Genomic DNA, 62,695 nt, shown 5'->3' on the forward strand with positions numbered 1-62,695 from the left:
CTCTGGTGAAATGGTATTATAGGAGGAGTGGGTACTTTCTCCATCTTTTTGGTGATGACAATGATGTATTAATTATCTGGTAAACATTTTTAATGTTAAAGTTATACTTAAAATTTGGTTTCAGGTGAAGGATTCTGATTCTTGTATCTTTACTTACACTTGGGTGGCAGGAGGTTCTACTGATAATGTAGTTAGTTCATAGTTGTATTGACTGCTGAGACTAGCGTGTAACTGTCTTGTCATATTTTTTGTTGCTTCTTCAAAGCATAAAACATAATTTATGGTTTAGGAATGAAATGTTATGACCTTACCTTACCTTAGTTTTGGGATAATGATCTTTCTGGGTTTTTAGAACAGGCAGGTTGAGGTTGTATTATTATCAAACTACAACAATTTACTTTTAAAATATGTCATGGAATGGGATTTTTCTTTAAAGAGTCAAATTTCCAGCAACTTAATCAAGAGTACTCTGGTCTTTAACTGCCGGAACATCTACATGTTTTGTGCATTTATCATTGTCACCATCCTCTGCATGCATGCATGTTTTCTTTAGGAGTTGTGCAACTCAAGAGTAATCAATCAGTTTTTCTCGACTAATGCCTGGCTTTTCGTCTTGCTCTCCAAAATGAATGTTTTGTATGCAAAGACAAAACCACTTTCCGAAATGAATGTTTTGCATCCTAATTCAACTGCTTTTAGCAATAAAGTGTGAATCCTCTTATCCAGTAAACTCCTCTTTTGCCTCCTCAAGAGTCGGATTTGGCCATATCCCGCTTAATCCCTCCTTCATGATCCCAACTCTATGTGTATTTTGCTTGTACGAACCTGCAATTTATAAAATTTATTACTTTTTAATCACCTTAGAAAAAAACATTTGTTTTTCATGCACACAATCTTATTTTAAAAACAAATTTAAAAGAATACAAGGACCAAGATCAAATAAGAAGGGAAAGGCTGGAGTTGCCCATGATGAGATAGATGCTCAATTAGTCATAATAAGATGAGGGAGAGGCTCGGCTTGGCTCCTCGTTTTCTATGTTCTGTCCTTTGAGCAGGCTGGCAGGAAGCAAACAGTATATCCAGATGTTTGTATACGCATCTGTATGTATGAGACAACAGCTAAACATCTGAAACTTCCATTGAAGATCAATTACATGGCTACTCGATATAAGTCAACTCATCTGGATTGAACTTTGGAAGTTGGCCATCTTTGAGGCCAGGGTCTTGATTAGTCTCACTCAGAAATCAACTCACTCAGAAGTTGGGCTGCACCTATAGGCTGTAGCAAGAACACTTGCCTCCCTTTTCTATATGGCATTAGGACACTAGCATGGCATGAGGTACGCTGGTGAGGAGCGGCCTATATGTTTGAGAATCCTTGATGGTAATTTTACAAATAGTTCCTCTTGGTTAACCTAGTCAATGTTGGGCCAGCAAAAGAACATGATTGTTTTGGTGTAGTACCATTCATTTAATCGGCATCACACCTACGTTTGGAATTATCTATTTATATCAACATGTTGATATAAAGATATACTTAGTGGGTCTAGCCTTTAAAAACGTCATCAATGGAACATATTTTTAGTCCGTGCACCACGGTCCGCAAACATTGCACCATAGCTGCTTGAGCACCGCTGACCTTGTGCTCGAATACCATAGACCTTATATGTGAACACAGCCTTCATGCAACCACAAATGTCAAATGGAAGACCATAATACACAACTCAACATTGTATTCATTTGTGGAGCATCTTTTAACAGTTTTCACTACTATCGCTAACGAAAATTACCGACATACTTACTCCATCGGTAATAACCCACAAATATGCCACTAGTTTCCTAGAAGTATAAGAACCCTAATTTATATAACCATTTTTATGGATTAATTGCATAGCTCATTATGTAGGCAAAACTATGGCCAATACCCATTGTTTGCCAACAGATTTCAAAATTCATGGATAAAACTAAAATGCTACCTTATTATGGTAACCTGTGTGTAAGGTATTAGCAACGTATGCCTACATCCATGCATAATACTAAAATAATATCTAATTTAAAAAATATTGTGTATGAATAAATAAATTTGTTATTAGTAGTAGGAAGTTTATGATTTATTATTAGGGTTAGCGTTATAAAAGTTCATACTCCATAAGTTTGCATCTAAAATGCTACCTTATGCAAGATTTTTTTTTGTTACTAATTTGTCATTAACTTTGTAAAAATCTTTTAAAGTTTTAACATTAAAGGGTTACCATCTGCCTATGTTGCAGTAACCGACGATTTGGCATGCATATGTGATGTGTTTAGCTGATGTGGCGTGTTGACTTAGTTTGCAACAACATTCTATTAAAAAAGGCTAAAACAAAAAAAAAGAGGTGGAGGGGGGATGTATTTTATAATTTGTATATTATTTTATTTGTTGGTATTTATCGTTATCGGTAGAACACATGTCATGCATCGCTAGGTTACATGTTAGGTATCTAGAATATGACATACAGTTTGTAAGATGTAATATAAAGTGTGTAACCCTCAATAGACTATATTGTAAATATGTTTGTCGTTTTGCAATCATACAATTGCAATTCAATTATCTAACCGACTCTCTTGAGCCTACAAACAGGGTCTTTGCCCGTATGGAATAAACACGAGTTTTTTGAGTGTCTAAGACTTGAGTTGATTTCAAAGTTTTCTTCCTTTGTTGAAATAGTTTGTCTATTTTTGAATAGCATAGCCCTTTATTGAAATAGTTTGTCTATCTCTGAATAGCAAAGCCCTATTCAACCTATACGAATAATTAATCTAAACAATCCATCATCAAGATCATCCTGATGCATCATTCAGGTATAATCCATCACAATTGGTATGAATATTCATCACTAAGATATCATTCATCGTTTCATGAATGTATGTTAATCATGCATCATCATAAATATTATTATGAATATGAATATTCATCGTTACGAATTATCATGCATATTACTTGTCATAATTATCATAAAATTTAATAGTCATAATAAACTCTACTATCACTATCATTTTTAAAACTATAAATCTTTATCGTAACTTTAATTCAAAACACAACTAAATTATTGTTATTATAGAATTATAATCATGAGTTTTTTAAGATTAAATATTAGTAAACACGATTATTTTTTTTTTTTCGTAAAACACAAACAATCTAAAAAATTTCTCTTGGATTTAAAAATAGACTCTAACATATTGATAATTAATTGCATATCTAATATTGAAGCAATACATATAATAGATAATAGTATAAATGGGAAACAAGAACAAATAAAAAATCATGAAGATAACATAACAAGATTAATTTGTTAAATATGTCTCGAGAAATAAAAAAATCACCAATAATTATTAATAACGAAGAAAATGAATCTAGATACACTTTTGATGCTCTAATTAATAAAAATAATATTAATAAAGATGCTATAAGAAAATCAAAATTTACACTATCAGAAAAACGTAATTTTAGAAATAACTCATTAAGAATTTTTTTTTCTATAAAAAATATTATATACTATGAAAAAATTATAGGAGAAAAACCAATACCCATAGAATCAACTAAAGGAAATATCATTATACCTATAATAAATAAACAACAAATTAAAAACACATTATCTAATATTAAAGAAGTAGATAGAGTAAAAATTGCTTATATTCATATATCAACTATTCAAGTAATTTTAAAAAGTACTTTTAGTGACTTACATACACCATTAGAATTAGAAATCAGAGATGATCGTATAATTAATAATCAAGAAAGTATTATTGCAAAAGGAAAATATAATTTAATTGAAGGAAAAATAAAATTTAATATTAATATTCAACTAGGATTAAGTTTTAAAGATAAAAATTTAAGTAAGAGTATTACCGTACGATATAATTATTAAGACTTATTTATGTTAAAAATTAATCATTCATTTACTATTACATATCAAATAAATTATGCATTAACAAACTCACATTATAGTAGTACGCTTAAACTCAAGATAGAATTTATATAGATAAATTATTTACTCCTTTATTATCCCTTGATTGATCAATTATGACTAATAATAGAATATTTAACGAAGCTAATTTTCAACCAATAATAACTACTCCGTTAATAAAAAGAAATCCAATTATAGAACCTCCAATTTCAACCATAATATGTAGATCCTCCATCTCGAAATGTCAACCTACATCTACTGAAAATCAAAATGAAAAATTAGAAGATATTAAAGAAATGATTAGATCATTTAGTTTAAGAATATGAGAGAATCATCTAGTAATTCCTTAAAATATTTTAAAACATTTGAAGGTCCGTATCAAAATACAAAACCATACATACCAGATAAAGAAATGATTATAGAAATAACGCAAAATTTACCACATTGAACAACATATAATATTGGTTTTAGTTCTGAAGAAGATAAACCAATAGGAGATAAATTAAATATAATTATTCAAAAATTAAATAATATTATAGAAATTGAAAGTTTACTTGTATTAAAACAAATTCCTAAATGATTACAAAATCTAACTTAATAGAAAATATTACTTGAAAAATATTTAAAAATAAAAACTATTAAAGAAAATCACTTACTATTAAACGACATTTCACATGGTAAAAATAAATAAAGTTATGAACAATAAAACTCAAGTATATTGTAATTTCGATAATATATATAAATTTAATTTACTTAAACAATTATGGAAAAATTTAGAGAATTCCACAAAACATTTAAAAGAAAAAGAATCTGAAGTACACGAATTAATTTCTAGAAACAAGAATTATACTGCATATACTTTATCATATGAAGAAAATTATTTATTAAGATTGCAATAAAAAATGAAGAGTATAGTAATCAATTAAAAAAAGATATCTCGATTACAAGAAACAATTAAGAAATACAAAAAATCAAAAATCGTAATTTAAAAACAATACACAATGTTTCAACCATCCTAACAAAAACAACTTGTTAATTTGAAAACTTTACTTGAAAAAGGACTCATTCGACCTAACACGAGTCCTCGTTCTATACCTACATTCTATGTAGAAAATAATGAGATAAAATGTGGGAAACGAAGAATGGTAATTAATTATAAAAAGATGAACGTTGCTACTATAGGAGACTCATATAAATTACCACGAAAAGAATATATTTTGGAAAAATTAAAAGGAAATACACATTTTAGTACATTTGATGCAAAATCCGGATATTGGTAATTACGCTTACATGTCCTCCTCAGAAGTATTATGAATGAAATGTCTTTCCATTCGGTTTAGAGCAGACACCAACAATATACCAACGATTTATGGATGAAACCTTAAATGGTTTAGATCATATATGTCTTGCATACATTGACGATATAATTGTTTTTACAAAAAGAAATGAACAAACACATATCGATGCAATTATCAAAGTTTTACATAGAATAAAAGAAAAAGATTTAGTTTTATCAAAAAAGAAATCAATTTTTTTTAATCCACAGTTGAATATCTTGGTTTAAAAATTAGAGAAAATAGTCAAGTATCTTTAACAGACAACATACAAGAAAAATTAAATATGTTTCTTGATAAACTTGAAAATAGAAAACAAATACAACAATTTCTTGGATATTTAAATTATATTGTAGAGCAAGGATTTTTGAAAAATTTAGCAAAAGAAAGAAAAGTTTTACAAAAGAAAATATCAGAAAAAATACTTTGGTCTTGGACCAATATAGATACTATTTTGCTACAAAATATAAAACAAAAAATTCAAGTTCTCCCTACATTATATAATGCAAAAATCGCCAATTTTTTAATTGTAGAAACAGATGCATCATAAGACATTTGGTTAGGTTGCCTAAAAGCAATAATACATGGAAAAATATTATTAGGATTAGATAATGAGGGAAACCTTATATCTGACCCATCAAAAGTATACAATGAAAAAGCATACAGTGATATGAAAATACCATCCGAAGTATACATTGAAAAAACATACATTGCTATGAAAATATCACCAAAAGCATACCATAATAAAGTATGCGGTGATATGAATATATCACCAAAGCATAAATTGATATGAAAATTCTCATATCATCATTTAAAATATTAAAAACAAACAAATATGAGCACACATTAAGGTACCCAATAGGCGTAAATATTCAGACAACAGATATATTGACATGGAAGCAATCATGAAGCAAATACAACACCAGCTCAAACAGAAACAGGAGCAAAAAGCATCATTAGTTAGACAACTTGAAGTAGTCAAATGTGAAGAAGAACAACTACAACAAACATTACAAATTTTATCATCTTATTCAGCACTTAAAGAAGAAGCAACTAGCAGCTCAACAACGAAGCAACCAAAAGAAGAAATTCAAGAAATATCATCCGATGATAATCCACCGCACACATAAAAACAACCTATTACACCCAGTACAGAAGAATATCCACCACTTCAATCCGAACATAAAAACATAAGAAATGCTATGTGATTTTCAACGAAGAAAACAAAGGAATCTATGACGATTTGGGAATTGCCAATTCATATATTATTGGAAAAAATGTCATTCACAAAAGTTACAAAACAAAAAATGAAGCAGAAGCCGCATACAACGAAGCGTACAAAGCAGTCATAAAAGATAATGTCCAATGTTCAAAAACAGTTCTCCTTACACCACAAAAACCCATATCCGACTTTACTCCACAAAAACCTGTATCCATCCCTAAATATCTTAACCAAATAAATGTAAAGATTGCCCTTGAATCCATTACATCAAGTAAAGAAAAAGAAGCTATGAAAAAGCCATCTGCTAAAAAATTTGCTAGATTATGGGACAACCTCATTTCATACACCGAAGGCGATTGTTTGATTGACTTTTACCTAGTAGCCAGGCGACCAGGCCCTAAAGTAATATTCTTAGCAGGCCTCACTGACCCCATGACCTTATGGGACTATTTCAACAATGGATTCATAGACACTATCTATCTTGATGGAACAAATTTACATTTCATTAGCAAATTCCCATCAGCTGTTCAAACAATAATCAGAAGCTACAAAACACGATTTGAAAAACAAGAAAGAGGATTATTTATCAAGATGCATTCAAGTTACCCAATTTTTGATGAAGATTCTCAATTACTAGTTCCAAGCACCACTTTTGCAAATATGGGAATAAGCAACGACTCAAAACCAACAAGAGATGACCCACCTCATGAAGTACCTACACAAGACCATCTAATTTTTGCATTAGCCGGGGTTTACCTCGCATAATCAAGAACAAGCAATTGAAAGGACCAAAAATCTAGAATTAGAATCAATTATGTCAGTAAAACATTCATTGATTATTCCCTTCAAGATAATGAAATTACAACCGATGCACTCAGAGCCATTGAAAGATTCGACTGTTCGAAAATTTCTCTCATCACCTAGTCGAATTGACAGTAGAACTTAAAAAAAATCTATAAACACGTGATGCATGTCCCACGACACAATTGTATTGTGAAGAGAATACAAAAGAAATGATGGGTTTTGAGCAAAAGAACATTCCTATGTGCACATGCAAAACCCTAAAGCTTTGGATCTAGGTTTCCTTATTATACATGAAAATTTATCCAAAGCTTGTAAACACTAATCTATCATACTATAAAAATCAAAATCTACATCTAATACAAGTTTAGATGATACCTTTTGATAGTAGCAAGAATCTTCAACTTCAAGAGCTTAGTATCACAAGTGTAATACCTCTAATGGATTAAAAACACCAAGACAAGAAGATGATTGAGAAGAGAAAGAATGGGGGCATAGTTTCGGATATAGGAACTCTAGGGTTTCTTGGGGTATCCGAAATCTGAAGCCTTAGGGGTCCTTAAATAGCTGAGCTGCTAGGGTTTTAGTCAAAACCCTTATTGGATAGCTTAGGCCCTAAGCAGCTCCAATAACCTTCTGGAATAGGGCCCTTGGATGATTTCAGGGTGGGCTTCCACCTCAAATTCATCCACCCCCGTAGTCCACAAGATTCATAGCCCAAAGTCAATTATCTTATAATTGACAATTCCAGTCTCCTTTATTTAATTAATCTCTTTTAGCCACAAAATTAATTCTTAATTAGTTCTTGGCCAATATCAATTAAACAATATGATTTCTCTTTTAATATGTTATTCATATAATATATTAATAAACCATAATAACCTCTCTCTCTCTCTCCATAAATCATCCTGTCCAGTTGCTTTGGTGAAGGCAACCCAAAAGAACTATGCAACAACCGGGTCAAGTACATACCAAATATAGTTATGGACTTAGACACTAATCCAAAAGTCTCCCACTTAGATAAGTCTAATAACTATAAATGCAAGTACGACATGAGGATCCGATTAGCAATCATAGCTCTCAAAAGCTGTTGTCGAACTCTGATCTTATCAGTAACCTGTCTTTTAGATAAGGGATCGTATAGTCATCCGTTCTCAAGATATCATACGGACACTTACATGGAGCATAGTCAAAACTTATTGTCCAGCTGTTCGTTTCTCAATCTCAGATTTGTCTAACGTAGAACTTAATTGAACACATCAACTCAGTTCTGACTAGGACCGACACATAAGTCAAACCAAATCATCGAGGGGCCCATATATCGCTTTTACCCTCTTAGGATAAAAGGAATAGATAAACTTTGACTTATATGCATTTACCATTCACTCATCAAATCATGCACAACAATTCATTTTATAACATCAAGTTACTGATGCGTTTACACACTATCAATGCACAACCAACTTGCAAACAATAAACCATATATCTAGGTTGCAAAACCATAAGATTTTATTAGCTTGCGATCACTCGTGATAAATTCCATAAAGTGATGCCATCAAGCATGGGTTTAATCCAATGCTCAAATATTATTTCATAAGCACTCATGAATGTTGCAACAAACTTTTTCTATGTCTAATACACTTTTAGACAATCTACAAACCAATTCATGACAGTCTACATTCATACCTACTTCCAAAGTATAAGCGACTGTTGACTGTTCGAATAATCTTATTATTCAGGAAGTCAAAACATGCAAAGTGAAACAATAGGTAAATAATTAACACAAGACAGTAACTTTACTCATAAATAATACTCCTTTATTTAATCAATAAATGTTAATCACAATTTATCTATTACACGTTTCGAAACTATCTAATCTAAAATAATATTGTCCTTCAGCCCAAAGATCCTAGAGTGCTGCAAGTGCTTAACCCTACACAGTCCCTTCGTAAGGGGATCTGCTTGGTTATCCTTTGACGATACCCTCTTTACTACGAGGAGTCCCTCTTCTACCCGATGTCTAATAAAGTGATATTTCTTGTTGATATGTCAAGATCTGCCATGATCCCTCGGTTCCTTGGCCAAGGCAACCGCTCCTTCATTATCACAGAAAATCTCCATAGGCTCCTTTATGGATGGCACAACTCCAAGGTCTCCGATGAAGTTCTTCAATCATATCGCCTCCTTTGGCGCTTTGCTTGCTACTATGTACTATGATTCACACGTTGAATAAGCTATGGTCTCCTGCTTGGAACTTTTCCAAGTCACTGCTCCTCCATTCATGGTAAAGACCTAGCCTGACTGAGAACGGTAGTTGTCTCGGTAAGTCTGAAAACTGGCATCACTATACCCTCACACCCTTAAGTCCTCACTCCCACCGAGGATTAGAAACCATTACTTGGTCCTACGAAGGTACTTAAGAATGATCTTGACTCTGGTCCAATGTGCTCCGCCAGGGTTCCCTTCATATTTGGTGTCCATGCTTAAAGCGAAGGCCACATTAGGGCGAGTACAAGTCATATCATACATGATCGAGCCAAATGCGGAAACGTAATGTACTCGACTCATCTCTGCTATCTCGACTTCTGTGCTCGGGCTTTGAGTCTTACTCAACTTGACAATGCTTTGGATTGGTAACTCCCCTTTCTTGGAATTCTCCATACTAAAACGTTTTATTACCTTGTCCAAGTAAGTATTATGACTAAGTCCTATAAGTCTTTTACTCTTGTTTCTCACTATCCTTATTCCCAGAATATAGGCAGCCTCTCTTAGGTCCTTCATAGCGAAACACTTCCCAAGCGAAGACATAACTTCTTACATGGTCGGGATGTCGTTTCCTAATAGTAGTATGTCCTCGACATACAATACGAGGAAGATAACTATACTTCCACTGGCTTTTACATATACACATAACTCATCCTCGCTTCGCAGGAAGCCAAACTCTTTGACTTTCTCACCGAAACAAAGATTCCACCTACGAGATGCTTGTTTCAATCCATAAATGGATTGTTCAAGCTTACACACCCTATTAGGATGCTTCGCATCGAGAAAACCCTCCGGTTGACTCATGTAAACATCCTCAACCAACTTCTCATTAAGGAAAATGGTTTTGACGTTCATATGCCGTATTTCATAATCATGAAGCGCAGATATGGCTAGTGATATGTGCATATTTAGTGTGTATTAAGTGTAGTATTTATTCATATATTAGCTAAATTGTTGCATATTATGGACAAAAGGTACTTAAAAGTGTTAAATTGTGTTTTTCAGTCCAAAGATGAAGCTCGGAAGCGAAAGGAAGCAAGAGAAGCGGTTAAGAGTTCAAGAGTGGAAAGAAGAAAGAAAACAACCAAAATAAGGCTTCTACTCATCGAGTTATCTCTTGACTCGACGAGTCCGGTCGCGGATTCAGAAAGATAAGCATTCGGAAGTCAAGACAGTTATCAGGTTACGGCTAATGTGAGAGGGACTCGACGAGTCGCCATATGACTCGACGAGTCGGTATGCATATATAAAGATAACTCTTTAATGCGAAAAGGGGAGAATTCTGGGAAGTTTCAGAGGTGTTAAGCTACGAATAAGAAGCCAGAAGAACCCTAGAAGTCGACCAAAGAAGCTAGAATCCAATTCCGGGAGTAATTAAGGCGTAATTTCATCATTCTACTTAATTCTTTTGTTTTATCAATATGATTAAGCAACTTGAACTTATTTGTTTGCTGTTATTCACCTTAGTTATGAACTAATTTCTTTATACTTCTGTTTGGGGATACAAAGTTGACAATATGGTTTGATTGATTGGTAGGATTAATTCTAAGTTGGTGATTAATTGTTATTTTAGCTTGCTAAAGAACCTTGTGTATGAATGATAATTTATTTTCTGTTAATAGGAAGATAGTTAATTAGCATGAACATCTATTAATTATCAACCTCATATGATAAGTGACCACTAAATCATATGTCTAGGATTAATGAATATGAAACTAGGATTAATAAGTAAATTGAGTAAATTCATGTGCAAGCTTGTAAGATGACTATTGAACAAGAGGTTAATTAAAAATAACAATTTAATTAGCTATTGCAAGTCTAACTTAACCCGAATAATTAATCTAGTAAATATAATTAAGTTAAGCAATTGGCCACTGTTTGAATTAGTTTATTTGCTAAGGATTAGGGTAGTGAACACAACTTAATCACTTGAATCGGTAACCAACAAAAGAATTAATCCATTGCACTATTACCTTAAAAGCAACCATAAAGTTAACCGAGTTGAACTAAACAGAAGTTTCTTTCCCATTATTGAATCTAGTTAATTTGTTCTTTTCTAGCCTTGCATTAGTTTTGTTTAATAAGTTTCTAGTCTTGTAAAACTAGAGAAAAACCCTTATTTGCTAAAGTAATTTAGATAGAATTAGTTTTTAATTTAATTTGCCGTTCCCTGTGTTCGATACCCTGCTTATTTAGCTATACCACAATTGATAGGTTCACTGCCTTTTGTGTGTTATTTGATAATTAAAGTAGGATTAAAACTAAGTGAGTTTTACACACATCAGCTAGCATCACCCTAATAGACTTTATCTTTGCAACTAGTGAGAATGTCTCATCATATTCAACTCCAGGAGTTTGAGTAAAGCCCTTCGCAACCAATCGCGCCTTATAAGTGTGCACTTTCCCATCCGTGTTGGTCTTCTTCTTGAAGATCCACTTGCACCCGACCATTTTTGTAACGCCCGCAGATCCAGGCTAGTCAATTTACAGACAATAAGGGACGAAAATGACTTTTCGACAAAAGATTATTTAGAAACCAAGTTTTATAATATGTCACAAGGTTTCCGTACATATAAAGAACGCCGAAATCCGAGTTATAACGAAGAAGTTATGGCCCGTCGAAGTTTCGCGACGGAACCGGCACGGCATCGGGAAGCGTAAATAGTGAATTTACGATGGAGGACTTTTTAACCTTAAATATCTAAATGAAATTTGTAGAATATGTTAAACTAAGAGCGTCGATAAAAAGAACGCCCAAATCTGACTTCGTATGAGGAAGTTATGATTTTTCTAAGATTCGGCTTAGTAGTGTACAGCCCGAAACTCGAATTTTAGTTCGAGCGGTTTTTGGCTTACGCGGCCTAAATGAGAGTTGAAGATCTCATTAATAGGAACTCAACGGTAAAAAGACAGACGAAAACGGAGTCCGTATGAAGGAATTATGAATTCTTCGCGGTCATTTAACAGTCTAAACGCCTCCTACTGTTAAATTTGTGATCGGTCGAGAATTAACCAACAAAGTCTATACGAAAGTTGTAGATCTTGATTTTACCTACGCGTGGATATAAAGAACATCGAAAACGGAGCTCGTATGCGAAAGTTATGATTTTTCTAAGTTTGAAGGCTGATACTCGATAGGGGGTGACGTGGCACCACCAGAATTGGACACGTGGCACCACCAGAAGGTTGCCACATGCACCAACTCGGCGAGTCCATCAGATTTTCCACTATAAATAGAGGTGTCGGGTCTAGCCTCTTCTTCACACCTTCAAACCCTTCTCTCTCTCTCTAAACTCTCTCTCTAAGCCTCCCTAACCCCCTAAAGCCTAGGGTAACTCCCTAGCACGAGGCAGAAGCCCCGGAGCGCCCGACGGCTCCGAGAAAAGAGCCTTTTGGCTCGGGAAACGCTGCTCCAGCGAAGCCCGATTTTGCGAAAAAACCGCTGTAAGTGAGCTACGCCTACGCTAGTTTTAATATAGCTTCTAATTAATTATAGTAACATTATTAGGACCTTAAAATAATTATTTGGGCTATTATTATGAGTTATATTGAGTGTTATTTAACGCTTATATAATAATAATAATAGTCAAACTATTAATTTGTCGCGGATATCGGTAGACTAAACCCTAGTGGTGTTGATACTAGGTTTTATCGAAGAAAAGTTGTTTTGAGAGTATCGAAGTGCTGTCCGAGTGTTGAGTCACCACCTATCAGGTGAGTGCATGGTCCCTTTCATCTTACACATAGATATGAAGTATTTATTATATAATTTACGTGTTGTGAGTGCATGGTCCCTTTCATCTTACACATAGATATGAAGTATTTTATTATAAATTACGTGCTATGTGTGCATATTGTCTGAATACTTGTTGTCTATGCTGATGAAAGATTTTTATACATGTTTTAGATGTAAACTGTATAAAGTATTTTATATCTACAAAATATGTTGGGTAAAACATGGGTAGATGAATAATGAGCGATAAAAGTTGATATAGAGGAACATTAGTAGCATGGACCTAGTGCTCTATGGGTATACATTGGCAGCAGTGGACCTAGTACCCTATAGATGAGCACTGGCAGCTGCGCCACAACCCGTAGATGTTTTAGATCTACGGTAAACGTCCTAGCAGTTGCGCTCTAAGGATAGTATCGGCAGCTGCGCCTAATAGGGAGCCTTATGACCATGACAATAGCGTTTAAAGGTCAATACCGGCAGAAGCGCCTCATAGAAAATGTCCCAATTTTGGCAGCTGCGCCTAAGTGACAAGATTAGCAGCTGCGCTTGACCAATGTGTCATTGGCAACAATGGACTTCATGTTGTTTCCTTAGGATGATCCTTAGGAATAAATGAATGAGAAATAGCTGATTCTTAGGGTAGACCCTTAAGAATAAAGAAGATAATGAGGATGGGTTATTGGGTTGATTGTTTGATTACTTAAACATAATAATTATATTATTGTGGGTTGAAAACCCTATGTACTCACCAGGTTTCCCAACCTGACCCACTCAGTTTATTTATATTACAGGTGTCGATATGAAGTCACATTACACTGAGAGATTTAAGGAAATGTAGATCACTAGTGTAAATAAATGTAAGTTCTGTTTATGCTTATGTTTCTGTATTAACGATGACATCCCAAACTTTTTGAAACACATAAATATGTTTCTTCGGAAATGTTTTAATAACGTATTTATCATGTTTTTCTGGGAACAAATTCCGCAACATTTTTATTAAAAGAAGAACTCTGATTTTTATAAAGCATAAACAAAATCGGTCTTTTCTGGCCGTGAAAATGGGGATGTCACAGTTGGTATCAGAGCATTAGTTTAAGCGAACTAGGAATATGGATTTATTTCTAGACTTAAACTTAGAATGCTAAGCGATGATTGTGAGGTGTGAGCACTAGATTATTTTAGGAATTGTGCCTAAAATGCTTTTATGTGCTAAATACTTGTGCCTGATATGATATGGTCTGTTGCCGACCGGATCTGGAAACCTTATGTGTTTAGGATTCTAAGCGTTTAACTACGATATTAGAACTAGCATATAAACGTTTCGGAGTGATAAGGATGATTTAACCGTCAATCCTAAGTAAAGGTCTAGATTCACCTTATTCGGTGTATAGATCAAGATGGCAAGAGCTCGTAGCGGAAACGTGAATGCAAATGGGAACCGAAACCAACCCCCAATGATTGAGTAAATACCAGTTGTGGTAGCTGCTGCTGAGCCAATAACGATGGACGGAGTGCAAGAAATGATCCAGGTGATGTTGGATCGTCAAATGGAGGAAACCAGACATTTGCTCCAGCAAAATCGAGAGGAAGCGACTATTCAGATCGAACGGCCCAAGTTGAATAAAGGGCAGACTGAGGAGGAGAACTACAGTGGGACTGTTGGTCAAGTCAACCCACTAATTGTTCGACAAAACAACCACGATGAAGAAGTCGAGAGGAATGGATGCAAGTACAAGGAATTTCTGACTTGCAAGCCATCGACTTTCACTGGAAAGGAGGATCCGATCGGAGTCATGGATTGGATCTCGGAGATGGAATTAGCTTTCATGACGTGCGGTTGCAAGGGAAAACAACAAACCACATTTGCAGTGTGTCAGTTTCGAGGAGGCGCTGTACGTTGGTGGAATACCTTGGGGAAGACTCTGAGCCCCAATGAGCCCCTGCAACTAACATGGGCAGAATTTCTGGTGCAATTCAAACGTAGGTACTGCTCAGCCCAAAATCTGCTTGATCTAGAAAACCAATTCCTTACCTTGAAGAAAGGAAGCATGTCTGTTGATGAATACACCAACAACTTCACAGAGAAGATGGAGTTCGCCTTACGTCTTGTTCCGGATGAGCTGACGAAAGTTGACAAGTATGCAAAAGGACTTCCATGGGAGTACGCGGTGCCAGTGCGTCAGGCACCTACCTTGGAGGCAGCTATCTGGGCTGCCAAGTCGGTTGAGGAGATGATCAAGGGAAGAGCCGCCAACAAGACCGAGGTTGGCGAAAAGAGAAAGTTTGAGGGCTCTGCGAAGCTCGATGAGAGAAGCAAGTCCAGTATAAGGAAGTTTAGAGGAGGAGGGAGTGAAGAAAGATGGTGCGAGAAGTGCAAAAAGAAACACTCTGGAAAATGCGGTAAGGAGGTGACTTGTTTCAAGTGTGGGAAGCATGGGCATTATGCCAACGAGTGTAAATTCAACAAAAGGGTGTGTTACGAATGTAACGAGGAAGGGCACTTCAGGCAAGATTGCCCAAAGAGAGAAGGAGCTACAAAGCCAAATGTGCCGCCAAAACCAAAGGCAAGAGCATTTCAAATGATCCTTGACGAAGTAGCTGACGATGCAAGGAATCAGGAGTAAGGATGGATATATAGAGATCGAGTTATGAAGAAGCCATATAGATAGTGTCACATGATGTAGCCTATTAGAGGCATAAGCTAGGGTGAACTTGAACACCCATGTAATCGTTTCAAGTAATAAAATAAAACCTTCGTTTTGTTATGTAATGTGTTGAATGATTGTGTGATTTGCTGCATGGTGACTTGGGAAACTGCAGGACAATACTTGGGATGAGTATGAGTAGGTGTGAATGGTAGTAGAGGCCTATACTACCGGAAGCACAGGACTCACACTTGGATCAACGAAAGTTACAAGGTTACCAAGAAGCAAGTAATTGATTTCGTTTTATTCAAGTATGTTGTTACCATTGTTTCGGTAATGAATAAGAAGATTGTTGTTATCCCGACCCTAATGGTCATATCACATTGAGTCCAACTACGATGAGTAGGTTACGTGGTTCAGAGAACCAAGTTTGATATAGCGTCCGACTTAAACCAAACGATTAAAATCAAAGCGATCAATAGAAGTATCGCGCTCGTTGTTGAAGAAGTTGGTGGCTAGAAATGCTACATGTGATTAAATCACATTATACCATGAAGGAAGGCATATTCCATTCCGGAATTTGACTCTAAGAGACCTGAGTCTAAGCGTTGCAACATACGATGATAGGTCATTAGAATATGACACATCAGTCAATTGTAGTAATCAAATTAACTTATCCTAAGTTTGTTAAGAAGAAGAAGTAGTCTCTGATAAAGAATGAGGTTGTTACACGAAGGTCATAATTGAAAATCTAACGAGCAGGTGCAAGACCGAGCACCGCCTGCAGACAAGGAGTGTAAGAGTTAGATACTCGTTCGAAGCAGCATAGAAGTTACAATTATTAACTAGGATGAAGAGATAACATATGGAGTCATTATACTACCCTGTTTCGTTGATGATTCCGGGACGTAATCATCCTAAGGGGGAGATAATTGTAGCGCCCGCAGATCCGGGCTAGTCAATTTAGAGACAATAAGGGTCGAAAATGACTTTTCGACAAAAGATTATTTAGAATAAATAATGTTAAACAAGTTGTAGAATATGTCACAAGGTTTCCGTACATATAAAGAACGCCGAAATCCGAGTTATAACGAAGAAGTTATGGCCCGTCGAAGTTTCGCGACGGAACCGGCACGGCATCGGGAAGCGTAAATAGTGAATTTACGATGGAGGACTTTTTAACCTTAAATATCTAAATGAAATTTGTAGAATATGTTAAACTAAGAGCGTCGATAAAAAGAACGCCCAAATCTGACTTCGTATGAGGAAGTTATGATTTTTCTACGATTCGGCTTAGTAGTGTACAGCCCGAAACTCGAATTTTAGTTCGAGCGGTTTTTGGCTTACGCGGCCTAAATGAGAGTTGAAGATCTCATTAATAGGAACTCAATGGTAAAAAGACAGACGAAAACGGAGTCCGTATGAAGGAATTATGAATTCTTCGCGGTCATTTAACAGTCTAAACGCCTCCTACTGTTAAATTTGTGATCGGTCGAGAATTAGCCAACGAAGTCTATACGAAAGTTGTAGATCTTGATTTTACCTACGCGTGGATATAAAGAACATCGAAAACGGAGCTCGTATGCGAAAGTTATGATTTTTCTAAGTTTGAAGGCTGATACGCGATAGGGGGTGACGTGGCACCACCAGAATTGGACACGTGGCACCACCAGAAGGTTGCCACATGCACCAACTCGGCGAGTCATGACTCAGACTCGGCGAGTCCATCAGATTTTCCACTATAAATAGAGGTGCCGGGTCTAGCCTCTTCCTCACACCTTCAAACCCTTCTTTCTCTCTCTAAACTCTCTCTCTCTAAGCCTCCCTAACCCCCTAAAGCCTAGGGTAACTCCCTAGCACGAGGCGGAAGCCCCGGAGTGGCCGACGGCTCCGAGAAAAGAGCCTTTCGGCTCGGGAAACGCTGCTCCAGCGAAGCCCGGTTTTGCGAAAAAACCGCTGTAAGTGAGCTACACCTACGCTAGTTTTAATATAGCTTCTAATTAATTATAGTAACATTATTAGGACCTTAAAATAATTATTTTGGCTATTATTATGAGTTATATTGAGTGTTATTTAACGCTTATATAATAATAATAATAATAGTCAGACTATTAATTTGTCGCAGATATCGGTAGACTAAACCCTAGTGGTGTTGATACTAGGTTTTATCGAAGAAAAGTTGTTTTGAGAGTATCGAAGCGCTGTCCGAGTGTTGAGTCACCACCTATCAGGTGAGTGCATGGTCCCTTTCATCTTACACATAGATATGAAGTATTAATTATATAATTTACGTGTTGTGAGTGCATGGTCCCTTTCATCTTACACATAGATATGAAGTATTTTATTATAAATTACGTGCTATGTGTGCATATTGTCTGAATACTTGTTGTCTATGCTGATGAAAGATTTTTATACATGTTTTAAATGATGTAAACTATATAAAGTATTTTATATCTACAAAATATGTTGGGTAAAACTGTTGGGTTTTGAGCATTCTAACACTCCTAAGTGTACATGCAACCCTAAATACCTTGGATCTATGTTTTCTCTATTATACATGCAAATAAGAACATCCAAGGTATTATCCTATTCTAGCATACAAAACAATGAGTGTAACAAGATAGAATACATACCTTTTTGATGTAGAAAGTCTTCATGAAGCTTGAGTGCCTAGCCCCAATAGTGTGGAAGCCTCAAATGGAATCACAATCATCAAAACACTTAGAATAAGTTGAGAGAGTTCTACACTTCATGAAATCGGCTAGCCCTTTGTTACTCTCTCTAGTGGCCGATTTTTGTCAAGAATAAGATCTTTATATAGTGTTACAATTAGGGTAAATCCTTAATTGTCATGGCTTTCCATTTCCTTGGATCCATGGGTTCAAATACACCATGGAGCATCCATGGACCATCCTATGGGTCTTAGCCCAACTTGATTATCCATGGAGCATTAGCCCACTATATAAGTATAGATGATTTACACAATCAACCCATATATTTAATTAGTCTTCTTTTGATCACTTAATTAATCCTAGATTAATTCTTGATCAATACTAATTAAATAATCTTATTATTCTTATTATTAATATACTAGAACTTATAATATATTAATAACCATAAGTGTCTTATTTCTCTCATTATAGTCTATCCAAGTGCATGATGGTATGCAACCCAAACGGACCATGCCGGGTCGGGTCAAGTCTTACCAATTATAGTTATGGACTTAGACATTAATCCAACAAAAACATGGGTAGATGAATAATGAGCGATAAAAGTTGATATAGAGGAACATTAGTAGCATGGACCTAGTGCCCTATGGGTATACATTGGCAGCAGTGGACCTAGTACCCTATAGATGAGCACTGGCAGCTGTGCCACAACTCGTAGATGTTTTAGTTCTACGGTAAACATCCTAGCAGTTGCGCTCTAAGGACAGTATCGGTAGCTGCGCCTAATAGGGAGCCTTATGACCATGACAATAGCGTTTAAAGGTCAATACCGGCAGAAGCGCCTCATAGAAAATGTCCCAATTTTGGCAGCTGCGCCTAAGTGACAAGATTAGCAGCTGCGCTTGACCAATGTGTCATTGGCAACAATGGACTTCATGTTGTTTCCTTAGGATGATCCTTAGGAATAAATGAATGAGAAATAGCTGATTCTTAGGGTAGACCCTTAAGAATAAAGAAGATAATGGGGATGGGTTATTGGGTTGATTGTTTGATTATTTAAACATAATAATTATATTATTGTGGGTTGAAAACCCTATGTACTCACCAGGTTTCCCAACCTGACCCACTTAGTTTATTTATATCACAGGTGTTGATATGAAGTCACATTACACTGAGAGATTTAAAGAAATGTAGATCACTGGTGTAAATAAATGTAAGCTTTGTTTATGCTTATGTTTCTATATTAATGATGACATCCCAAACGTTTTGAAACAAATAAATATGTTTCTTCGGAAATGTTTTAATAACGTATTTATCATGTTTTTCTGGGAACAAATTCCGCAACATTTTTATTAAAAGAAGAACTCTGATTTTTATAAAGCATAAACAAAATCGGTCTTTTCTGGCTGTGAAAATGGGGATGTCACAATTTTACGACCTGACACATTTTCAACCAAATTCCAAACTTGGTTGTCATACATGGACTGAATCTCGCTGTCCATAGCCTCTTTTCATTTCGTAGACTCCTGGCCTACCATGGCTTCCTTGTAGATTTTTGGTTCGTCCAAATTTATCAGTGTACTGTCACTAATAAACGTATCACCATCACTTCTTATATGAAAACCATACAACATAGGTGGAACACTAACTCTACTGGAACGTCTAAGAGGTAAGGACTCATCAATTGGTTCAACAAGAGTTTCCTCCTCAGGTTGAGTGCCAATGTTAGAGGTTCCTTCATCATTTGATTCTTGAAGCTCTTCAAGATCGATTTGCCTCCCACTGTCTCCTTGGCTTATGAGCTCTCGCTCTTGGAAAACCATCTCCTCGCAGCGAAGACAACATTGTCACTCGGTCTATAGAAGAGATATTAAAGGACTTTTGTGGGTAGCCGATGAAAATACACTGCTCACTACGAGGTTCGAGCTTGTCGTGAGTCTCTCATCTTACTAAAGCCTCACAACCCTAAACCTTAATATGTGCCAATAAGGGAGCTTTCCCTGTCCACATCTCGTGAGGTGTTTTGGCAACCTTCTTTGTAGGGACTAAGTTAAGGATATGGGTGGCAGTCTCTAAGGCATACCCCCAGAATGAGATAGGTAGAGAAGCATGACTCATCATGGAACGAACCATGTCTAGCAAGGTTCGATTACACCTCTTAGCCACACCATTCAACTGCGGTGTCCTAGTGTAACATCCGAAAAATCGTGGCCAAAAATTTTCTTTTAAAGACATTACTAACCCATAAATATTAAAACATTTCAATCATACTACAAGGGTTTTATGACAAATCATAGTATCTTTTCAAAACACATGTTCATTTTATCAGAGTAAACATCCCAAGCTAAACTTCTTGGTGTGTGCAATGCGATCATCCCGAGCCCTTCCCTCCGCTACCGGATGTACCTGAAACCAAAACTGCAAACTGTAAGCACGAAGCTTAGTGAGTTCCTCAACCTACCGCATACCATACATATCTATTGATCCAAACATGCCATCTACAATCGTGAGCACATAATCACATACTAGGCTGTGACATCCCCAAAATCACGGCCAGACAAGACCGGTTTTGTTTATACTTTATTTCAAAATTAGAGTAATCTTTTTAATAAAAGAGTTGCGGAATTTGTCCCAAAACAATAATATGATAAAGATTTATCAAAAGCATTTCCTTAGAAATGTATTTCATTAAAAGACTCGGGATGTCATGTTCGATACAGTACATAAGTATAAACAATACAGTATAAGCCTTACTACATTATTTCATATCTACATGCCTATATGCGTAATCCCTCATCTAAAACATCACATCTATGCTCATGCGCCACTACCTGTAATACAAGAAACTGAGTGGGTCAGGCTTGGGAGCCTGGTGAGCACATAGGGTTTTCAACCCACAATAAATAAGTTTATTAATTTCATCAATCAACAATAACCCGATTACCCGTTCCCGTTATCCTCACTTTACGTCCCTAAACACATATCATAATGGACCTAGCCTAAGGATCATCATCGGGATGGACACCACTGCTAAGGGGGTTCCTTAGAAATAAATGTACTAAAGGCAATCATGTGGGGGATGGAGTACACCGGTGAACACATCGTTCACAAACACCTACAGGTTGCGAGCCTGCCAGCGTTCCACTAGACTGTCTAGAAGAGTCCGTGGTCTTCATCTATACTCCGCTAGATGACTGGATCAACAACATCAACATCGAGGCCTCTCATCATTTTATCACACATCACCTATTACATCTACCCATGTTTTACCCCAACATTTTCGTGGATATAAAATACATATACAGTTTAAATCATTGAAAACATGTATAAAAACGTTCATCCAGCATAGATAGCATGTATTAAGATAATATGCACACATAGCACGTAATTTATATAAAATACTTCATATTTATGTGTAAACTGAAAGTAACTATGCACTCACTTGAAAGGTGGTGACTCAGCACTCGGACAACGCTTCGATACTCTCAAAACAATTTTCCTCCGATAAAACAACGGATTTTAAAGAAAACCGGGCTTTATTTGGAGCAGCGTTTCAAAACCGAAAGACACTTTTTCTCGGGACTCCGGGAGCCACGGGGCTTCCTTAGGGTGCTAGGGGATCACCTAGGCTTAGGGGAGGGTTTGGAACCTTAGAGAGAGAAATATTGTAGAGAGAGAAGTGAAGAATGTGTGAAAAATCCGGAGACCCTCGCCCCCTTTTATAGCCGACGAGCCTCGGACGTACGCTGGGCGTAGTCCTCGGCTACGTTGGGCGTAGTCTCGGATAGGGTTGCCAGATGGACTCCAGCTATCTCGCACTCGGAAAGGATAAGACTGGAGGGTACGTTAGGCGTTCCAAGCTTGGAAGCGGGGCGTAGGGCGAAGCAACATGTCCTTCATCCGAAGCGAGCCGTGATCAGCAAGCGTCGGTTAGGATTAAGCCACGTCACCACCTCGCAACAGATTTTGCAAATTCATACTCCGACTTCTAAAAATCATAACTTTCACATACGAGCTCCGTTTTCGACATTCTTTATATCCACGTGAAGGTGGGAACGTACTATACAACTTTTGTTTAGACTCCGTCGGCTAATTTTGACTCTATTTTAAAAGTTATATTATTAACAGGCCGGGACAGGATTGGTCCGTTAAAAATTCATAACTTCTTCATCCGACGTCCATTTTTGCCCATCTTTTTCTCGTTATGCTACTCTTAACGAGATCTTCGATTCTTGTTTAGGTCGTGTCGGCTAAAAACCGCTCGATCTAATATTCGAATTTCAGGCTGTACGCTGCTAATCCGAAACTTCGAAAAATCATAACTTCCTCATACGAAGTCAGATTTAGGCGTTCTTTTTATCGACGCTCTTAGTTTAACATATTCTATGACTTTATTTTAGATTGATAAGGCTAAATACCGCTCTATCATAAATTCACTATTTACGCTTCTGGTATCGTGCCGGTTCCATCGCGAAACTTCAACGAGTCATAAATTCTTCGTTATAACTCGGATTTTGGTGTTATTTATATCCCCGGAATCCTTGTTTCGACTACTACAACTTTATATAAAGATATAGGGCTTATCTCACTCTTTAATTTTTATGATTATTTTTATTATTTATTAATTATACATTTATAATTAAATAATAAGCACATAAATACACATAATGCACATAATACTCAAATATTTCATCTTTATTACTTCAAAAAGAGTTACAATAGTTGACCTAGACTATTACATTGTCAAAAATGCTTAGCCCTGAAACCCGGGCGTTACATGGGCCCTCGCCCGCCATCGGACCCCGTCCGTCATTAGGCCCCCACCTGGCATCAGGTCTCACCTGGAATCGAGCCCTGCTCGGTATACATATCTGTTTCCCTTAGGCCCCGCCTATATTTGGGCCTCACCCGCCATACACATAAATACGATCAAATAACATACTGAAACTTACATAAACATTCCCTATCCATACCCTGATCTAAGGCCTCGCCTACTTGGGCCCTGCCCCTGGTCTGCTACTGAAGTAGTGGAACCCCGTCCACACCCCTACTAGTAGTGAGATACGGGCCCCCGCTCGCACTCACATCCTTCCTACCATGAGCCTCTCCCCTGATGTTCTAATATCGAGATATGGAACTCCATCCATACTCAACTAGTGATAAGATATGGGACCTCGCCCACACTCACCTCCCTACCAAACACATACAAGTATCATGAAGACAACAAGTATAATCTAACATACTACTTAAGAATCTTCCTCGGGTTACCCCGATATCCGACCCCCGACCCGGAGACATACTATTTAACGTACTTCGGGCTTACCTTGATATCGGACCCTAGGTCCGTAACCTATCATACCGATACATGAAAGAATCATAAAGACCTTTAGTATCCTAACATTCCTTGGGCCTCGCCCGACATCAGGTTGTAACCCGAAACATATATCAATAAGTGCCTAGGGCTAACCCCCGGGTCTTCCTTGTATACATAAGCATAAACATAAACATGAACATAATGGGCCAACATTGTGACCGTAGACCCATGCACATAGTGAGGAGACTCACGTCGCACTGCTGAAGATTCGCTGAACACTTCTGACTGCTAACCGGCACTTCCGAACTGCTGACCCTTCGGCTTCCTGAACTATCAATACCCAAACAACATTTAGACCATAATACTCCACAAGTCAACCCTGGTCAAACTTGGTCAAAGTCAACCTCTAGTTCCATTGACTCGCCGAGTTGTTCTACCAAATCGTCGAGTACATACCCCTATAACCCAATACATCCCTCGACTCAACTTGAATTGTGTATATGTGTTTAACTTTGTGTGTGTAGATTTCAATATGCCAATATACACAATTCCTTGGCATATACACACATACACAAGCACATAGAGGTAAACACATACAACAGAGAGAAGGTAAGAGAGATAGAGATAGACCCAGATGGTGTTGAGGGTGACATTTGGGGTTTCATGGTGCGATTTTAGCGGTTTAGGTCCGAGAGAGAAAGGATTTTATATAGGGGGTACTCTGAAGGAGAAACTGTTGATTTTTTTTCTTTACATTGATTCTATTTCTTATTTCTTTATCCTACATGAAAAAAATTGTTAAAATATTGATTCCACTATTGTAAATCAGAACAATCGGAAATCAAAATCATGAGAAAGAAGAGGAACTATATGTTACCAAATCAAACACAATCCTACAAGAAAACCAGACCTTTAAACACAGATTCAGATCAACCCACCTGCAGTGTTTTTTGGGTTTAATCAGGAATTAGTTCTATAAAAAACCCAAAAATCATAACCTACTAAAGAAAACGTACCTTGTTGCGATGGATCTCCTTCGAATCTTTGAGGAATCAACATTGGATATAAGGATGAAGTGGTGACGCATAGATCCTTAGGTTTTAAGAGAGTGATGGAGATATTAATGAACTGATGGTAGTGATGAAGCTGGGATGACAACAGTGCTGAGATCCTTATGTTTCTCCTGTTTTGGATCTATTTCGATGGTGTAAGCCCCTGTTCACCAAAGTAAAATTAAACCAACAAAAACATGAATTAATCAAATTTTGTTGAAACCCAAATTGTTTTTTTCTTATCGTGTGAAAGAGCAACCTTTGAAATAAGGTAAAATTGTAAATTTCAGCGCCGGCGAAGCCTGGTCATCGACTCTTGAATTAAAACCTTAGATGGAGATACATGGTGGCAACTAGCGGTGAGGGTGGCAGCTGTTAATGAGAGTTTTTAGAGCTCGTAGAGGTGTTTAGCGAGAGAAATGTAGTCTGTAGTTTTTATGTTGTTGAAAGAATGTACATATCTTGGCTGGCATCGTTATGCGGTGGAAGGTGATATGGTGGTGGTTTTAACTTTTAACTGATGATGAAGAAGGAGAGCGGTGCGTTCAATTTTTGAAAGAAAAGATGAGAGAGAGAGTGCAGGGCGAGATATTAGTGAATTTTGGAATTCAAACTAAATGCAACTACATTCCCTTGATTTGTGTTTTGAATTGGTCATCACTAAGCTGATTAATGAGAGAAAGAGTGAAGAAAATAGATAATTATGTAAACAGATAAGTGAGAGAAGTATCGATATGCATTGGTTTATTGTACTTCAAGCTTAAAGTTTTGGACGTCTTAAATCTATTTTTAGAAATAGTAAAGTTTCTATAATAATATATATATATATATATATATATATATATATATATATATATATATATATATATATATATATATATATATATATATATGTTTTTTTATTCCTATAAGAACGTATTTATATATAACGATACTTATAATTATAAAAAAGTTTTAATGCATATAACATGTTCGAACCTAACCAATCCATTTTCCTTATTTTACTTTTTAAGATGCTCACGTGGCTTAACACATCGATATTAATTCTTTGCCTTACTTGACGTGTCAAAAGATGACATACTAGTGGGATTAACCTATTGGTAACTTGAAAAAAAAGTCAAATTTGAAAACAAATTCTGAAAAATAATGGCTTATATATAAAAAAACATGTTGTGGTAAATTAGAAATTGAAGTGTAAATTTATAGAGTTTTGTAGCATTAACCCTTATTATTATTATTATTATTATTATTATTATTATTATTATTATTATTATTATATTGTATGTACAAAATGTAGATATATGTCTATATAGATGTTATGTATGTATGTATATGTATTAAATATTAATCTATATGTTTGTGTATGTGTATGCATATTGAATTTGTTGAAACAAAGAAATAAATTGATTGACTAAGTTATGTGAAAGATGAACGAACAAAATATTGTTTGTGGCTCAAAAAATGAAAAACGGTTCCTAGGATCCCATATAGCGAGAACATTATAATATTGAAATTTCTCTCATGAAAAAAATCGTTTTAATGATACGTTTATGTTCCACAACTTAGGTATTTTATAAAATAATTTCTATTTTTTTTACTAATTCATATATATATATATATATATATATATATATATATATATATATATATATATATATATATATATATATTGTAAGGTCGAACCTTATAATATGATGATGTTTGAAACTGATCACTCAGCGTCAGCACATAACCCAGCGTCAGCATCAGCATCAGCATACCAGTTGTTCAGTGTATAGTTTTATATTCAACATTTTGTAACAGATTTAGTACTTATCTTGTTTCCATAGTTATCGTCTATTAGTTAGCTGGTATATCCCTGATTTGTAGGGATTGCATAGATTAGTTATATATAGTCTTTTGTACATGTTTGTGAGAATTATCTTTCACAAACCCTAATAGCCGCTTTGTGCATTCGATAATCTCTTTGTGAGATTATTATTCTTAGTGAAAGTTCTTTGTGAAACTTCGTTGTTCTTGTTGATAGTCATTGTTTGATAAATTGTTTGATCTAAGGTCCTTTTAATTCGTATCAGAGCAGTGTTCTCTTATCAAACAAATGGCTTCATCATCTTCCTCTTTAAACTCATCAAATCATCCTTCTGCTAAAATTCTTCCATTTGATGAAACCAATTTTGCTATGTGGAAAATAAAAGCTCTCTATGCATTATAATTTGTAGATGAAGACATGTTGGACATCATCGACAAAGGTCCATATGTCCCGATGTATCAGCCCTTGAAAAACAATGTTCCTGATGGTTTCATGAAGAAAACACCTAGAGAAAACTGGACAGCAGATGACAAAAGAAAGAATGGTCTCGATGTTCATGCTCGGGCTGCAATCAGCTATGCTTTGCCATACAATATCTTTGGGCTGGTTCAGAACTGCATCTCAGCAAAAGAAATGATGGACACGCTGACTGTATCTTTTGAAGGCACTGAGGAAGTCAAGGCTATTCAAATAAATGATCTAAACAGAAGGTATGAACATTTCTTTGCAAAGAAAGGTGAAACCCTGACTCAAACCTTTAACAGGTTTAATACTCTTGTTAATGATATGCGAAGACTAGATCAGTTGAAGCATCAAACTGTTCTAGTGCAGAAGTTTTTGGATTCTCTGGGTGCCCGGTTGGGAGAATCATGTTGATGTGCTGAAAAATAGTGAGAAGATCAACACAATGGATTTACAAAGTCTCTATGGAAACCTTTGATACTATGAGGAATCCAAGCTTCAGAGAAAGGAGCTGATGAAGGATGCTCAGCGTGAGTCATCAGTGGCATTATTTTCAAACAAAAATCAAGTGTCAGAGTCAGACACTGAAAACCATTTAGACACTTATTCTTCTAAAAGTGAGACTGATGATCTGGAAAAGGTTGTTGCTAGTGCGACTTTAATTGTGAAGACTTTTGAGAAATCAGGCCGAAATTTCTCAAAGTTTCAAAAGAAGATGAGTGGGAAATCTTCAAAAAGATCAGATGCTGACAAGAAACATGCTACCAAAAGGAAAGGCAAAGCTCAGTGCTTTAACTATTGTAGCACTGATCATTTTGCAAAAGAATGCAAGCAAAGAAGAACCCAAAGCTCGGAGGACTACTGTAAGCAGAAGTACAACAAGTTGGTTGAGAAGCTGAAAGCAGAGAACTTGGAACATAAAGTTCTTGTCGCTGAAGAAGAAAAATGGAAGACTGGTGAGGAGTCATCAGATGATGAAGTTAAATGTATGATGGCTAAGATAGAAGATACTGATGAATGTGAAGTCAGCAATAGTTCGTTTGATGCTGATATGTCTGATGCAGTTGAAAACTCCAGGAAGCACAACACTGATTCCCCTTCAATGTATTAGGTTCAAAATTTTGTTTCCTATTCAATGAATGAAAAAATCAAAATGTTTGAGTATCTGGGTGTTCTTAATTCTAAGAAGAATCAAATCACAAGAGATATGCAGAATCAATTTGATCTTCTTAAAACTGAACTATCCTTGAAAAATAACATTATTGACACTACTCAGGAAAATCTAAGAGTTACTAGTTTATCAAATTCCTCGCTATCTGGTGAAATTGATAAAGTTAAAGACCTCTTGAACAAAGAACAAACTGTTTTAAAACTTTGAGCTAAATCTCACAAAAATGCTAATTATATTATTTTTGCTCAAATACCTCATTCATGTGAGAAAATCCTTAGGGGAAATTTTGCTAAAGCTGAAAAAGTTTTTAAATCTCAAGAAAAGGAATCTGAATTTTATTCCATGAATGAATTAAAAGATAGTTTCAAAAACAAATCTATCAGCAACACTTTTATTAATCAGAGTCTCATTGATGAATACTGTGTTACTGATTCTAATGGTGTACTGAGTGTAATATTGAAATTACCGGAATTGACCCTACTTCTTACCCTGCACATCTTGAGAGACCAACTCCTCTCATTGAAAATATTATCGCATTTCCTATCTCAAACGGAGTGTTTCATGCTGTTCATGAACAACTTAAACATTATCCTGATTGCAGTGCTTCAGTGCATAAGTCTAAATCTGATACTGATGTCAACTCCTTATCCATCACTGATCATAGTTCTTCTGACACTGAATTTTGTTGTAATTCAATGTCAAATAAAAGGACTCAAAGTTCACTTGGTGAATCTTTCAAATCCAAATGTGTTAAATCTAGAAATCTGCTTACCAAGAAAAACTTTAGTACTAGAGTTTGTTACAGATGTGGTGAAACCTCTCACAAGATCAGTGAATGTAAGTTTGATAAAACATCGTTAAGAGCTGACAACATCAAAGTTAGAAATGAAAGATGGACTCTTAAATCAAATTCTTTGAACTGTCTTCCTAAAGAGTGCTATAATATATTGTCAAATAACTTTGTGAATGACCCATCTTACAATGGGTCAGTGTGTTCTAACTAGTTTCTTAGCACTGCAGGGTCAAGAGCATCTTTGGTACTTAGACAACGGTTGCTCAAGACATATGACAGGATCCAAGTCTCTCCTGGAAGACTATGTCAAGAAAATTGGTCCTGCAGTAACATACGGAGACAATGGAAAGGGGTTTACTAAAGGATATGGGAACATCAAGTGCAATAATGTGGTGTTTCAGAATGTTTCATATGTAAAGGGTCTCAAACACAATCTCATCTCAATCAGCCAATTGTGTGATGCTGATTATGAAGTTCATTTTTCAAAGAAGGAAGGAAGAGTCATCAACACTGACAAGAACATTGTACTCTCGGCAAGTAGAAAAGATAATATATATGTTCTTGACATGTTCTCAAGTGACAAGGCACTGATGCAATGTTTCTTTACCAAGTCTCAAACCAATCTCAGCTGGATTTGGCACAAAAGGTTCTCTCATTTGAACTTTAAGAATCTATCTAAAATATCCAATCAAGATCTAGTTAGAGGTCTCCCAAAACTCAGCTTTGTCAAAGACAAGATATGCTCAGCGTGTGAACAAGGAAAGCAAACCAAGTCATCATTCAAACCCAAGTCATGTTCTAGCATATCTTTTCCTCTTCATTTATTGCACATGGACTTGTTTGGACCCATTCCTGTTCGTTCCCAAGGAGGAAATAAGTATACGCTGGTGGTTGTGGATGAGTTTACCCGATTTACGTGGGTGACTTTCTTGAAGAAGAAAGGTCAAGCTGCATAGGAAATTATCTCACTGATTCGACAAAACGAGACGCTGACTGGTCTCAAAGTTAAGCAGCTGAGGAGTGATCATGGCACTGAGTTCCGGAATTCGACTCTTGAAGACTTTTGTGATTTTAAAGGTATTGGGCAGAACTTTTCAACTCCTCGCACGCCTCAACAAAATGGAGTTGCTGAACGAAGAAATCGAACACTGATTGAGGCAGGAAGGACCTTAATGATTCATGCTGGTCTTCCTATGTCGTTTTGGGCTGAAGTTGTTAATACAACATGTTATACTCAGAATCGCTCTCTAATTCACAGGGTTCACAAGAAGACACCATATGAGATGTTGAAAGGTCGAAAGCCGGACGTGACCTTCTTTCACGTTTTTGGATGCATTTGTTATATTCTTAATCAGCGCGATCCCAGATCAAAATTTGAGCCTAAGGCTGATAAAGGTATTTTTGTTGGATATTCATCTATTTCAAAGGCTTTTTGTGTTTTTCATGTGAACAGGCAGTGCATTGAGGAATCCATTCATGTAAAGTTTGATGAAGAATCATACACTGATGAAAAAGTAGCTCATTCCTCTTCTATCTTTCAAGAGCTTCTCTCTTGCCCATATGATGAAGTTTCTCATACTGAAGAAGAAGCTATTATTCCTGATCCTATCGCTTCAGACCCAAGTTCTGTAAATTAAGGTACCGAGGTCAGCTCGAGAACTCATTTGTCCGATGCTGATGAAACCCTTAAGACTGAAGATTCTCCTGCAACTTATGTTCCTTTCAGTAATAACACTTCAGGTCTTGGACATCGAGATCACCCTATTGATCAAATTATTGGGAATCTTCATGATGGTGTCCGAACCGGATCTCGTGTATCTAATAATTTTTGCATGTATGTTAATTTCGTTTCAATGATCTTACCTGACAAGATACACTGAACTCTTCAAGATGCTGACTGGATTAAAGCCATGCAAGATGAGATGAACGAGTTCGAAAGGCACAAGGTTTGGACTCTTGTTCCCAGACCATCCGGAAAGATCATCACCGGAACACGCTGGGTCTACCGCAACAAGGTTGATAAAGATGGTATTATTACTCACAGCTCAGGGGTTCACTCAAATTGAATCTATTGACTACGGGGAAACTTTTGCTCCAGTTGCCCGCATTGAAGCAATCAGACTGTTTCTTGCTTATGTCTCATACATGAACTTCATTATCTACCAGATGGATGTCAAAACAACATTTCTTCATGGTGTGTTAGAAGAAGAAGTGTTTCTCAAACAACCCCCAGGCTTTGAAGACAAAGAGCATCCTGACTATGTGTACAGACTAGATAAAGCTGTATATGGACTGAAGCAAGCTCCTAGGGACTGGTATGAGACACTGACATCATATCTTCTTGAAAATGGCTACAGAAGAGGATCAATTGATAATACTCTCTTCATCAAAAACAAAGGCTCAGACATGATTCTTGTTCAAATCTATGTTGATGATATCATCTTTGGATCTCCAAATGAGAAGCTGAGCAAGGAATTCGCTGAGATCATGTCTCAAAAGTTCAAAATGAGCATGATGGGGAAGATGACCTTTTTCTTAGGTCTTGAGGTTCAGCAACAAAAATCAGGTATCTCAATTTATCAAAGTAAATATATTGCTGACATGCTTGTTAAGCACTCTCTCAGCGACTGCAAACCGGCTTCTACTCCGGTGTCCAAGAATGATAAGCTACACGCTGATCCCACCAGCATTGATGTTAATCACTCTCTTTATCGAGGAATGATTGGATCTCTTCTCTACCTCACTGCAAGTCGCCCTGATATCATGTTTGGAACCATTCTTTGTGCTAGATTCCAAGCTAATCCCAAGGAGTCTCATCTCATTGTAGTTAAACACATCTTTTGATACTTAAAGGCCACTCAGAACTTGGCATTATGATACCCTCGTGATTCAGCACTTGAACTCTTTGGATACACTGATTCCGACTATGTAGGATGCAACTTAGAAAAGAAGAGCACGTCAGGTGGATGTCATTTCCTTGGAAATCGACTAATCAGTTGGTCTAGCAAGAAACAAACCTCGGTAGCTGTCTCCACTGCAGAAGTTGAGTATGTTGCAGCTGGGAGATGTTGTGCTCAACTCTTATGGATTCAAAATCAACTTTTAGACTATGGGCTTAAATTCACAAAGACTCCTATATACTGTGATAACACCAGTGCCATTCAGATCACACAGAATCCTGTTCAGCACTCAAAGACAAAGCATATCGATATCAGACATCACTTCATCAGAGACAATGTTGAGAAGGGCAAGGTTGTTCTAAAACATGTCAAGACTTCAGATCAACTAGCTGATATTTTCACCAAGGCCCTGGATACTCAAACTAATGCTCACATTATTAGAGAACTTGGAATGATCACTCTGGATTTTAAAATGTTTTACTAATGTTTGCTATTGTCTTATAAACTAATGTATTCTTTTGTTGATGATGATGTGCTGATGATGTTTACCATGTTGAGTACATTGTATGATCTCTTAACTCTATCTCTTCTACAAATCTTCTAAACTAAAGTTGAATGATTCACTGTATTCAACCATACACTGATAACAACTTGAAACTCTTTGGCGATGGTTAGACAAAACACCAAGATCTATCACACACAACTATCCCTTCTTACCAATCTTACACTGATTTTGTGATTCAGTGTGACAAAACACATGTTGATGAGAGTCTAACAGTCTTTGCCGATGGTTAGACCAAAACACCAAGGTCTATCACACACAACTATCCCTTCTTACCAATCTTACACTGATTCTATGATTCAGTATGACAAAACACATGCTGATGAGAGTCTAACAGTCTTTGCCGATGGTTAGACCAAAACACCAAGGTCTATCACACGCAACAATCCTCTCTTCACCTTCTTCTCACGCAGTGTCTAATGATTCAGTAAGAAGCACCACTCACTGATAAAGACTCAACACTCTGTGCCGATGGTTAGATAATTAAACCAATATCTATCACACGCACCAACCACCTTGCTAACCTTAAACAAGCAAGTTGTACCTTGAATTGAGGACAAACTATCTTTCAGCATGTAACTTTTCGTGACACTTATCTCAGCGCTTCCGCCGACACTGATTGTCGTTTCCTCTTTAGTATAACGACTCTTTTTACCCAACGACTATTTTTTTGATTTGACAGTTTGTTAAGATACACAGTTATTTCCGATAAAGATAATCATTACCTTTTTTTTAAAAAAAAACGTTTAATTCCATATTTAAACTTTTTTACCTCTCTCCCAAACCTTCCTCCCATCATTCAAACTTCCTTCTCTCTCCTCAAAACCCTAGAATCCAAACTCTCTTCAATGGCGGCATCCCTGTTTAATTTCTCCTCCACTTCAAGAAGATTCGTCCCAGCTCCAAACTCTCCTCCTCTTCCCATAGACATCAAATCCACAAATTTCGTTTTCAACCCTGATATACCAGATGTTCATCGCGGTCTTGGACTCAATGATTTTGTCAAATTTTTAGCATCCTGCAGACTTCGATGCGCTATCAGTGAGGTTCCCTCAGAGTTCTTTCCCGAACAAGCATGTGAGTTCTACTACACCGCAACGGTTAATAATGAAAACAACGTCATCTCCGGCACTATTGGGCGTGGCCTTCGCTCAGTTTTCATCACCGCTGATCTCCTCAGTGCTGCACTCAAGTTAAAAAATTTTGAACCATTCTCTGAGCTTCCAACTATTGAACGTTGTCGACACCTCTTTGATCAACTAGGCTATGATCACTCGAAGGCTGGTGCTCGATCAGCTCTCATTCTGCGTCAATGTATGACTCCCGGATGGAAGTTCTTCACCGGGTCACTTTGCAAATGCGTGGGTCACAAATCTCGTAGTGGTGATCAACTGAGTACTTATGAGCAACAAGTTGTTTGTTCCCTTCTTTTCAACAAACGTCTTGATTATGAGGCTTTCTTCTTTGATCAGCTTGTCCAACTTCTTCGTGCCAATGTACGAGCTGATCATGTCCCATTTCCATGCTGGATTGCTCTTGTCCTGGATAAATTTTTCGCTGAAGCCTACTACTCCCACTCTGAAAACCCCATCCAATGCCCACGCATGTCAGTACGAATGTATCAGGATGATCCACTGGCAAATGACATCGGTATCTCTGATCGGATGCGAGAATGGATCGCAAATCCATATACCGTTCCTTCACTAAACACTGACACTGATGAATGAGCTGATGATAACAACGAAATTCATGCTGATCTACAAGCTGAAATGCAAGACGGTGGTCATATCTCCCCTCAACTTTCTCATCATACTATTTCTGTCACTGAAAGGGTTCACTCAGCTCAGGGGGAGCAACAATCTCAGGGGAGGCAACCATATGCTCAGGGGAGCAACCTTCTCAGGGGGAGCAGCATCGATCACAAGAAATTCCAGGTACTCAGCTCATTCAAATCCCTGCCTCGGAGTTTAATGAGCTTCTTACACTGACTCGAGACATGAGTCAGCGTCTTCTACGTATTGAGGTTGATGTCAACCAACTGAAGGGAGTTCTTCTGTCAACTCCTTCCCCTGGCCCAAATGATGATGATGATCAAAAAGGGGGAGAAACTGATTCTGTTGAGCTTGGATCTGAAAAGAACATTTTAAATCAAATCGAGTCACCACAGCCTATGCACGACTCTGAGAGACCAACAGAAACTGAAAAGCTTACTGAAGATAGTGAGCATGATGATGAAGATGAACATGATGATGAGTGTCAGATGCTGTACATGAACTTCATTGATCCCACTGTGCCAGTACAAGGAGAAGACTCGGATGATGATGAAGATGAGCATGATGATGAGTGTTAGATGCTAGACATGAACTTCATTGATCCCACTGTGCCAGTTCAAGGAGAAGACTCAGATGTAGTTAGCGAGGATCTTCAACCTCTATCTCGCAAGCGCAAGGCAGCAGATACTGAATTTTCTAATTTACATACTGACACTTTTCTTCCCAGCAAGAAATCTAAGTCCATTGTCAGCATATCCAAATTGGTAGCTGAATGGAACATATCTCCTGATCAAGTTAAGCAAATGCTTGATGAAGCCAATAAAGCTCAGCTTCTAAAGAATATTGCTCAAGCTGATGAATCCCTCATTTAGCACAAACTTCAGGCCAAAGGATCCTTTGAAGCTCAGATGCAAAGGTTTTTAGAATATCAGTTCAAATCTAAATCTTCACAGCCTCCTCCCAGTAGCAGTAAGTCAAGGACTGATAGTGTTCTCGACAAGATTGATCGCAAGAGGTTTCAAGATGTTTTTAAACGAAGAGTGAGCAGTGATAAGATCATCAAAGTTAAAGCCTCAAAACCTCATAACGAGAAAATTCTTACGTTGATGATCACTCGTCAAGGTCCTCAACATCCGTACACTGAAGTTGTCAAGAGAGACGAGCTGATAAGATACAGATACTCTGAATGGATGGAATTGCTCGAATTAGCATCCAAGCAAACTTCATCTCTTTCTTCAGAACTGACCTGTGCTCTTCACTTACTGATCAAGAAAGTTCAGCATCTTGATCTTGTTCCTACACAACATCCTCAGCAGCAAGGCCCAAGTTCCTCAGTTCCAAGAATCAGAAGAACTAGATTTCAAGTTGATAGTGAAGATGTATTGGTTCTAAATTTTGGTGTTGAAGGAATAAACAACTCTCTTCCTATCGGTGTTGAGCCGATTCAACATATGTTCATCTCTGTTCCTAAACATGGAATGTTTTATCTTGATAAGAACAGGAAAATGTGTTTTCAGCGTACTACAGAAATTCCAAGGGCTCCAACAGAACATCTTGTTGGTTTAAGACAAATGTGTATGAGTCATCAAGATCTCTCTGGAGAGTTTCACATACTGATTGCTATGGAGTTACTGAATAGAAGACAAGAGCTACTGGATAGTCCTTACTGACCAGTGAAAGTAGAAGCTGAAGCTGAGTATGAAGAATTTTTGTCCAGAGGTGTTCTAGTCTAGCTGGTTTTGAACATCATTATATTGGGTGAGATTGTAAGGTCGAACCTTATAATATGATGATGTTTGAAACTGATCACTCAACGTCAGCACATAACCCAATGTCAGCATTAGCGTCAGCATACCAATTGTTCAGTGTATAGTTTTATATTCAACATTTTGTAACAAATTTAGTACTTATCTTGTTTCCATAGTTATCGTCTATTAGTTAGCTGGTATATCCCTGATTTGTAGGGATTGCCTAGATTAGTTATATATAGTCTTTTGTACATGTTTGCGAGAATTATCTTTCACAAACCCTAATAGCCGCTTTGTGCATTCGATAATCTCTTTGTGAGATTATTATTCTTAGTGAAAGTTCTTTGTGAAACTTCGTTGTTCTTGTTGATAGTCATTGTTTGATAAATTGTTTGATCTAAGGTCCTTATATATATATATATATATATATATATATATATATATATATATATATATATATATATATATATATATAGGCTTAGGTTATTTTGTTTTTACTAACTATTGTGTGCCAGAATGCACAGATCTGGACCACCGGATGAATAAAATCAATGATTATGATCTGAGGGTCTATGATATTACAATAGAGTAGCATGTACCATATAATCACACAAATTTCAGCAAAAGGTAATTTTCGAATTTTAAGGGATCATTAACACTTCTAATTTTAAAATATGAATTTTTTAAATTAATTCTAATTAATTCTAAACATAATTTGTAAACATAACCGATTTTATTCTGTCAGAATGGATTTTCGTTTGAATGATGTTCTTTCAGAGTTTAATTCTAGTAGAATATTAACGAAGAATAACAGAATTCTTGAACTCCTAGTTAAAGAATAACAACATTTTAATATTTTCATATACATTCGAACTTAAATACAAATTCATACATATTCTTACATACTAATAGCCTTCTACATTTTAATATATTTATACATATTCTAAAAGAATATCATAAAAAATCAGCATTCTTGAATATACAGTTAATGAATAAATACAAGTGTAATTCTTAAAAAATAAGAATATTCTTAAACTGTGAGTGTCATCAATCTTTGGCTCATTCTTCAAGTCATTCTTATCAGGTCTTCAAGTCATTATTCCGACCATTCCTATCACAAATGCAACAAAAACTAATAATGGTTAAAAACATGTTGCTTGCAATTCCTATTAATTTATACATTCTGGGAGAATACATATAATTCATTCCGGTAGAATATACAAAACACAATCTTGCATAATACATAGAATACAATCTCGCAGAATACATAGAATAAAATATGCTAGTTATAACTTTACATGCCACTATAAAGAATTAAAAGCATGTGATTTTCCATTTGTAATCGTATTTCTCTATATATAAACATTCTAAAGCATAGAATGTATAAATGCATTCTGTCGGAATTACTGAAATGTTACATAGAATACGATAGAATACATAGAATACATTCTGACAGAATACATAAAATTTGCTACTAAATCAAGATTATAAAATTGTTAACAGTGGAACATGTTAAGTTTAATAATTTTCAAATATTAGAAGGTTAGATTTTGATATTTTCCACATATTGCTTATTTAATCAGGTAATTACAAATGCTTTTGAGAATGTTTAAGTTCTAAAATGTCTCAAATTTGTGAAAATCTCTTATAAACCCTTAATCAAATCTCCACCCTAAATTGATTAAAATCAAATACCAATAGCAAAGATTGATGCTACTCAGGTAATTAACAAATAAGGAGCTAATAAAACAACAAAAAAACATATCAAAAGGTTTAATGAAGAAAATAAAAGAAATACTCTTTGAGGCATTTCTACAAACACCTGGCGTGCAACATAGAAATCAAATTTTCTTTCACGCTATTTCTACAGCAAAGCTGCCAAATTCTCTTTGAGGCATTTCTACAAACATCCATCGATTCTTAATCAAACGAACACCTATGTAGTTCTGCCAAATCAAACAAGAAAAAAAAGAAAAGAAGGAGCCTTTACCTATTGATTGAATCATTGTTGCCCAGCTTCCTCCATCACCGATTCCACCCACCTGCCGATTTCCACCACCCCATACGACTTACTGTCGCCTTACAACTCCTAATTTGCAACCACCCTTGTGTTTCAAGATGATCGGACCAGAAGAAGAATGGAGTCAAAGGGAGCATCCCTACGCTGCCGGCCTCCCTCCATCGCCTATGATAGCGATCCACCAGCACCACCGAACCCTCACTTCTAGCCTCTTTCTGATCATAATAGGCCGACGAACATGCAACTGCGGAAGAAGAGCAGTTGGATAGAGGATCTAGAAGTTTCTGTCATGATGGCGGATAATAGGCAGACGGTGGTGTTCGGATGTAAGGATCCATTTCTGGTGGAAAGGAGGAATTGAGGTATCGATGATTTAAGGAAGCTACCGTACTCTTTAAGGTTAGGGATGTGGGATTTGTAGGGTTAAAGTAATTAAGGAGATATTCATTGAATTATTTTTTTACCATAATTAGATATAGGAAGTTTACCATTATACCCTTTTTTAATTTATTTAATGATTTATTATTCTTGAATTCTCATTGGTGCATTTAGTCACACACTATTTGCTAAAAACATTTGAACCTAGCTCTCTCTCTCTCTCTCTCTATATATATATATATATATATATATATATATATATATATATATATATATATATATATATATATATTAGGAATAGTGAACTCATGGTATTTTAGGCAGGAATGGTCCTCCGTGTATGTTAGTGTGTTGACTTCTATCCATTTTATGTTTTGGGTCCTTTTGTGTCGATATCTATATTGTTGGTAACACAAGTTTTCTTCACCGCTTTCTCTTCCAATCATATTTGGATTTGTGTACACGGTCACCACCCCAACCTTCTTTCATCTCTCTAGAAGCGTAATCAATAACCAGTCTTTCCAGAAAAACCTACTCCTGCACCTTCTCTCTTCTGTTTCGTTTCCACCCATCACCGCTCCTTCCACCGATACTTTTCTTCCACTTTCAATTGTATGTTCCCGTCTTCTATCTATATACCACCACCAACAACCCACTGTCGATGCATCGCCTGCGACACATCCCCCAACGCACCACCATCGAATCCCCCTACTGTCACGGACCATCGGTCTGGTCGACACTAGATGATCACAATCTCATACCTCCCACTACTCGCCACTATTTACCCCCACCAGCACATCTATTGAAAAACTGAAATTGGAGGGTTTCGAGTATGGTTACTTCGTCATTGGTTCTTAGGTGCATCGAATGGAGCGAAACCCCTGTTTCTAGGAACGTAATAGGTATCTGTTTCATTTTTCTTTTTACTCATTTTTTCTTCTACTAATTTTCTTTTGATTCATTTCTCTTTAACTACCCACCGCTGGAACTGATACGGACGATGTGCATATGCTCTAATTATGGACCCATTTTTTGATTATCAGATCAAATTGAAGTTTGTAAAGAAATGAAAGTAGCATGACCGCCTCTTTAATCCAATCGATTATCGATTGCGAATGTGGTGTGTTTCGAGTTCTTCTCGATCAATTTCGAGTTCTTGCAATTCCATCGAAATATCAGAGATGGTCGACAACATATCAAGTATTTCAAGGACTTATTTGAAGAAAAGAAACTAGAAGATTATTCATGATGATTTGAAGCCTGGAAATGTCCTTTTTGATGAATTCGGTGTTGCAAAAGTAACTGATTTTGGACTTAGTATAATTGTAGAGGATGATGTTGGATCCCAAGGCATGGAGCTTACTTCTTAGGGTGCTGGAACATATTGGTGAGAGCTTTTATTGATTTTATTTGTTGTTATATATTATTATTATTATTATTATTATTATTATTATTATTAAATGGTGAAAATCTGTTGTGCTTTTCCATATTTTGCCCCTTAGTTGATTGGTTGAATTGATAATATTATGAAACTACAAGTGCATTTCTATGGTTTTTTTAACTGGTTTAACATTAGTTGTATATGGAGCATATGTATTTGTTTTTGTTAATATCAAATCGGAAGCTAACAAGAGATTTCATATTGATGACTAATGATTTATTTATTGCATCTCAGGCTAACTCAAAAACATAAGAAACTGCATCAGGTGTAGCAAATAATTAGGATGGTTTTATCTCTACCTGAAAGGTAATATCATGTCTTTTGTAATATTATACAGAAATTAACCCTTGCTTATATTTCTTTGTATTGCGACTTTTGTAGTCTCCAGAGCTGTAAAGATAATCTTGCCACAGGTCAAGTATGTATATTTTTTCTTTTTTAAATAAATATGCTCTAAATATTTTTAACAATCATACAGTAAGAACTAAATACAATATTAATGGTGTTCTTTGTTATCTTAATGATCTTTGTCCCAGTTAGAGCTTGAAGCTACAAAGTCAGAAATTCAAAAGTGGCATTCTACACTTCAGAATGACTCCTACATTACAACAGGTTGTTTTTTGTAACATATTTTTTAGCTACCCTCTTATAAATAAAAAAAAAAGATGAATTATGGTTATTGATGATATTTAACTAATTTATTTATGCAGAACCTAAAAATGTTGTCACTTAACTCTACAATTTAAAATCTTCTGAAGAATTACTTAGAGATTAGGTTAACCAGTAACATCAGTTAACTAATAAACTAACCATGGTTTATGAATTCTAATTCATGTTTTTTTACCATATATTTGTTCAGCTAGAAAAAGCAAAGAAAAAGGAAGTTGCATTTATAGTAACCATTACAATGCGGGAACATGAGATATCAGATTTAAATGTTTTTTTTTTTTTTTGAAAACAATTCATATTCAGTCTGCAGTTTAGGATTTAAGATCACAACTTAAGCCTCCATCAATGCATGTATGTAATTACTTATTCTTCTATCTTCTTGTGGTTATTTTTTAATTTTAGCTATTACTCCTTTTTGGATAGATCTGTGTGTCGATATATGATTGGGATATGGTTCTGTAAGCATTCCTGTTGAAATTGAAGGGCATACTGATGTAGTATGGCATCTCTTGAGTAATTTCGTAGGGAAGGTGTGTAATTTTGTTTTATTTCCTCTTTATATTATCTATTACTCACATTGTACAACAGTTTGACCATTTTGCCCCTATAGGTGCTCAGTAATATTAACATATCAAAATTCTTACAATTGATTCCATTTTCTTTCATTTTTATACACATTTATATTCCAATCACATATTATCTAATACATATTGTCTTTTTATTTCAGCATGGATGACAGTCCATGGGATGAGCGTAACATCATTTTCTTTCCGCTACAATAATTAGAGGATTATTTTAATAAGGCACCAACTGTGAGATTTGTATGTCGTCTGTTCCACCCAAATAGTAAGTACAACCATAACTCTAGCTATAAGAAACAATTTATTAATTTTATGTAGTGTGTTTGGACATCTTGCAAAATCAATGGAGTCCTATCTATGATGTTGCTCCTATTCTCACCTCCAGCTAGGTAACTTTCTATGAATTTTTTTCCTACATTATATTAATGATATACTCATGGGTTGTGTGTATAGAAATGGAAATTGATTTATTAATTTATAGAAAGTAACTTTCTATGAATTTTTTTTTTTCAATTCCCAAATATCAAATGGTTAAAAAGTTGAAATTTTATAATTTTCAAATGAAAAAAATTACCCAAAATATTAGGGTTTTTCTTTCATTTACTCTTTTTTAACTACAATTTGTAAACAGTATGATGTTATTTTATATTATAAAAAGTAAAAAAATAAATAAATAATATTAACAATATAAATTTATCTTTTATTAGTAGATAAAGAAACAAACATACTGATTCCCTACCATGAAACCTCAAACTGAAAGGCAAAAGTTGGGGGCAAAATGATCTTTACAACTTAATGACAAGAGAAGCTGACCTAGCACAAGATATTGGACTAATTCTTTTATAATTTTATTCCATTGTTATTTCTTTCGTTATACATATATTTTAGCAAAAGGGTGATTGAACTTATTCATTGACCGAGGGTTTTAATAGGAATTTAATACATACAGGTAATGAAGTGAGCAAGGCTCTATAGATACAAAGGTTGGTCACACCATCAACATTGAAAAGAAAGAGGGCAAGATTTGCTGACAATAAGAAGAGGATTGGAAAGGCCAAATCGGAGCCTTCAGATTACAATCTATTATTGCATAAACACCTCCGTATGCATGGATACTATTTAAGAGTGTTAGATATTGATGTAACCTTTTATTATGTAAGTGAGTTTTCTGTTCAGTTTTTAGTTGCGATTATATGTCCAACAGTGGATAATATGTTGGATTCTTGAATCTTCTTCAAGAACGAGTCTCATAAACACTTAATCAGAGTCAGCACCAACGATTACTTTTCCACCCCCTTTAACTTTTCTGTTTCCAAACCAAACCGCATTCTATAGTTAACTCTTTGCTAGAAAATTAATATTTTGTACAAAATTCATACTCAAGCCATCACATTCTGCAAACAAATTGTCCATGCAAGAATATCTACATAAGACATACCAAATTACCATGTAATCCTCTCTATCGATAACAAGCACGGAGTTGCCAAAATGATCGGAGTTGTCTAAATCCATCCCCGCAAAGTGGGGCTCATCATCTAGTTAGTTCATTAAGCATGGTTACAAGTTCAATAAAAATAAGAGAGTCAAGGGAAAAAATTATACATATAAACAAAAACACATAGAATAACAAAATGCTGAGTAATATCAAACGTCAAACATGTACTAAGAAACAACTCCACAAAGCTTCAAACTCTCGAATAAAATCCCAAATGGTTAGCAACGAAGTATGACCAGGGTATAAGTTGTTAGCCTTTGATTACCCCCAAGGCAAAGAACAAACAACTTGCCCTATCGAAAATACCCGTTACCCTAATTACCCACCCGATTTTTCGGGTATCGGGTAATTTTTTTCGGGTATAGGGTATGTTTGTTGGGTTTCGGGTATACCCAGTGTTCTAAAAGGCGCGTGCCAAGGCGCGCCATGGCGTGAAGCATTACTTAGTCGTTACGAAAAGCTTCATAACGTTGTTGTTAGGTGTGACGCGTGGCAAGGCGTGCCATGGCGCGTTATGGCGTGTTATGGAACGTGTTTTTTCATTTGAGACACGTTTTTTTGCAATTTTTTTGTCTTTTCTAATCGGTAATACAAGTATTGTGTTTTTTTTGTTAACTTTTTGTTATTAGTTATTAATATAACACTTCCAAAAAGTAGTTATATTTAATATAAATTTATATTTACGTGGTATTATAATTATAAATTAATACAAAATCGCCGTCTTACATCACGCCTTGTAAAACGCCGTGGCTCGCCATGGCTCGTTAAACTTGAGGCTTGACCTTGCCGCCACGCCACACCTCACGTCATTTAGAATCTTAGGTATACCTGAATTACCCGAATTATTTTAAAAATCTTTTTTTTTTCTTTTGTAGAGTTTGTACTCTGTAGCAGGTGTTTGATCCCGTTTAAACTAATTATCATTATTGTAAAATATGAATCTCTTTTATTGTGGAAGTATGACACCAACAATATTAAAAGTATTTGTTTATATGTCGTCATGTTTTTTAAAACTTAATTGTTTTCTAGATTATAGTTTTTAGGGAGAATTTCATATATGTCCTTCTTAAACATCAAAATATCATATTTACCCAACTTCATTTCAAAATATCATAGACGTAAGGATAATATGGTTAAATTTTTTAATTATTATAATAATTCTAAGGTATAAAAAATTATTATAAAATACTAAAAACATTATAAAAAAGGATTTGGGCAAATATAATATTTTGAATGTTTACGAAGGGTAAATATGATATTTTGAAGTTTAAGAGGTGCATATATGAAATTCTCTTTAGTTTTTATTGCAACTAACAAACTCATTATATTGAAGAAACTTCAACATGACAAAACTTATGGCTACAATTTTCTTATGACTAAACTGCACAAAAGGTCCATGTGGTTTGCTCAAAATTGCCACTTTGGTCTAAAAAAGTTTTGACTCACAGGTCCAAAGTTTTCATTTTGTTACGATTTTGGTCCAGTTTGATTTAAAAATATTTAAAATGATAGATTTACCCTTGTTATTTTCTCCGGAGGCTGCTGCCTCCGACCAAGCTATCCAGCCTCTCCCGTCGTGTGTCAACTGAACCCAAACACCCTCTGATCAGGTCGATCTCCGCTGAAACAGTCCCGATCACAAGCAACTATGATTCTTTATTCACCGGAGAAGAAAGGTAGTCTAGCATCTTCCGCTTTGCCTCCTGTTTCGATTCCCAAACAACTCCCTCGTCATTTTCTGCTTCATCCATCTAGTTACAGGTGAGATTTCTATTCCCTCTCGTCGATTTCAGCATATAAACCCACCAAAAACAGCCACCACCCGCCACTGCAAGAATCTTCAGGGTTTAGGACTATGTTCAACAAACAGATAAAAGCAATGAGCCCTACATCTTTCTCCATTAAAGCATTCTACATTCTAGGGTTCAAATTGCCCCGATAAATTTGATTTAGGTGTGATTAGGGCTCGAAAACCCTCAATTGGAGCAACAATGATAGCATACCTGCAACTTGAAATTTAGATGACATGAATAGCGTACATCTCCTCCTAAACCTAATATTGTTGGCGGCTTTAACCTCTCATTGTCATTCTTACGTAGTAGCAGCAGCAACATAACAAAGGTGGTCGATGGTGGTGACCAAGAGCAGCTCTACGGTGGTAGGAGGCTGCCTGGCAGCCTATCGGCTACTTCCTTTTTGCTTATGTCTACAATGATCGTCGGAGGGGAAAAGGGAAGAGGTAAGGAAACATGTTGGAGGGTTGCTTGGGGGTTGTTGTGTCACTGGAAGAATGAGGGATAATGGGTTGTGAATTGGTGGTACACGATGGCAGAAGGTGGCAGTGTGGTGACTAGTGGTGGCTGCCACGTTTTCCTTTGTGTTTCTTGGAAGAAAATAGACGAGAAAAATGATGGAAGGGAGTGAAGAAGGTTTGAGGTATGTTGGTGGAGTGGTTTTCAATCCAATGAGGGAGGTATAAAGGTTGTGTGTGGTGTTGGAGAGAGAGAGAGAGAGAGAGAGATTTCATTTTTATTTTTTTATTTTGTTATAAAAAATTATAAAATAAAATAGAAAATGAAAATTTTCTTTTTTATTTTTTCTTTTAATCAAAAAAAATATTTAAATAATAAAAAAAAACTGAAGAAAAATATAAGGGCAAAATAGTCAATATGAAAAGGTTTATAGAAAACTGGACTAAACTCGCAATAAAATAAAACTTTGGACTTGTGGCGCTAGTTAAAACTTTTTTGGACCAAAGTGACAATTTGAGCAAACCACAGGGACCATTTGTGCAGTTTTGTCTTTTCTTAAACATTTTAAACTTTTAAACTAAGATCTTCAATTATGGCTACAATTTTCGTAAACATTTTAAACTTATAACTATAATTTTCTTAAGTATTATTGACTAAAAAATCTCAATGTTCAAAGTTTAAGTAACTTCGTTTATGTGTCGTTTGTTTATATAAACAAGACTAATAGAACACAACATATTTATTTCATTAAATTTATTTTCAGGTGCTATTAAAAAAATTAAATATTTCGGGTAATACCCGAATTACCCAAACCCGACCCATTACCTGAATTACCCAAACCCGAATGATCCGAACTTAATTTGGGTCGGGTAATTGGTAATTTTTTTAACATGAAAAACCCGAATTACCCAAAACCTGAATATATTACTCGACCATCATCTCTACAAGGCCAACCAACTAGTAACAGATAATAATAATAATAATAATAATCAGGGCTAAACATAAAAACGTTTTCAACAGGGGGTGATATGTAATTTCTTAAAAAAATACAGCATACCCAACCACAATTGGCAGCTCAGCTCAGAATTATGGTCATAACGATAACGACCTGGAACGATAGTTGCGTTGGGAGCAAGGCAAACTTGTGAAATCGCGGATCAAAAGCACACCGTGCGTGTCGTATAAATATCCAATCATCGCTCATACAAAAGTTATACTTTCCGATCTCGCCACCGCCCACCGCTCAAGAATTTGAATTCCGAATACGGGTATGTTTTCGTCTTCCTTACGTCTATTCAATCTCATCCTTGGTTAAATTTTCTTACAGTTCAAATCGATTCAAAACTAAAACCCTAGTTTTAGTTATTGTCATGTTTATAGGTTTTATCTAGCGTGGTATATATCGTTGAATGGGGGTTCAAGGCGTGGTTTCTACATCTGTTTATCGATTTACAAGGTTTATTGAATTTGATACGTGTTCATTTACCGCGTAATACCTAAGGGCTTTTAAAATTTTGCTTTCTTTACTTGTTTAAATATGTTTTTGGTGGATATAGAGTTTATCGATCTGGAAAGTCGTATATTTACCGTACTACGTGAGGTTGTTATACTTAATTGACTGATTCGAATTGATTTTGGTGATTGTAGGGTTTGTGGAATTGGAAGTGGTTGATTAGAGATGGCACATTTAGGTGGTGGTGCTGAGGCACATGCCCGATTTAAACAGTATGAATACAGAGCCAACTCTAGCCTTGTGTTGACAACGGATTCTCGGTCTCCACAAGATACGCATGAGCCAACTGGGGAGCCTGAGTCTTTGTATGGGAAGATAGATCCCAAGAGTTTTGGTGACCGTGCTTACAGAGGGAGACCTGCAGAGTTGGATGAGACAATCACCAAGTCCAAGAAGAAGAAGGAACGTGAACCATCATCACTTGCTTCTGCTGAAGCTGGGAATAACAGACAGAGCAAGAGGCGGCGTCTTCAAGAAGAGAGTGTCCTTACATCAACAGAGGAAGGGGTTTATCAGCCAAAGACGAAAGAAACTCGAGCTGCATATGAGGCAATTCTTAGTGTCATACAGACCCAATTGGGTGGTCAGCCTTTGAATATTGTCAGTGGTGCTGCAGATGAGATATTGGCTGTGCTGAAGAATGATACTTTGAAGAACCCGGACAAGAAGAAGGATATTGAGAAATTGCTAAACCCTATACCGAGCCAGGTGTTTGACCAGTTAGTCTCTATTGGGAGGCTTATAACAGATTTTCAAGATGCAGGCGGTGATGCTGCTGGTTCTAATGCTGCAAATGGTGAAGATGCTCTTGATGATGATGTTGGTGTAGCTGTTGAATTTGAAGAGAATGAAGAGGATGATGAAGAGAATGATCTTGATATTGTACAGGAAGATGACGACAAGGAAGAAGATGATGTTTTGGACAGAGATGGGAACAATGCTATGCAAATGGGTGGGGGTATGGATGATGACGACTCACAAGATGCTAATGAGGGTATGACACTTAATGTACAGGACATTGATGCTTATTGGCTTCAGAGGAAGATCTCCCAGGCTTATGAGCAGCAGATTGATCCACAGCAAAGCCAGAAGCTTGCTGAAGAGGTACTGAAGATTCTTGAAGAAGGTGATGACCGTGAAGTCGAAACGAAGCTATTGGTGCATCTTCAGTTTGATAAGTTCAGTCAGATAAAGTACCTTTTGAGGAACAGACTGAAGATTGTGTGGTGTAGCCGTCTTGCAAGGGCTGAAGATCAAGAACAAAGGAAGCAAATTGAAGAACAAATGATGGGACTGGGGCCTGATTTGGCTGCAATATTGGAACAACTGCATGCCACAAGGGCAACAGCAAAAGAGAGGCAGAAGAACTTGGAGAAAAGCATAAGAGAAGAAGCAAGGCGGTTGAAGGATGAGAGTGGTGGTGGAAACGGGGATCGTGGTCGAAGGGATGTTGTTGACAGGGATCCTGAGAACGGTTGGTTAAATGGTCAAAGACAGTTGCTTGATCTTGAGAGCATTGCGTTTCAGGAAGGTGGACTTTTGATGGCAAATAAGAAGTGTGAGCTTCCTTTAGGCTCTTACAGAAATCACAGCAAGGGGTACGAAGAGGTTCATGTGCCAGCATTGAAGCCCAAACCACTTGCTCCTGATGAGAAGCTTGTAAAGATCTCAACCATGCCAAGCTGGGCACAACCAGCTTTTGAGGGGATGAATCAGTTAAATAGGGTTCAGAGTAAAGTTTATGAGACTGCTCTGTTCAAAGCAGACAATCTTTTGCTCTGTGCCCCCACTGGAGCAGGGAAGACCAATGTTGCTATGCTCACGATTCTGCAGCAGATAGGTTTACATATGAATGAGGATGGTACGTTCAACCGCAGTGACTACAAGATTGTCTATGTGGCACCAATGAAAGCCCTTGTTGCTGAAATCGTTGGTAATCTATCTAATCGTTTAGAGCCGCACTATGGCATCATTGTGAAGGAGTTGAGTGGAGATCAATCTTTGACCTGTCAACAGATTGAGGAAACACAAATCATTGTCACCACACCAGAAAAGTGGGATATTATAACAAGAAAATCAGAAGGCCGCACTTATACTCATCTTGTGAAACTTCTAATTATTGATGAAATTCATCTTCTGCATGATAACAGAGGACCTGTTCTGGAGAGTATTGTGGCAAGAACTGTTAGACAAATTGAGACCACAAAGGAACATATTCGGTTGGTTGGGCTATCTGCAACACTTCCCAATTATGATGATGTTGCATTATTTATGCGAGTTGACTTGGAGAAAGGCCTGTTTCATTTTGACAATAGTTACAGACCTTGCCCACTTGCTCAACAGTATATTGGAATCACAGTAAAAAAGCCATTGCAGAGATTTCAGTTGATGAATGATATTTGTTATAAAAAGGTGATTGGAGTGGCTGGAAAGCATCAGGTGCTTATATTTGTGCATTCAAGGAAAGAGACAACAAAGACTGCACGTGCAATTAGAGACACTGCTCTTGCCAATGACACCCTGGGGATCTTTTTGAAAGAGGATAGTGCAAGTCGTGAGATACTGCGTGATCATACTGAGCTGGTGAAAAGCAATGATCTGAAGGATCTATTGCCCTATGGTCTTGCAATTCATACTGCAGGAATGGCCAGGGCTGATCGTGATCTTGTTGAGGTATTATTTGCTCATGGGCACATTCAAGTACTGGTTTCAACAGCTACTCTTGCATGGGGCGTGAACTTGCCTGCCCACACTGTGATTATTAAAGGAACCCAGATTTATAACCCAGAAAAAGGAGCCTGGGCAGAGCTTAGTCCTCTGGATGTGATGCAGATGTTGGGTCGTGCAGGGAGACCACAGTTTGATACTTATGGTGAAGGTATTGTTATTACTGGACACAGTGAGATGCAATACTATCTTTCACTGATGAATCAACAGCTTCCTATTGAAAGTCAGTTTGTAGCCAAGTTGGCTGATCAGTTGAATGCAGAAATAGTCCTTGGAACCGTGCAGAATGCAAAAGAAGCCCTCAATTGGCTTCGCCATACTTATTTATATGTTCGCATGATGGGCAACCCTACACTCTATGGTTTATCAGCAGATGCTCTGACAAGAGATCCTTTACTTCTGGATAGGAGATCTGATCTGGTAGGTTTTATACCCCATATTAATATTTCTTCTGCCACAATACTGGATAAAAATAATGGATATTTTTGTTTCTTGCAGGTTCATTCTGCTGCCACAATACTGGATAAAAACAATCTGGTGAAGTATGATAGAAAAAGTGGATATTTTCTGGCTACTGATTTGGGTCGAATTGCAAGTTATTATTACATAACTCATGGAACTGTTGCCACTTACAATGAGTATTTGAAGCCTACCATGAGTGACATTGAGCTTTGTAGATTGTTTTCACTAAGCGAGGAGTTTAAATACGTAATAGTAAGACAGGATGAGAAAATGGAACTTGCAAAGCTTTTGGACCGTGTTCCTAATCCTATCAAGGAAAGTTTAGAAGAGCCCAGTGCAAAGATCAATGTCTTACTCCAGGCTTATATTTCTCAGTTAAAGCTTGAAGGACTTTCTTTGACATCTGACATGGTGTTCATAACTCAGGTTAGTTTTATCGCTTACATATTTATCAATGTTTCTTCCTTTTTACTCTTACGATAATTCTTTTCTAACTTGAGTTAATTTTTGGTTTTCAGAGCGCAGGACGTCTTATGCGTGCTCTTTTTGAGATTGTATTGAAAAGAGGGTGGGCCCAGTTAGCTGAGAAAGCCTTGAACTTGTGCAAAATGATTAACAAGAGGATCTGGAGCGTACAAACCCCTCTACGCCAATTTCACGAGATTAAAAGTGACATTCTGATGAAACTGGAGAAGAAGGATCTGGCATGGGAAAGATATTATGATCTGTCATCACAGGAGCTGGGAGAGCTTGTTCGAGCCCCTAAATTGGGGAGAAATCTTCACAAGTGCATTCACCAATTCCCAAAACTTAATCTTGCAGCACATGTTCAACCAATCACCCGCACCATCTTGAGGGTGGAACTCACTATCACTCCAGATTTTCAGTGGGAAGACAGGATTCATGGGTATGTTGAGCCGTTTTGGGTGATTGTAGAAGATAATGATGGGGAATACATACTCCATAACGAGTATTTCTTGTTGAAGAAACAATACATTGATGAGGATCACACCTTGAGTTTCACAGTCCCGATTTATGAACCTTTGCCACCTCAGTACTTCATTAAGGTTGTCTCGGACAGATGGCTTGGATCCCTGTCTGTTTTGCCCGTTTCTTTCCGCCATCTAATCTTACCGGAAAAGTACCCTCCACCAACAGAGCTGCTAGACTTGCATCCACTCCCTGTGACTGCTTTGAGAAATCCATTATACGAAGCACTTTATCAAGAATTTAAACACTTTAACCCTGTCCAAACTCAAGTCTTCACAGTACTTTACAACACTGATGATAATGTGCTAGTTGCTGCGCCAACTGGCAGCGGGAAGACCATATGTGCAGAGTTTGCAGTTTTAAGGAACCATCAGAAAGTTTCAGAGGGTGTCATGCGTGCTGTTTACATTGCTCCTGTCGAAGCACTTGCCAAGGAGCGTTATAACGAATGGAAAAAGAAATTCGGAGATGGACTTGGGCTGAGGGTGTGTGAGTTGACTGGGGAAACAGCCACAGATTTGAAGCTTCTTGAAAAAGGGCAGGTGATAATCAGCACTCCTGATAGATGGGATGCTTTGTCTCGTAGATGGAAGCAGCGAAAGCATATTCAGCAAGTAAGTCTTTTTATTGTTGATGAGTTGCATTTGATTGGGGGTCAAGATGGGCAAGTGTTGGAGGTGATTGTCTCTAGGATGAGATACATTGCTAGTCAGGGTCATAACATTCGGATAGTGGCACTATCCACTTCACTTGCTAATGCCAAAGATTTAGGGGAATGGATTGGGGCCACATCACATGGTCTTTTCAATTTCCCACCAGGTATTAGGCCTGTACCTTTGGAAATCCATATTCAAGGGATAGACATAGCTAATTTTGAAGCCAGAATGCAAGCCATGAGCAAACCTACCTACACTGCTATTGTCCAACATGCCAAGAATGGAAAACCAGCCATCGTCTTTGTTCCCACAAGGAAACACGTTCGGTTAACAGCTGTGGATCTGGTGACATACTCGAGTGCTGAAAGTACATTCAAAAATGGAGAGAAGCCTTTGTTCTTACTTCAATCTGAAAATGAGATAAGCCCATTTATCGAGAGAATTAAAGAACCCATGTTGAAGGAAACTCTGGTATATGGTGTTGGATATCTGCATGAGGGTCTAACAACAACTGACCAAGATATAGTCAGGACACTGTTTGAAACTGGTTGTATTCAGGTATGTGTGATGAGTGGTACCATGTGTTGGGGGGTTTCTCTTCGTGCACATTTGGTGGTTGTTATGGGAACGCAGTACTATGATGGAAGGGAAAACGCACACACTGATTATCCAGTTACGGATCTTCTTCAGATGATGGGCCATGCAAGTCGGCCTCTTGTGGATAATTCTGGAAAATGTGTCATCTTTTGTCATGCACCACGTAAGGAATACTACAAGAAGTTCTTATTTGAAGCATTCCCAGTTGAAAGCCATCTGCATCACCACCTACATGATAACTTGAATGCTGAGGTGGTTGTTGAAGTGATTGCCAACAAGCAAGATGCTGTTGATTATCTGACCTGGACATTCATGTACAGGAGGCTAACACAGAACCCAAATTACTACAATCTTCAAGGTGTGAGTCAAAGGCATCTCTCGGATCACCTGTCTGAGCTTGTGGAGAACACTTTAAGCGATTTGGAAGCTAGCGATTGTGTTACAATAGATGGTGTTTTTTATCTTTCCCCTAACAATCCAGGTATGATTGCTTGTTATTATTACATCAGTTACACAACAATAGAACGTTTCAGTTCTTCTTTGACCACAAAGACAAAGCTGAAGGGCTTTTTAGAGATTCTGGCTTCTGCTTCAGAGTATGAACAACTTCCGGTACGCCCTGGAGAAGAGGAATTGATACGCAGGTTGATCCATCATCAGAGGTTTTCTTTTGAGAACCCGAAATACGCGGACCCACACGTGAAGGCGAATGCACTGCTTCAAGCTCACTTTGCTAGACAAACGGTTGGTGGGAATCTGGGTTCTGACCAGCAAGAAGTGGTGCTATCTGCAAGCAGGTTGCTTCAGGCCATGGTTGATGTTATTTCAAGCAACGGATGGCTTAGCTTGGCTCTTCTGGCCATGGAAGTGAGCCAGATGGTGACACAAGGCATGTGGGAGAGAGACTCTGTTCTGTTACAGCTGCCTCATTTTACAAAAGATCTCGCCAAGAGATGCCAAGAAAACCCTGGAAGGAGCATCGAGACTGTGTTTGACTTGGTGGAAATGGAGGACGATGAGAGAAGGGAGCTCTTACAGATGTCGGATCCTCAGCTCATGGATATCGCAAAGTTCTGCAACCGTTTTCCTAATATTGATTTGTCGTATGATGTGGTGGATGGTGACAACATTAGGGCTGGAGAGGAGTTCACTATGGTGGTGACTCTTGAAAGGGATTTGGAGGGTAGGACCGAGGTGGGACCGGTGGATGCCCCGAGGTATCCGAAAGGGAAAGAGGAGGGGTGGTGGTTGGTGGTTGGTGACACAAAGAGCAACCAGTTGCTTGCAATCAAGAGGGTTTCGTTGCAGAGGAAGGCCAAGGTGAAGCTTGATAACATCACTGCCCCGAGTGATGCTTTAGGGAAGAAGAGCTTTACTCTGTATTTCATGTGCGACTCTTACATGGGATGCGATCAGGAGTATACCTTTTCTGTTGATGTCAAAGCAGGAAGAGGTTCAGATGATTGACAGTGGAAGAGAATGATATGACATGATTTGTAAGTTTTTTGCAGTTTGATGTTATTGTTTTAGATGAAGTGTTGTTGGATTACTGAAAGTGGTTTTGTTTTGGAAATGTGCAGTGATTTGGTTGTCTGGTTTCCTCTGTTTGTTAGAAGTCTGGTGAAATAGTACTGAGGGGGTGATTGGGATTTTGCTTATTTAAAACAACTTAATGCTTTTTTTTTTTTTTTTTTTTTAAAGTGCTTATTTGCTTATCTGGTGTCAGAAAGGAGTTTTTTAAACGGTGTTTGGATTAGTTGAAAAGGTATTTTTTTTAGTGTAAGGTAAATTCTGATTATATGTGTAAGTAACCAACAAAAACTTGTTTTAATTTATCCAAACACTTGAAAAGAAACTGCAATAAGGCAGTAAGCGCAAAATCCCAAACACCCCACCCCCTGAATCAGCAACAGGTACTTTCTCCCTTATTTTGGTAGTGGGTGATATCATAATGTTGTATCTGGATAAGCATAACGTTTGATATACCCTTTAAGTATTTTAAAATTTGTGAAGAAGATGATGATGATGATGTTAAATTGTAAAAAATGAAATGAGGATGACATGTTTCAGGTGCCTAGATTACCAGATGTAGACTTGCAGACCCCCAAAGAACCACAATCAGGTTCGTATAAAAAGGCATTTTGACACCTTACCAAAGTGAGGCGTGAGGCTTTTTTTTTTTTTTTTTTACTTTGACTAATTTATTTACTAGATGAGTATATGGGCTAACTTAACTGTACACGTAAATTAAAAGACTTGATAAGCCTTTGTGACCTGATCAGTCTTCGGTTTCATCTCTTTTCTCTTAACCATCACACCCTCTAACATATATGTTCCTGGGTTCAGAAGTGAAAGAAATTGAGAAGAAAGAGGGGAAGGAAAATCATGCGCCCTCATTTTTGTGAAAGAAGTGGCAAGAAAAAGAAAAACTTTCCTCCTAAAATGGAGGGATTTGGAGAGAATAAAAAATTGGCTACTGATATTACCAAATTACCCTCAGCCTATTAATTACATAAACATCAAAAGTAGTTTAGTATATTCATTTGCATTCAGAAGGTAAAAAATCTGGTTCTTCGTCACTATTGCTCTAAGCCAACAAACAGCCTGCGTCCTCTTTGTCCCTCCCTGCCAGGTATGTTGTACTTGTTGTTTTTCCTTCTTTGTTGCAGTTAAAAAAAAAAAAAAAAACCAATATTGTAAGAGAGGTCTTGGTTTTTACAATGCTTTATTTGGTCAACTGTGCAGAAACTGTCTTTAATGTTTCCTTTCCTTTAACTTTTGGTCCATCTGATTAAAGCTTTTTGAGCCTTGAGTAGCCTAACAACGATTGATTGATATATCATATCAATTTACATGATGACTGTTGATCAATCGATTGATTGATATGAAAATTTTGTATTAAATAGATTTTACTGTCTGGAAAGCACTGCACTGATTAAATGAATGGATATGATATATCATGTTTGTTAAATGCAGTGGCTTGTAACCAAAAAATGTTTGGCTTCCCTATTTAAAAGGAAAAGGATATCAATCATGTTTGTTGTTGCTATATTAACCCATAAGGATAAGGAAGTTGCTTCTGCTGGTTTTAGTGTCAAGATACAATGCTAACTGCTGGTGGCCTGGTCTTCGGTCACTGCTGTTATTTTCCCAACCCCCAAATGATTTGGAAAAATTTGTCAAATAACCAAAAAATGAGGTGGGCTTGAAAAATGGTTTTTCATAAAATAACCGAGGTTTCCGTGAGGAATTGGACACTTGTGCAAAAAGACAAAAACTGACATCTGACGGGCAGTTCTGCAGAGCAGGTTTCTGCAGAAATGGTATGGCCTCTGCGGAAATGGTGTCCTTAGACGTTAGTTTTTGTCTTTTTGCACAAATGTCCAATTCCTCAGAGCGCTTCTCTGCAAAAACCTTGGTCATTTTATAAACATCTGATTTTCATGGTCATATTTTTCAACCCCACCTCATTTCTTGGTTATTTGACAAAATTTCCCAATTGATTTTAATTGATTTTTCAGGCATTTGGTGTCATGTATGATTAACCAACCTTTCTCTTGTTTTTAGGAACCCATTTTGCACGTTGAAGTTGAAGAGGGGTTTATGTTTATTTCAATGTTGTGAAAATCGCTCGGCAGCCGACTGACGTTAAGCGATTAATTGAACTCGACGGGGATTAATCGAAGACCCTAAATTATACTTTTAACTCTCAATAAGGCAACAATCAGTTTATCACATTAGAGAAATAATTCCAGGGTTTCTTTTTAACTTGTACACAAATGAAGATAAGTTGTTGGATGAATATCTTTGAATAATTGTGGATGAATTTGTTGACTGCATTGGATTACATATTGCAGAGTATTGTCTGTCATTTGATAACGGAGTTCCACCATTATGTTCATTGCTAAAAAAAAGCTTAAAAGAAAAATTATTAATTGTTATTGATATAATTATTTTAATGTAAAAAGAATATTGCGCATCTAAAAAGAAAAAAAATATGCATACCATTTGATATAGTCGATAGTGGAGTCCTATAATCGATATTTGAAGGAGATTGGAAGCTTGGAGAGTTATATTAACAAGAAACGCATCACCCAAATCCAAAAGGATGGAGTCTTGGAATCATTTGATCTAAAGCCAAATGATGAATGTGAATATTGTCTTTTGGTAAAAATAACAAAATCACATTTCACTAGATCTTATGAAAGAGATGAAGGTTTGTTGGATCTCATACACACAGATGTATGTGGACCTTTCAGATCTAGCACAAGAGATGCTAATTGATTTTATATTACATTTATAGATGATTATAGTAGGTATGGCTATATCTACTTGATCAAACATAAATAAAAAAAACCTTTGAAAAGTTCAAAGAGTTTAAGCATGTAGTCGAGAATCAATTAGGCAGAAAGATAAAGATGCTCCGATCTGATAGAGGAGGAGAGTATCCTAGTATCGAGTTCCATGGGTACGTCAAGGAATGTGTAATAGTTTCACAATTGACTCCTCTTAGGACACCACAACTTAATGGTTTAGCTGAGAGGCGCAATCGAACCTTGTTGGACATGGTTTGTTCCATGATAAGTCGAGACACTCTTCCCATTTCCTTCTAGGGTATACCTTAGGGACAGCCGCTCATATCCTCAACCTTGTCCCTACTAAAAAGGTTGCCAAAACACCTCACAAAATGTGGACAGGGAAAGTTCCCTCATTAGCACACATCAAAGTCTGGGGTTATGAAGCTTTCATTAGACGAGAGATTCATGACAAACTACAAGCTAGAAGTGAGAGATATATTTTCATTGGCTACCCACAAAAGTCTTTTGGATATTTGTTCTACAGGCCTAGTGAAAATGTGGTGTTTGTAGCACGAAGAGGAGTCTTTCGCGAGAGAGAGAGCTTATATGCAAAGAGGACAATATGAACACAATTGACCTTGAAGAGATTCAAGAGTCAACCAATGAAGAAACCTTAGAAGGCACTAGCACTCAACCAAAGGAAGAAATTCCAGTTGATCCAGTTGACAATCCGTTAGCTCTTCGTCGTTCCAATAGAGTTACCATGCCACCTGTGTTTTATGGTTATAACTTTGGATGGTGATACATTTATTAGTGATCAAACACTAATAAATTTGGATAAGCCAGCTAACTACAAGGAAGCAATGGCAGGCCTTGAGGCAGCCAAGTGAAAGAGGAATGGATAATAAGATCAAATCCATGTATGACAACCAAGTTTGGAATTTGGTTGATCAACAACCTAGTTGAAAGATAGTTGGGTGCAAGTGGATCTTCAAGAATAAGATCGACATGGATGGAATTTTGCACACATTCAAGGCACAACTGGTTGCGAAGGCCTTTACTCAAACCTAAGGGGTTGACTATGATGAGACCTTCTCGCCAAAGGCTAAGATTAAATCTATTAGGATAATGCTTGCCATAGTTGCCTTTAATGATTATGAAATATGGCAGATGAATGTCAAAACCGGTTTCTTTAATGGGAAGTTGGTTGAAGATGTTTACATGATTTAACCAGAGGGTTTTGTTGATGCAAAGTTTCCCAATAGAACGTGTAAGCTTGAGAAATCCATATATGGATTGAAACAAGGATCTCGCAGCTGGAATATTTGCTTCCATGAAAAGGTCAAGGAGTTTGGTTTTTTCTAAGAGTGAGGATGAGTAATGTGTGTATGTCAAAGTGAGAGGGAGTATAGTAACTTTTCTAGTATTGTATGTTGATGACATTCTACTCATGGGGAACAACATTCCAACCTTTCATGAAGTGAAATCTTGGCTTGGAAAGTGTTTCTCTATGAAGGATCTAGGAGAGGTAGCTTATATTTTTGAGATTAGAATTTTGAGAGATAGAAAGAACAGGCTAATTGGACTTAGTCAAAGTACATACTTGAACAAGGTACTAAAATGGTTTAGTATGGAAAATTCCAAGAAAAGAGAGCTACATATTCAGAGCAATGCCAAATTGATTAAGACTCAAAGTCCAAGTACGGATGAAGAGATAGTTGATATGAGTCGAGTCTATTATGTTTCAGTTCTAGGATCGATCATGTATGCTATGGCATGTACTCGTCTTGATGTGTCCTTTGCTTTAAGCATGGTCAGTTGCTATCAGGGAAATCCTGGTAGAACTCATTGGACAACAGTTAAGAACACGCTCAAGTATTTGCAAAGGACGAAGGACATGGTTCAAGTCCTTGGTGGGAGTGATACATTGAGAGTGACTGAGTATAGTGACACCATCTTTCAAACATATAGAGATAACTTTCGTTCACAATTTGGCTGGGTATTTACATTAAATGGAGGAACAGTTACTTGGAAAAGTTCCAAGCATGACACAGTGGTTGATTCTACCTGTGAATCAGAGTACATAGCAGCAAATGAAGCATCAAAGGAAGCAGCATGGTTGAATAACTTCATCGAATATCTTGGAGTTGTTCCAACCATTCAGGAACCAATAGAACTTTTATGTGATAATGAATGATTGATTTATTTGACCAAAGAATCGAGTGATCATGGCAAGTCAAGACATATCGACAGAAAGTACCTTTATATCAGACATAAAGTTGAGGAAGGTCATATCATAATGAAGAGAGTATCATCAGAAAATAATCATGTAGATCCTCTCACAAAGGCTTTGAGTAGGATTAAGCATAGCCAGCACGCTAGAAGCATTAGGCTGAGAGATGATATTAGTTTTAGTAGTTAGATGATTAGTTTGAAACTTGTAACAAAATAAATGTAATTAACTTTTGGTGATTAAATAATAGAGATTATTTATGAATTTGTTTACTGCCTTTGTCAATTATTTATTCTTGTGTTTTGTTTTGCATGATTTACTTCCTGAATACTTTAATTATTCAAATTCCACAGTCGCTCATACTTTGGGAAGTAAGTACTAAATTAAGATTGTCATGAATTGGATTGTAGATTGTATTAGGGATTTAGACATAGCAATTGTATTACTAAAATTTTCATGAGTACTTAGAAATGGAGATTTAAGTATTTGATTGACCCACGCTCAAGGAATTACTTCATGGATTATATCATGAGTAATTCTAAGACGATAATATTTTATATTCTAAACGGAGATATATGAGTTGTAATTTACAAGTCCTTTATGCATTGGTGTTGCGTAAACGCGTCAGTAACATGATGTTATAAAACACAGTATCATGTACGATTTGATGAGTAATAGATACAAGCATATAAGTCAAAGTTCATTCGTTCCTTTTGCCTTAAATTAAAAGATATATCTTTAGGCCCCTTGGTTATTTGGTGTTGATGTAACACTCGGTTTTTTAAAGTTCTTCGTTACTTGAGGTTGCGGACCAATCATCAGTTTCCATAGGGTTTAGGGCTTCGGGAAAGGAAGGATCTAGCCCATTTTGGATGTAGTTGCCATGGTTTAAGTGATCCATGTATTCGATTCTGTCTTCGGAAGCCAAGGGCATGACTGTAAATCAATATCTCGGTCGTTTATGGGTTTTGGGTTTTAATCGGAAGGCTTTATTAAGGCATGGGTGAGCTATTAGGAGCGAAGGGCCTTGTGGGTATAAGGTTCATTGGAAACAGACCTAGAATGAGGGAGTCATGGTACTTTGAAGGTTTTGGCAGAATTAGCCCCTAATGGAAATACTTGGCAGATCAGTCTCATGCATGCAAGGATGCATGCACGTGTGGCTGCGTACGCCCAACGTAAGTTGGGTTACACCTAGCATATAAATTTATTTGGTCGCGGGTAGTTTGTGAGTACGTTCGGCGTACTAAGAGGTACACGAGGCATACTCCCTTCAGACCAAAACCCTAGATTTTAAGGTTTGGCACTATATAAGGAACATTATGCCTTAAAGATCTGCCACCCTCTTACCCTCAAGCATCTACCACGAAACCCTAATCCTTCCTTGTGTGTTCTTGGAGCTTAGAAGGTCATTAGAAGAGTATTTTGGTGCTTCTGAAGAAGGTGTTCACTCTTAAAGGTTCATTGAAGAACATAGAGCTTTTAGATCCAGAACCTCCTCAACATTTGACTCTCATTTGAAGTATAAAATCTTAAACTTGATGGTTATTTCCTTAGATCTCTTGTGTTGGGTTTTTGGACCTTTTTGGTCCCAAGGATGAAGCTTTATGGTTCAAATTTGTTTCCTAGGCTTAGGGTTGCCACCCTTGGTGCCATTTGAGTCCCTAAGACATAAAGCTGCCACATTGAAGGTCTTGAACAGGTTATGCATGATTTAAGGTCACTTTCATGGGAATATAATGCCATTTTTAGAGTTGGGCTTATGTGGGGCATACAAATTCACCAAGCCAATGACTTTATGGGTTTAGAAGTTAAGTATAGCTCAGATCTATGATTTGGTCCCTTGGTTTGAAGCATTAAGTGCTTAATAGCAAAAAGGACTTAACAGAGGAGTACGTAGGGCGTACAAGATGGTACACGCAGCGTACAAGTCACGAACCTAATACACACTACGTACAGCTGAGTACGCCTTGCGTACTCAGTCAGAGCGGGTTTCATATAAGTGGGCCTCGGCTTGAGCCATTCATTGGACTTTGCTAATTAGGCCTTTGTGGGCCATCAGAAATCAGGTATTTTGGGCTAAGAATATGTTGGACTAAAAGGGAAGGCCCATTTAAGGAATTGGGCCCAATTTGGAAAATTGGGCCATTAGTGGGCCTTTATGGATTTTGGAGTTTTGGGCTTGTTTAGTTTTGGGCTTGGGCCTTAGTTATGAATCTTGTTAGGCCAGAGCTAAAATGGTCGTTTTACCCTAAGTATGGATTATAGATCATGGGTTGGGACCTAATTGCTAATTGGGTGCTATTTTGGTATTGATAGATCGAGGAGTTGCCAGGGCAACAGCTAAGGATTTCTCACGATGAACTTCAACAGTATGAGGTGAGTTACCTTCTCGGTATGAGTGGGTCGAAGGCACCAATGTCGGCCTACGAGTAGTTGTTTATAGTAGAGATGATTGTCTTTGTGATAATTGTTTGGTATGTCACTATATGATGATTTTTATGTGCTTGCATGTTATGCTATTACGTGGTAGTGGTAGGGGTGAAGTAGACCCCGTAACAAGTCGAAAGAGACTGAAGGGGTAGGCTAGCACCCAGATGTGCTAGGCAGTATGTGACAACCCGATATTTCGAGACAATGTAATGTAAAACCAATCAAATTTAGGTCAAAATATAACTTTCCTAAAATCTTATTTGGGTTAAATAAAGTAGTAGGAATCGTATCAAGGTTTCCAAGCATATAAAGAACACTAAATCCGAGTTATAACGAAGAAGTTATGACCAACCGAAGATTCTCGGCAAAAACCGGCAACATTGATAGACGTAAAACGCGAAGTTTCAATACAATAGTTTTTGGCCTTAGATATCTAAATGAAATTTTTAGATATCATCAAACCGTAAACGTACATAAAAAGAACGTCCAAATCTGACTTCGTATGAGGAAGTTGTGATTTTTCTAAGTTACAGATATAATAGTAGACAGCTAAAAACTCGAATCGGAGATCGAGCGACTTTTGGTCGGAATGACCTAAACGAGAATCGAAGGTCTCGTCAATAGTATTTCAGCGGTAAAAAGTCTGGCAAAAACCGACGACAGATAAAGAAGTTATGAATTTTTAAAGAAATTCCTTAATCACATCATTTATTAAATAAATAATAAAAATAATTTCGGAATTTGCCAACGGAATCTAAACGAAAGTTGTAGATCATAGTCTCACCTTCGCGGGGATATAAAGCACGTCGAAAATGGAGTTCGTATGAAGGAGATATGAATTTTTAAAGTTTGATTATTAATTTATATATAACTTTTATTAAAATCTTGGTAATATCCGAAGAGGAGTCAGCACCTAGGGCCGAAGTACGCGCCGCGTACCCTAGTACGCCCCGCGTACTCGAGGCCACGGCCTCGGATCGTCCACATCGCCCCTATGCGAGCTACCCCCTCCCCGTCCCGTCCGAAGCGCTGCAACTGAGGATGTGGTCAGCAGTGACGTCCCGTACGCGCCGCGTACAGGAGTACGCCCCACGTACGCATGCCTCTCAGCCTCTATAAAAAGGGTGCGAAGGTTTCCGAAAAACTTGCTCATTTCTTCACATTTTTCTTGCGTTTTGCCTCGTTTTCCGTGCTCGCACTACCCCGAAGCCCTGGTCATTTTGTGCAAGTCCCGAAAGTCGATTTTACTCCCGAGATTCCCGAGAATCCCGAGAAAAATCCGTTTCCCGAGACGAAACTCTGCCTGGTTTTCGATCTCGCTATCTTCAAACTTCCAAGTGAGTTCATACCCCTTTATTCAACCTTTGAAATGCTTTTAAATGTTTTAAATACTTTATGGGGGGGGGGGGGGGGGGAATACAAGTTAAACACTTATAGTTATTGCTTCGATCACATGTGATTGCATTAATCACATGTGATTAATAACTAGGAAACCAATGATTTTATCACTGTTCAAACTGTTTTACTTCAAAATGTTTTACAAACTCTTTTACTTATCAAATGCCTTTATTTAAACTTTGTTTTACTACTTATAAATTGCATGCCCATATATGTATAAATATATAAGTAATGTTTAAAGGTCTTAGGAAGGCCATCCGCCCTATTTCCTTTTCGCGCACTGAGATGTGGTCTGGTGGGATTTCGGGTGACCATCCGAGGGTCGTTTCAATATTTGTTATATATCATA

At 37.0% G+C, this 62,695-nt stretch overlaps 3 protein-coding genes and 1 long non-coding RNA gene across 19 annotated transcripts in view; all 4 read left to right on the plus strand.

Moving 5' to 3' along the window:
- The window catches only part of LOC145034347 (DExH-box ATP-dependent RNA helicase DExH12-like), a 7,826-nt gene extending 7,391 nt beyond the window's left edge, over positions 1-435 (plus strand). For 3 of the 6 annotated variants that reach the window (XR_013678034.1, XR_013678035.1, XR_013678036.1), the window contains 2 exons: positions 1-31; positions 125-435. The exon at positions 1-31 is cut by the window's left edge and continues 26 nt beyond it. The gene's annotated coding sequence lies outside the window, so the exon portion shown is untranslated. The other 3 variants (XR_013678037.1, XR_013678038.1, XM_078982736.1) reach the window with 3 other exon arrangements.
- Positions 436-39,042: 38,607 nt separating this feature from the next.
- LOC145034348 (uncharacterized) lies at positions 39,043-42,474 on the plus strand. Of its 3 annotated transcripts, none has more exons than XR_013678039.1 (8): positions 39,043-39,503; positions 39,645-39,988; positions 40,277-40,348; positions 40,424-40,460; positions 40,579-40,654; positions 41,135-41,241; positions 41,439-41,681; positions 42,242-42,474. It is a non-coding gene; the product is annotated as an uncharacterized LOC145034348 (long non-coding RNA). The 3 variants fall into 3 exon arrangements; XR_013678040.1 differs by having other exon boundaries at positions 41,439-41,557; XR_013678041.1 differs by having other exon boundaries at positions 40,583-40,654.
- Positions 42,475-46,129: 3,655 nt separating this feature from the next.
- On the plus strand, positions 46,130-55,863 carry LOC145034350 (DExH-box ATP-dependent RNA helicase DExH12-like). 9 transcript variants are annotated; one of them, XR_013678046.1, is made up of 8 exons: positions 46,130-46,307; positions 46,420-46,495; positions 46,687-49,699; positions 49,778-50,167; positions 50,260-53,480; positions 53,565-53,897; positions 54,055-54,106; positions 54,331-55,863. XR_013678046.1 is itself a non-coding variant. In XM_078982737.1 (6 exons), exons 3-5 carry the CDS (start codon positions 46,718-46,720, stop codon positions 53,449-53,451), a joined length of 6,564 nt encoding a protein of 2,187 aa, XP_078838863.1. In that variant the 5' UTR covers positions 46,130-46,307; positions 46,402-46,495; positions 46,687-46,717; the 3' UTR covers positions 53,452-53,480; positions 53,565-55,863. The 9 variants fall into 9 exon arrangements, 2 of the variants coding, with proteins under 2 accessions (XP_078838863.1, XP_078838864.1); XR_013678048.1 differs by having other exon boundaries at positions 55,552-55,863; XR_013678043.1 differs by having other exon boundaries at positions 53,565-54,616; positions 54,961-55,863.
- A 2,229-nt stretch (positions 55,864-58,092) lies between these two features.
- Positions 58,093-58,479, plus strand: LOC145035166 (secreted RxLR effector protein 161-like). The gene has a single exon (XM_078983756.1). The coding sequence runs from the start codon at positions 58,093-58,095 to the stop codon at positions 58,477-58,479; it is 387 nt and encodes a 128-aa protein (XP_078839882.1).
- Positions 58,480-62,695: the final 4,216 nt, after the last annotated feature.

This window comes from Lactuca saligna, chromosome 3 (genome assembly GCF_052625555.1).
Source record: "Lactuca saligna cultivar CGN05327 chromosome 3, ASM5262555v1, whole genome shotgun sequence".
NCBI classification, from domain to species: Eukaryota; Viridiplantae; Streptophyta; class Magnoliopsida; order Asterales; family Asteraceae; genus Lactuca; species Lactuca saligna.

What these genes read in the sequence shown, in the direction of transcription:
- LOC145035166 (XM_078983756.1), top strand. Translation starts at nt 58,093, where the DNA reads ATGGTCAGTTGCTATCAGGGAAATCCTGGTAGAACTCATTGGACAACA.
- LOC145034350 (XM_078982737.1), top strand. Translation starts at nt 46,718, where the DNA reads ATGGCACATTTAGGTGGTGGTGCTGAGGCACATGCCCGATTTAAACAG. An exon ending in TGGATAGGAGATCTGATCTG is followed by an intron (nt 49,700 to 49,777) that starts GTAGGTTTTATA and finishes TGTTTCTTGCAG; the next exon opens with GTTCATTCTGCTGCCACAAT. An exon ending in ACATGGTGTTCATAACTCAG is followed by an intron (nt 50,168 to 50,259) that starts GTTAGTTTTATC and finishes TTTGGTTTTCAG; the next exon opens with AGCGCAGGACGTCTTATGCG.